This window comes from Helianthus annuus, chromosome 7 (genome assembly GCF_002127325.2).
Source record: "Helianthus annuus cultivar XRQ/B chromosome 7, HanXRQr2.0-SUNRISE, whole genome shotgun sequence".
In the NCBI taxonomy this organism is placed as follows: domain Eukaryota; kingdom Viridiplantae; phylum Streptophyta; class Magnoliopsida; order Asterales; family Asteraceae; genus Helianthus; species Helianthus annuus.
The window spans coordinates 126,117,517-126,189,605 of record NC_035439.2 but is presented as its reverse complement, the minus strand read 5'-3'; the positions used below and the strand labels follow the sequence as shown (position 1 = coordinate 126,189,605).

Below are 72,089 nucleotides of genomic sequence, written 5' to 3'. Positions count from 1 at the left end.
CACCTCCAAGACTCTCGGATCCACTCGGTTGACACAAGAAACTCTCGGATTTGGAACTTTGGATCGGCACACACACACACATCACCAACCGGTTAGTATTTTTATGGTTAATCTTGTTATGCTTTGTAATGTATGATAAAATGCATGAAATGATGTTTATTGTTAGTATTTCTTGATGATCATTGTTGAATGCTTAGTGATAGTATGTTCATGTTATGCTTGTGCTTAAATAGATGCATGAATGAGATGATGTCTTATGTGTGTTAAAAAGTTTAGTGTTGGAATGTGTTCATGGGTTAAATAGAGTTTAAACTACTAGATCTTGATGATACATGAAATCGGGTTGCACTTGGCATGAAATCGGACATATATGAAAACCGAGTTGTGTGTTATGTTTAGTGTTTTGATGCTTGTTCATAGTGTTGGTTGAATAAGTGATTAATATGTTATGAACTTGATGAACATGTGTTTGAATATGTGAAGAACACTTTGAATGATAGTTGAAGATTGAAAACCCTTGTGATTTTGATCCATCTTTGACTAATAACCTGATTAGGAAAACATGTTAGTGAAATTCTATTGGTAGTTTCCTGATTTGGGCCTGATTATATTGTACCATTAATCTGACTATCTGCATCAGCACCTGAACGTGAAAATGACAGCATACCGACTCGCAATCACCCGGTTGCGACTCGCAACCACAGCGTGATGACTCGAGACCACGCGGTTGCGACTCGCAACCATAACAGGACAAGCCGAGACCACAGGTTACGAGTCCCGTTGCGACTCGAGACCTCAGCATGATGAACCGAAACCATGGTTGCGACACCGGTTGCGACTCGAGGCCACACTATTGGGCCTAAGTTAGTGGGCCGGACTTATGAATTTCTGTGCTACTGTTAACGTATTATTTGGGCCTGTTATCACAAGCCCAACTGTTTGGGCCTCACACTTAGACTGTGGATTATGTCTGACTGTTAACTGAGAACTGTTACTGTTAAACAATGTTTGCCATACGTGTTGAACATTTGTGCACTACTTGGTTCGAATCTGATTATAAGCGATATCCGTGCTAGGACGTAACTGACTACTTGCGACTTGATTGACTTTCTGTGATTAACTGCCGAGCAAACCAAGGTGAGTTCACACCCTTTACAAAGCATGGGATTCCCTGGGTTGGGAACGGGGTTAAGGAACGTGGATTCCTCGTCTACCTTGGGTAGGACGTCAGTGGTTCAGGAATGTGATTCCTCGTCCGGATGGACGGATAAACGTACTAGACTAAAACTCTATCACGAAGTCCCTCCTTTTTGTATCGACTAATCGCCGGGCCAATGGCGAGCGGGTCATTAGTTAGATAGCGCTATTTAGGTCTGACAAGCCTCACACCGTGCCGCAGAGGACGGGCGTGAACTAATGGATCTGGGGCACGTCAATGATGATAGACATTGATGTTTTTCAGGGCACATAAACATGACTACAGTCAGCAGTCGATATGGTAACGAGTCTAGTGTACGCATGGGGTAGCCCCCACGGCCGAAATGCTTGATAACTACATGGGGTAGCCCCCACGGCCGGAGTGCCGGAGTAACTGGGAACGAACATGTCACGTTTTTAAACTATGGGGTAACCCCCACGGCAGGATGCCAGTTAAAGGAAACTGTTTTCGGAATAACTAAAACGAACGCCCACCCGTGAACTCACTCAACTAGTTGTTGACTCGTTACTACATGCTTTGCAGGACCATAGGTACTCAGCTGGAGCTTGCAAGGAGGAGGATCGTTGTGGGACAGGGATTGCTACAAGACTATGTTAAACGTGAAACTTTTGGAACTTATGTTATAACTTTAAACTTATGCTTCCGCTTGCAACTTAAACTTATTTGTTTTGGAACACCAATCGTGATGGTTAAACTTTTATAACTACTTATATGCTTGTTCAGTATGATTGGTGGCTGGATCCTGGTCAGTCACGCCTCCAAGCGGTAGTACTCCGCAGGTGGGATTTTGGGGGTGTGACAGATTGGTATCAGAGCCATTGGTTATAGTGAACTTGGTTTTAATAAAGGGGAAACGTTTTTGTTAAAACCAGACTATAACCGGTTTAGGGCTCAACGGTCCACAACGACACTTCGCTCCTCATGCAAGGCTCAACGTTCTAGGTAATATGATGTATGTGTATTGCCTACTTGTTAGTTACGTAGTACATTGCTCATGGTATGCTTGATTAGTATAACTACTGTTGTTTGAACACGTGCGTGCTTACTCTGTCCTACTATCGTGCTTTCGCGAACCTCTCTCACACGTATTGCTTTCTTTTATGAAGAAACATGTCTGGACGCGTTAACATGACACAAGCCCAGTTGACGGCTTTGATCAACGAGCGAGTTGCCGCAGCGCTCGCAGCTGCACACGCAGGAGGTATATCCTGCAGTCCGAAATTGTTCTAGGATCATTTGGATCCTACTCTCGTGAACCAACCTTTGTGTTAAACTCTGTCTTTTCTTTCACCTACCTTAGGTCAGTATGCTCAGGCACCGGTGTGCACTTTTAAGACCTTTATGGACTGTCGACCCACGACTTTTAGCGGCACTGAAGGAGCAGTAGGTCTCCTACACTGGTTCGAGAAACTGGAGTCTGTGTTCGAGATGTGCGAATGCCCTGAAGCGCGCAGGGTGAAGTATGCTACTGGTACTCTCGAGGGTTTGGCCCTCACGTGGTGGAATGCTCAAGTGCAGATGTTGGGGTTGGTTGCTGCCAACGCCACCCCATGGGAAAACTTTAAGGAAATGATCAGGGAGGAATACTGCAGTCGTGACGACATTCACAAACTGGAAGATGAGTTCTACAATCTTAAGATGTCGGGATCAGAAATTGAGGCATACACTAAGAGATCGCATGAGCTTGCCTTGTTGTGTCCTACTATGGTGGATCCTCCCTACAAGCGAATTGAACTCTATCTCAAGGGCTTGGTGCCAGAGATCCAAAGTCATGTGACTTCAGCGAGGTTGACTACCATCCAGCAGGTTGTACAGTTGGCTCACCGTCTCACTGACCAAGCGGTGGAGCAGAACAAGTTACCGAAGCGCATAGGCGCTGCAACTACTTCTGGTGCTTCTAGTGGGGATAAACGGAAATGGGATGGAACTTCAAGCAGGGGTTCAACTTCAGTGCAAACTCAGTCTCAGCAGAGAAAGACGGATGATCACAAGAGCCCCAGTCAGCAATCGTCTGGTGGTCAGAGTCATGGTGGATACAAGGGGAATCACCCCAAATGCAATCGTTGCAACCTACACCACAGTGGGCCATGCACCAGGGGCAACTGTCATCGGTGCAACAAGCCTGGTCATGTTGCAAAGGATTGCAGGAGCGCATATCCCGTCAACCAGAATCGTCAACAACCTCAGCAAAACCAGCGACAGCAGCAGGGTAACAACAAAGGGTGCTTTCAGTGTGGAGCTGAAGGTCATTTCAAGAAGGATTGTCCCCAACTGAACCAGAACAACAACAATCAGGGGAATGGTAACAATGGGAACAACAACAACAATGGTGCTAGGGGGCGTGTGTTCGTGATTGGTCAAGGTGAAGCAAGGAATGATCCCAACGTGGTGACGGGTAAGTTCCTTCTCGACGACTTTTATGTTACAGTCTTATTTGATTCGGGTGCCGATACTAGCTATGTGTCACTAGAAGTTAGTAAGATGCTTAAGCGTATTCCTACACCCCTGAACGACAAGCACACTGTAGAGCTAGCTAATGGTAAGAGTTTGGAAGCCTCACACGTAGTCAAGGGTTGCCAGCTTATTCTCGATAACCAGACTTTCTCTATCGATCTTATTCCTATTGCCTTGGGTAGTTTCGACGTTGTCATTGGGATGGATTGGTTATCCCAACACCGAGCAGAGATTCTTTGCAATGAGAAGATCGTTCGTATTCCTGGTTTAGGTAGTGAACCTCTCATGATTCGTGGCGACAAGAGAAGTGCTGTTGAGAACATCATCTCTCTTCTTAAGGCTCAGAAGTGCTTACGAAAGGGTCACACTGCGATTTTGGCTCTAGTTACTGACACCACAGAAAAAGAGAAGAAGTTAGAAGATTTTCCCGTTGTACGCGACTATCCTGAGGTATTCCCTGAGGAATTACCTGGTCTTCCGCCCCATCGCCAAGTCGAGTTTCAGATTGATCTAGCTCCTGGAGCCGCACCTGTAGCCCGTGCACCTTATCGTTTGGCGCCATCAGAGTTGGAAGAACTCTCCACGCAACTGCAAGAACTCTTGGATAAGGGTTTTATTCGTCCTAGCTCATCGCCTTGGGGAGCTCCAGTGTTATTTGTGAAGAAAAAGGACGGTACCTTCAGAATGTGTATCGACTATCGCGAACTCAACAAAGTGACTGTGAAGAATCGTTATCCTCTACCGCGTATTGACGACTTGTTCGACCAGTTGCAGGGGTCGAGCTACTATTCAAAGATCGATCTGAGATTGGGATATCACCAGTTGAGAGTTCGGGAAGAGGATGTCTCTAAGACGGCCTTTAGGACTCGATATGGGCACTATGAGTTTTTGGTCATGCCGTTTGGGCTGACGAACGCACCGGCAGTTTTTATGGATTTGATGAATCGAGTGTGCAAACCGTATCTGGACAAGTTTGTTATAGTCTTTATCGACGACATCCTGATCTATTCTAAGAGCAAAGAAGAGCACGAACAGCATCTACGACTTATTTTGGAACTCCTCCGGAAGGAACAGCTTTACGCGAAATTCTCGAAATGCGACTTCTGGCTTCGTGAAGTCCATTTCCTAGGGCATGTGGTGAACAAGGATGGGATTCACGTTGATCCATCCAAAGTGGAATCTATTAAGAACTGGCCTGCACCTCGTACACCAAAGGAGATTCGCCAATTCTTGGGATTAGCAGGTTACTACAGTAGATTCATTAAGGATTTTTCTAAGATCGCGCAGCCTCTCACCTTACTAACGCAGAAAGGCGTTGTTTATCATTGGGGAAATGCACAAGAGTTAGCTTTTCAGCATCTAAAGGATAGACTTTGTAGTGCACCTATCCTTTCACTGCCAGAGGGCGCAGAAGATTTTGTGGTTTACTGTGATGCATCAATTCAAGGTCTTGGTTGTGTATTGATGCAACGAGATAAAGTCATAGCCTACGCCTCACGACAACTTAAAGTTCACGAGAAGAACTACACGACGCATGATTTAGAGCTGGGAGCTGTTGTTTTCGCACTTAAACTATGGCGGCATTACCTGTACGGAACCAAGTGCGCCATCTACACCGACCACAGAAGTTTAGAACACATATTCAAGCAGAAGGAACTGAATATGCGGCAGCGACGATGGGTCGAACTGCTGAATGACTACGAGTGCTCTATCAGGTATCACCCGGGCAAGGCCAATGTGGTGGCGGACGCCCTCAGTCGAAAGGACACTACGCCTAAGCGCGTAAGAGCTCTACAACTCACGATCCATTCTAGTCTACCTTCGCAAATACGAGCTGCTCAGATAGAAGCACTGAAACCAGAAAATGTTAGAGCAGAAGCTCTACGCGGGTCAAGACAACGCTTAGAACAGAAGGAAGACGGCGCTTATTATGTAACAGGACGCATTTGGGTCCCGCACCATGGCGACTTACGAGAACTTGTGATGGATGAAGCGCACAAATCTCGCTACTCGGTACACCCTGGTTCGGACAAGATGTACCACGATATTAAAACCACATATTGGTGGCCTAGCATGAAGGCCCACATAGCAACTTACGTCAGCAAGTGTTTGACTTGTGCGCGAGTCAAGACGGAATATCAGAAACCTTCAGGCCTACTTCAGCAACCAGAGATACCACAATGGAAATGGGAGCAAATTTCCATGGATTTCGTTACTGGACTACCTAGATCACAGCGCGGAAACGATACTATCTGGGTGATCGTGGATCGACTCACAAAATCCGCACACTTTTTGGCAATCAAAGAAACAGATAAATTCTCCACTCTGGCAGAAATATACCTCAAGGAAGTCGTTTCGAGGCACGGGGTGCCCACTTCTATTATCTCTGATCGAGATGCACGTTTTACTTCGGAACTGTGGCAGGCAATGCACAAGTCTTTTGGCTCACGTTTAGATATGAGCACAGCATATCACCCACAGACGGACGGGCAGTCCGAGCGAACCATTCAGACCTTAGAAGACATGCTTCGCGCTTGTGTAATCGACTTTGGCAACAGCTGGGAAAGACATCTGCCACTCGTGGAATTCTCGTACAATAACAGCTACCACACCAGCATTAAAGCTGCTCCGTTTGAGGCATTGTACGGACGTAAATGCCGGTCACCCCTCTGTTGGGCAGAAGTGGGGGATAGTCAGATCACTGGTCCAGAACATGTGGTAGACACTACTGAGCGGATTGCTCAAATACGACAACGCATGGCGGCCGCTCGTGACCGTCAGAAGGCTTACGCCGATAAGGGCCGGAAACCACTTGAGCTCCAGGTTGGGGAGCGGGTATTACTCAAAGTTTCACCCTGGAAGGGTGTGGTTCGTTTTGGTAAACGCGGCAAACTCAACCCACGGTACGTTGGACCTTTTGAAATCATCGAGAAAATAGGCAAGGTGGCCTACAGACTGAAATTACCAGCAGAACTCGGTGCAGTTCACAACGTTTTCCATGTGTCAAATCTGAAGAAGTGTCTGTCGGATGAGACGCACGTAGTTCCTCTGAAGGAACTTACGATCGACGAACAGTTGAAATTCGTCGAAGAACCTGTCGAGATCACGGACCGGGATGTTAAGGTCCTCAAGAGCACTAGAATACCTCTTGTTCGAGTTCGTTGGAACTCACGTCGCGGCCCAGAGTTTACCTGGGAGCGCGAAGATCGGATAAAACAAAAGTATCCCCAACTGTTTGAGAACAGTACAAACGCTACTGAGGCTGAAGCTACGGAATTTCGGGACGAAATTCCAGATCAACGGGGGGTGGATGTGACACCCCAGGATAACCGGGAAAACCTTACAACTTGACTAGCTTCCTCAGTGAGTGCCATCAAATTTCGGGACGAAATTTCTTTCAACTTGGGGATGATGTGACAACTCGAAATTTAGAACCTTTCGTTGTAACTTGCTTGTACGTTATGTGACTAGTTAAAATGATAACGTGAACCTTTTTATGTGATAAGTGCTTTGTTATGTGTATTGTATATATTTGTGTACGTGTTATATGTGAACCGAGAACCCGACACGAAACAACAAGAACCCGACTCGAGACCATGAGGTCTCGAGTGGACTTGGGCCGAGAACCTTTGGCCGGTTGGGCCTTTGGGCCGTGAACCCCCACTCGAAACCCACTAAGGGTGCACACACTTGGAACTTGACTATATATATACCATACCTTAGTTAGTTCTTGCCATTTGTTGAACATTACACACACACACTCTCCTACTTTTCTCTCTAAGCCTTAAGAACACAAACACACCTCCAAGACTCTCGGATCCACTCGGTTGACACAAGAAACTCTCGGATTTGGAACTTTGGATCGGCACACACACACACATCACCAACCGGTTAGTATTTTTATGGTTAATCTTGTTATGCTTTGTAATGTATGATAAAATGCATGAAATGATGTTTATTGTTAGTATTTCTTGATGATCATTGTTGAATGCTTAGTGATAGTATGTTCATGTTATGCTTGTGCTTAAATAGATGCATGAATGAGATGATGTCTTATGTGTGTTAAAAAGTTTAGTGTTGGAATGTGTTCATGGGTTAAATAGAGTTTAAACTACTAGATCTTGATGATACATGAAATCGGGTTGCACTTGGCATGAAATCGGACATATATGAAAACCGAGTTGTGTGTTATGTTTAGTGTTTTGATGCTTGTTCATAGTGTTGGTTGAATAAGTGATTAATATGTTATGAACTTGATGAACATGTGTTTGAATATGTGAAGAACACTTTGAATGATAGTTGAAGATTGAAAACCCTTGTGATTTTGATCCATCTTTGACTAATAACCTGATTAGGAAAACATGTTAGTGAAATTCTATTGGTAGTTTCCTGATTTGGGCCTGATTATATTGTACCATTAATCTGACTATCTGCATCAGCACCTGAACGTGAAAATGACAGCATACCGACTCGCAATCACCCGGTTGCGACTCGCAACCACAGCGTGATGACTCGAGACCACGCGGTTGCGACTCGCAACCATAACAGGACAAGCCGAGACCACAGGTTACGAGTCCCGTTGCGACTCGAGACCTCAGCATGATGAACCGAAACCATGGTTGCGACACCGGTTGCGACTCGAGGCCACACTATTGGGCCTAAGTTAGTGGGCCGGACTTATGAATTTCTGTGCTACTGTTAACGTGTTATTTGGGCCTGTTATCACAAGCCCAACTGTTTGGGCCTCACACTTAGACTGTGGATTATGTCTGACTGTTAACTGAGAACTGTTACTGTTAAACAATGTTTGCCATACGTGTTGAACATTTGTGCACTACTTGGTTCGAATCTGATTATAAGCGATATCCGTGCTAGGACGTAACTGACTACTTGCGACTTGATTGACTTTCTGTGATTAACTGCCGAGCAAACCAAGGTGAGTTCACACCCTTTACAAAGCATGGGATTCCCTGGGTTGGGAACGGGGTTAAGGAACGTGGATTCCTCGTCTACCTTGGGTAGGACGTCAGTGGTTCAGGAATGTGATTCCTCGTCCGGATGGACGGATAAACGTACTAGACTAAAACTCTATCACGAAGTCCCTCCTTTTTGTATCGACTAATCGCCGGGCCAATGGCGAGCGGGTCATTAGTTAGATAGCGCTATTTAGGTCTGACAAGCCTCACACCGTGCCGCAGAGGACGGGCGTGAACTAATGGATCTGGGGCACGTCAATGATGATAGACATTGATGTTTTTCAGGGCACATAAACATGACTACAGTCAGCAGTCGATATGGTAACGAGTCTAGTGTACGCATGGGGTAGCCCCCACGGCCGAAATGCCTGATAACTACATGGGGTAGCCCCCACGGCCGGAGTGCCGGAGTAACTGGGAACGAACATGTCACGTTTTTAAACTATGGGGTAACCCCCACGGCAGGATGCCAGTTAAAGGAAACTGTTTTCGGAATAACTAAAACGAACGCCCACCCGTGAACTCACTCAACTAGTTGTTGACTCGTTACTACATGCTTTGCAGGACCATAGGTACTCAGCTGGAGCTTGCAAGGAGGAGGATCGTTGTGGGACAGGGATTGCTACAAGACTATGTTAAACGTGAAACTTTTGGAACTTATGTTATAACTTTAAACTTATGCTTCCGCTTGCAACTTAAACTTATTTGTTTTGGAACACCAATCGTGATGGTTAAACTTTTATAACTACTTATATGCTTGTTCAGTATGATTGGTGGCTGGATCCTGGTCAGTCACGCCTCCAAGCGGTAGTACTCCGCAGGTGGGATTTTGGGGGTGTGACACTTAATCCCTGTAATTATAACTTTGAAATAAATAGAGTTTTGGAAATAATTTGATAAAAAGAGAACGACTCACATTGTAGATTTATACGGGCAAGGCTTAGCCTATTGATTATCCTGATAACCTAATTTAAATAACAATGCACACGAACCAGGTAAGTAACTAATACAGCATTTACGACAACTCACGAGATCAAACCCTCACGATAAATGACAAAGTGCAATACTTAAACATCCATCGAATTAACGACGAATGACAAAGTATAAACCCTAATTTGAGCAGCACTTAAACATTCATAGGATAGTTTTAATCGATCGGACATTGAATCGTAACAGCGATTGAGTTAATACCCGGTATCGTAGCAGTACCTCACTATATGAATTTATGATTTTGAACAGCCTAACTTCGTTTTTGAATGTTTTCGTCGACACGGAATGAAAGCCCCTGAGCTAGGCTATTTATAGCCTGAAAATGGGTTTTACGCGGCCCGCGTAAACCCACACATACATCTTACGCGGCCCGCGAGGCCGCCTAGTCTAGGCGTAGGTTTGATTGGTCATGAGTAGGTCCCCATATGGTCAACACGTGGCCCCGGAATACTTATCCGGTCAAACTTAAGTTGACGCGGCCCGCGTAAACATACCTTATGGTTTACGCGGCCCGTCTGGAAACCTTAAAACTTATCCGGTTAGTTATCGAGTTGTAGCGGCCCGGGTAAGCCATAGGCTTAACCTTACGCGGCCCGCCTGAACCCAATTTTCTTGATTTTTCTTGATTTTTCATGAACAGTAGGGTTTCAACGTCTGATTTTGTATTTATGGGTTATTTAGGGACATTTTTGAAGATCCTTACATCTAATCATTCCATAATCTTGATGCAAGTTCCTAAACAACCCCTATGGGTCGTTTACTCAATATACCCTTCAAGGGTGTTTTGGTCCACTTTAGTCCTTCTCTTTACGACGAAGGACTTTCGTTAAATATTTGACCATAAATTATATGTTTAACTAAAAGCTTATTTATGCGTACCTGGCTCGGGTCAAGGTATTGACCCGTTTACATAACTTTTTGCTTTAAATCTTTCTAGTTAAAGCAACGCACGTTTATTGTTGTTTCCTGTGATTACAACACTCAAAAAGCAATTGTCAAATGAAGTTGTCAAATGGTGTTAACAACACCATTTGACCCATTTAGCCTAATTGACCATTTATCCGTATGAGATGGTATTTAGTTACCATTTCATCCCTTTAAACCTATCCCGGTTTTCCCTTAAACTCGTTTTACTCAAAACCATTTTTATTTGTTCGTCATTACATGACTAATTTACCTATTTACCCCCTTTTCCATAATTCATGATTTCCTACCTTTTTATTCATTCCGACTTGCATTGTATCATGCCGGATCATCGTATTTCAATTACTTAACATTATTCACGATCAATTTTCGCTAGTAAGTGTATAGTAATTAAAAACGGGGTGTAAGTTTAACTTACCTTGTATCCAAGTTACGCCTTTTCTTCTTTCTTGTTTCGTTTGACCCACTTCCTCCCAAGCCTCCATCTAGCTTGTCCTGAGTCAAACTATCATCATAATCCGTAAGACGGTTAGTTTAGTCATCATTAGCTACGACTATTCCGTCTTACAAATTTTATGTCGAATCTACCATTCGACTTCATCTTTGGTTAGTTTAACTTTCTAAAAGTTAACTACCGTTATCCATATAACAAATACCATTTGAACTAACTCAACCTCATGATTAGAATTCATATTACCCCATATCATACGGGATAAATCGAGTTTGGCAATCACGCATTTCATTTACAATTTCAGCACTTTAGTTTTCATTTAGGCATTTTAACAAACACCTAGTGTGCATGATTTCATATAATTCATAATCAAGTTATTGACTAACTATTTAGCCAAAATTTAAGCATCATGTCACATGTTCATGTCAAATTTTTATATCGAAAATTCTGGATTTTCTTCATGGAGCTCAAATACACTAGGTTAACAAAGATAATCCTAGTGTTTAGCATAATTCTACAAAACCCACTTGACACATGAATGTATGATCATGAATTCACAACCATGAACATCAATTCAACAAATAAATGGCTAGGGTTTACTCCTAGACATAGTTTCATCCCTAATTTCATCCAATCAACGAACATGCAAGCTCAGATTCGAATCTCACAAGTTCATCTAAAATTTAAGATGGAGCCACATAGTAAAATTTCGCATACCTCATGATCCCTTTAACGAGGTGATCACTAATCTATGCTTGGATTTCGATTCGGGCTTGATTTGCCCCTTCAATTTGATGAATTTCTTGAAGTTTAGGGTTGAGTTTTGAGAGCTCCTTGTGGCTCTGATGAAATCGCAGACATCAACACACGTATGTGTTGTTTTGTGTTTTACTTTTTTTGATTTAATTAAACTTCATTACATTTGCCCATGTTTAGTCCCTCAACTTTACACAAGTTATTTAAAGGGTATTTTAACCATATCGGTTCTATTATGTCAAGACACTAACTAACTAGGTTAATATTCCTAGTTACTTGGTGGGTCCCGGGAGTTATAACCCGTTTTATTTTAAGTCCCGTTAACTCGGGCTCTTATAAACTCAATTCCTTAAAACTTTGATTCGCTTGTATTTAATATTAGGATTTCTTATTTAAATCCAAATATTTACCGGGTTATTTTTACTACTAACGGTACTTTACCCGTCTTTTAGTATTAATGGAGTTTGATTACCAAACCCGTTTTCGGGATGTTACACACTGGTTGCAATTTTTGCACTCGGGTGGTCCTTATCACTAACCTTTGTTAAATTTTTCAGTTAAATGTGTGTGAAATGTCTGTTTTACCCCTAAGATTAAAAAACAAATAAAAATAAGTGGGCCCCACCCATCCCACCTTCATCTTCTTCCCCATTCTTAACACATCTCAACTTTCAGATTTATGAGGTCCACCCCTAATCTTCTTCCTCCTTTCACCAATCACCACCATCATCTCCACCTTCAACCCACCACCACCTCCATTATCACCTTCAACGCACCGCCTCCATTCTCCTACCCTCTCGCACCACCCACACCCCCTTCTAATCTCTCTCTTCTGTAAATACGGCCGACCACCACCGTGTACGGCGGCGGTGCTGGGTACCGGCGTTAACAGCATCAATAACACCATCACAGGAAGTTCGAGGGTTTGGGCTTGAAGCTCCAATGGCGGCAATGGCTCGAGGTGAAAGAGGCCCAATTTTTGGCATTCGTTGGATTGAGGCTAGTGGCCGACGGCGGTTGTAGCCACCGGAAACGATGGCAGCCGTGGCAGCAGGGCACTCCCTTTCCCCTTCTTTTTGTCTCAAAGTTTATAGGTCAGTGGTGTGTTCGTTGAGTTGAAATTTTGGATAATGTATGATTTTAGCTGAAGAGTGCAAGTATTTGTGTATTTCTTACATTTTATGTTTTGAGCATATGTAGGGTGAGACTGGGGGTGGGTTGGTGACGAACAGGGGCGTACCCACCATAAGCCAAGGGTGGGCGGGCGCACTCCATGAAAAAATAGCTTTTAGTGTTATTTTTCGCTGGAAATCCCGACCGCACCCCTTGGAATTTTTCACCCGCACCCCTTGAAAATTTTCAACCGCCCCACTTAGAAAAAAAATAATTATTAACCACTTATTCACTTAATTTTCAAATCCAATCAAAGCCCAATCTGCAATCAATTTTTATTAACACAAGCCCAAACCCAACATAAAGAAATTTGAACTAAATAAAATAACCCAAACCTATCCACCCATTCCATTTCCAAATCCCGCCCCCAAAAAAACTCCCAGCTCCTTGACGCCAAAGCTCACGACCTGGTGGCTTTTTTTACCGGAAAACCAAAATTCCGGTTGGACCGACCCATATTACGTCAGAATTCCAATATAGAACTAGTATGGTTTATTTATTTATTTATTTAGTTTTTGTGATGATTAGGAGAAAATATAGATGTGTAAGGGTTTAATCTTTTTATATATTTTTTTTATTTTTTTTTTGTTGTTGTTCTAGACTTGTAGTTAAATGATTTTGTTGTTTTATTTATAGCTTTGTTTGTTTAAATGATTAGTTACAAGTAATCAACATTTAATATTAGGGCTTGATTGTTTAAAAATATAATTGAAACTTATGGGCTATGGTTGAACATGATTGTTTATTTTGTTTAAGTGTTTAGTGTTGTTTTATAAACTTTTGGAGCAAATTATATGTGTTAGGAACAATGAGTAAGAATGTAATGAACTTATGGCGTGTTTAGTATCTTTAGATGATATTTCGGATATATTTAAAAAAAATGTAGGGCACAATTTTAAATATGTTTGTAATTTGTAATGACGTTTGACGTGTTTTTGATGATTTATAAATTTTATTTTGATGTTCTTTTGTCTTACATGATCTGACCCGACCCGCTATGATCCGATATTTTTATACAGCTAGGGGCCTAAAATCTTTGAAAATATTCCGCACCCCTAGGAAAAAATTTCTGGGTCCGCCACTGGTGATGAAGATGATGAGGGTGATGAAGATGCAGGTATTAGAATGTATATCTCTTATGTATTTAGTTGATGTATTTTAGGAGATAATTGTGTGGTTAATATTTTCCATTATAATATGTATATGCACTCCCTATTTAAAGGGATCTGATCAATGAGAAACTCACGTACAATATTCTAAGAACCATAACAATTGTTATGGTATCAGAGCCATAACCCTAGCCATTCATCATCTTTCTTTTTTTTTTCTTCCGTCTCGACAGAAACCATGACCGACAAATCGTCATCTTCTTCCGATCCCAAAACCCCATCCCTTCATCCTGCTTACACTGTCACCAATATCCAGAATAAAGTCCATACTCTCGACGGTACCAAAGTTACGTACTCATCCTGGGTTAAGCTCTTCAAATTGCATGCTAAAGCTTACAAGGTTTTGGATCACATAGACGGCACCGCTCCTCCAGAAGAAATCGATGATAACTACAGTTCTTGGTATGAAATTGATGCTCTTATTCTACAGTGGATATACGCCACTTTGTCTGATGAACTCATGGTGAGGGTTCTCGAAACCGATGCTACGGCACGCTCCACATGGATTCACTTGGAGAATATTTTTCTTAATAATAAAGGGTCTCGTGCAACGACTCTTGAGCATGACTTCACGACTCTCACACTTGGAGCATGCTCCTCGTTGGATGATTATTGCCAAAAGCTAAAAGAAATCGCCAATCAACTTGGTGATGTTGGGTTTCCGGTGAGCGAAGCAAGACTTGTCATGCGACTAGTTCGAGGTCTCCCAGCCGAGTATGAGGTTACTGCTGCAATTATTAATCAAAACGCACCTACATGGGATGAAGCAAGGACAAGTCTACAACGAGAGCAACAACGGCAGGCGGCTAAGCTACAACAAACTCAATCAGTTTTGGTTACGCCACAAAAACCCACTTCCTCGACCCAAGAATCTAACCAAAATCAGCCCACTCAGCAACCTGCACAACCCGATCAATACCAAAACCATAGCTACTCTCAAAACAATTATGCCCCCAGCCGTGGTAGAGGCCGTGGACGAGGATACCGGGGAGGACGTGGTCGCGGCAGAAATCGTCAACAAACAAACACATGGTGGCAAAATACTCAGCATGCTCCCTATAGTCAGCAAGCACCGCCATCCCAATATGGCACCTGGCATGTCCCACCAAGCCCTTATCCGTCCCAAGCATGGGCTCCCTCTCAGCCACCCAGCCCATATTCTCAACCACAATATAACCAAGCCTACATGGCTTATCAACAGGCCCAAATACCACAACCCACCCAACCTGTCTATAGCATGCCGAATATGCCGCCCCCTCCCACAGCCCAGTATACCGATCCAAATGGCTTCAATGCTCTCAGCCCAACCGACATTGGTACTGCACTTTCAATGATGCAAATAAGTCCACCAGACCCGACTTGGAATATGGATACAGGCGCTTCTTCGCACATTACGGCCAACCCCGGTAAACTAACTACTCCTTTGTCTATTTCCTCTAGTACTATTTTTGTTGGCAACGGCCAAAAAATTGCCAATTGCAGGATCTGGAAATAGCCTTCACACTGTTGCCAATCACACCTATCACCTAAACAATGTCATTCACTCTCCATCGGTCATCAAAGATTTAATTTCTGTTCGTAAATTTACTCGTGATAACCAAGTTAGTGTCGAATTTGATCCTTTTGGTTTTTCTTTGAAGGATCTCAAGACGGGCAACCATCTTTCGCGCCATAATAGCACGGGGGACCTTTATCCTTTCACGCCGCCTTCTTTTGCTTGTGCATCTATCTCTTCACCACCTCCTTGGCATAACCGTCTCGGTCATCCAGGAGCAACTATTTTAGATTATCTTTCGCGTCATAATTTTATCCAGTGTAATAAAAATGCTACTTCTTTGGTTTGTTCATCATGTCAACTTGCGAATAGTCATCGTTTACCTTTTAATGATTCAAATTCTATTACCTTTGCTCCATTTGATTTGATACACTGTGATTTATGGACCTCTCCTATTTTAAGTAAAACTGGATACCACTACTACATGGTCCTCATAGATAATTTCACCCAACATGTTTGGGTCTACCCATTAAAATTTAAATCTGACACCTTTACTACCTTTGTTAAATTTCATAAACTTGTCTACACTCAATTTAATTGCCTTATTAAAACGTTTCAATGTGACCTCGGTGGCGAGTTTGACAACCATAATTTTAAGAATTTTGCATCACAAAATGGCATGGTTGTTCGCTTTTCTTGCCCACAAACTTCACCCCAAAATGGCAAAGCCGAACGGATGATTCGTCGTCTTAATAATATCATTCGGGCTCTTCTCATCCATGCCCGTCTTCCTCCCACCTTTTGGGTAGAAGCCCTACATGCCTCCGCCTACTTACACAACATTCTACCCACCACTAAACTTAATCATCTCACACCCGCCTTTGCCCTTTACCAACGGCACCCTACGTATGATCATTTAAGAGTGTTCGATTGCGCATGTTATCCAAACTCCTCGGCCACCCAACCCAATAAACTTCTTCCTCGGTCTACCCGATGTATTTTCCTTGGCTACCCTTCAAACTTTCGGGGTTATCGGTGTCTTGATCCTAGTACCGGTCGGGTCCATATTTCTCGTCATGTCAGTTTTGATGAGAGTGATTTTCCATTTAATACTACTACCCATCGGGACGACTAGACAATTTTTGATGATGACACCTTACCCTTTCCACCCTCACATTATTCGGCTCCTCCACCGACCCCACATCCTATTCCAACCACTCCTACAGCCCAACCACACTCCTCACCCGGCCCAAACCATCCTACTACCTCCCCACTCGGCTCATACCATACCACAACCTCCCCAACAACCACTTCTCCTACGGCCCACCCATCTGTAACACCACCCCATTCGCCTATACCTACCCAACAACCCCATTCACCAATACCTGCTCCCAACCCACACCCCATGGTCACTCGTGCTAAAGATGGTATTTTCAAACCCAACCCTAAATTTAATCTTGCCACTACATCCGCTGCTTCCAATATCTCTCCACTTCCAACTTCATATCATAAGGCATTTTTAGATCCTAATTGGCAAAAGGCTATGGCTAGTGAATTTAGTGCTTTACAGGTAAATCAGACATGGGAGCTAGTTCCAAAACCGGCTAACTCACCTACTATACGGTGTATGTGGTTATTTCGTCATAAATTTAAAGCTGATGGAACTCTTGAGCGCTACAAGGCTCGACTTGTGGTGAATGGGAAATCACAAACAGTGGGTATTGATTGTCATGACACTTTTAGTCCAGTTGTCAAGCCAGCATCCATTCGCACTGTGTTAAGTCTGGCTATTTCTCGCAACTGGCCTATTCACCAATTGGATGTCAAAAATGCATTCCTTCACGGGCACTTAGAGGAAACTGTTTATATGCATCAACCCCCGGGTTTTGTTGATACGTCACGACCTGATTATGTTTGTCGTCTCAAGAAGTCCCTATATGGCCTCAAGCAGGCGCCTCGGGCATGGTACACCCGCTTCGCCAGCTTTCTTTTGTCACATGGTTTTCGCAGCAGTCTTTGTGATTCGTCACTTTTTATTTATCAGCGGGGCTCTCGATTGGCTTATTTATTATTGTATGTGGATGACATAATTTTAACCGCCTCGGACTCCTCTTTGTTGAGTTCCATTATTACCATGCTCTCCCGGGAATTTGCTATGACAGACTTGGGGCACCTACATCATTTTTTGGGCATTACAGTCACTCGTGACTCTAAAGGATTGTTCTTATCTCAATCCCAGTACACCCGAGACATCCTACATCGAGCTAATATGACAGGGTGTAAACCATGTGCCACCCCGTGTGATACCACGTCCAAACTTAGTGTGTCGGATGGTGAACTCATGACTGATAGCACCTTGTATCGTAGCCTGGCTGGGGCGCTCCAGTATCTTACCTTCACTAGACCCGATATCACCTATGCAGTTCAACAGGTATGTTTATTCATGCATGCTCCACGAGAACCACATTTTGCCTTCCTTAAGCGTATACTAAGGTATCTTCAAGGCACTATCAACTTTGGTCTCCATTTGTCGGCCTCCTCATCTAATACCCTCACGGCTTATTCCGACGCCGACTGGGGGGGATGCCCTGATTCTCGGCGTTCAACATCAGGTTATTGCGTCTTCTTGGGTAACAACCTGGTCTCTTGGTCATCTAAACGTCAGCCGACAATATCCCGTTCTAGTGCGGAAGCTGAGTATCGTGGGGTTGCAAATGCTGTTGCTGAAACAAGCTGGTTACGTAACTTACTCCTCGAACTCCACGTTCCTATCTTAAAAGCAACAATTGTTTACTGCGACAACGTGTCCGCTGTATATCTGTCCGAAAACCCGGTTCAACACCAGCGCACGAAACATGTGGAGTTAGACATTCATTTTGTTCGAGAAAAGGTTCACATTGGTCATGTCAAGGTTCTTCACGTTCCATCCTCCTCCCAATATGCAGATATCTTCACGAAAGGATTACCTCGCACGTTGTTTGAAGAATTTCGGTCCAGTTTGAGCATTCATTCTTCTCCAGCTCAAACTGCGGGGGACTATTAGAATGTATATCTCTTATGTATTTAGTTGATGTATTTTAGGAGATAATTGTGTGGTTAATATTTTCCATTATAATATGTATATGCACTCCCTATTTAAAGGGATCTGATCAATGAGAAACTCACGAACAATATTCTAAGAACCATAACAATTGTTAGCAGGTTGTGTTTAATTCTTAGTTTTAGGTTTTTAATTGTTCAAGGGTAATATAGTCATTTCACATATAGTTAACTGAGAAATTTAACAGAGGTTAGGTCAAGAGACCAACCGATTTCATTTTTGACAACTTTTGGGATTAGTAAACCACTAATACTAAGTATGAAATTTTTGCAAACTATAGGACCAACCAAACATTTAACTCAAAACAAAATAAAAAGTATTATCGAATACGATATATCATTATTTATGTGATCTGATCCAACAAAAGGTTTAGACGTGCATCAAGAAAAACCCGACACGTATTAAAATTCTAGATCCGTTATATTGATGCATCACATGATGTATGTAGTGTCTTTAGAGTTTACGTTGACCAAAAACAAATCTAGAAAAAGAAAGCATGTTCTTCATTCAATAACATATGGTTCTAGCGTTTACTAAGACTTTTCTTCCATCTTCTCCTCCTTCATATCCACACACTCACATTCAAAACCAACATCCTTCAACATTTCAAACCCAAAAACCAAACCAAACCCTCTTTAATGGCTAAACACAACATCATCATGTTCCCTTTCATGGCACAAGGCCATCTCATCCCATTCCTATCCTTATCCCTTCAACTCGAACAAAAGGGCTACCAAATCACCTTCATCAACACCCCTCTCAACGTCGCTAATCTCCGCCGCACCCTTCCCCCCTCCTCGACCATTCGCTTCGTTGAAATTCCATTCAACCCCACCGATCACAACCTCCCTCCAAACTGCGAAAACACGGACACCCTCCCTCCAAACCGAATATACGACCTCCTCGTCGCCTCCACCGCCCTCCAACCCGCCTTCCAAAACATCCTCAACGACCTCGTTGTGGCCGAAACGCCGCCGTTTTGTGTAGTGGCTGACTTTTTTTTCGGCTGGTCGGCGGCTGTGTCCCATAAGTTTGGAATTTGTCATGTTATATTTAGTGGGTCTAGTGGGTTTGGATTAGCGTGTTACTTTTCTTCTTGGATTAATTTGCCTCATAAAAATTGTGAAAATGGTGAGTTTATGTTACCGGATTTTAAAGAGGCTGGAAAGTTGCAGGTGACACAGTTGACTCCGAGTCTTGTAGCAGCCACCGGTGTTGACCCGTGGTCAAAGTTTCAAAAAAAGAATCTCCCGGAATGGGCCGAGGCTGATGGGTTTTTGTTTAATACTATTGAAAAGTTGGATGAAGTTGGTTTGTCCTACTTTAGAAGAAAATTCGGCCGGCCGGTTTGGGCCGTCGGACCGATTAACTTACCTGTGTCTGGTGGATCTCCTACACGAAAAAACGGTATGTTTTAAATAGGGGTGTCGAAAAGATCAGTTTGGGTTGGTTTTGGCTTAAACCCAAAAAAAAAAAAAAGAAAAAAGAAAAACGATGGGTTCTGTTCGGTTTTGGTTTTTTCTATTTAAACTTAGAATTTTTGGGAAATAAATAATTTAAAAATTGGGCCTAAAGTTTTTCAATTTTATTTATTACTTAATAATTAATTTACTATTAAATTTTTGGTCAAATTTTTTTGCTACACTGTTTTCTAGTTTCTTATAAATTATTAAATAACATTAAAAACTAAACACTATAATCCACAAATTCGACAACAAATATTAAATATTAACGGTCAACAACAAATATTTTTCCGGTTAAGTTTTCAGAAAAGAGTTAAATGTCAAAATCGTCCATGAGGTTTGAGGTTTGATCACTTTTGTGCCTTTAATACAAAATAAGATTTTTTTTTGTAATTGGCCCTCAATGTTTAATTTTTATTGCCATTTCCATCTAAATTACTAATTTAATTAAAATGTATCGTTAACTTTCATGGACGATTTTATTCTCAAACCTTAAGGACGATTTAAAAATTTACCCATTTTTCTTTTGTTGTTTTTAGTTTTATTTATTCGTAGTAAATACAAAACCAAACTCCGGTTAAGTTTTTAGAAAATACATAACCAAACCATAAAGTTTGGTTTTTAAAAAATACAAAACGCACCATCACTTTTTGATAGAGTTCACTCATTTACTTTAGGGATGACCGGTATCGTACTGGTCCTGTACGAGTACCGAATTTTTTGGTACCGGTATCAACTTTTTGGCATTTTCGATATCGGTACCGGTTCGGTACGGGACCGGTAAAATACCGAATTTTACCTTCCAATACCGCTACCGTACCGTACCGTACCGAACATTTCGGTATCGGTACCGGTACCCAGTTTTGGCGAATTTCGGTATCAGTATTTTCGGTAACGGTACGGTACCGGCACCACGCTCATCCCAAATTTGGTTCACTTATGTCGTTTAATATGATTGATGTTAGGTTATTTTTATCACCTCTACAGAAAAATGGCTTCAATTTTTGAACTCAAAACCAGCCTCTTCTGTTCTATACATCTCATTCGGATCACAAAACACCATCACCGCATCTCAAATGATGCAACTAGCAAAAGCATTAGACAAAAGCAACAAAAGCTTTATCTGGGTAGTCCGGCCACCCCTCGGGTTTGACATCAACGCTGAGTTCAAACCCGAGGACTGGCTACCAGAAAACTTCATGACGAAAATAGAAGACGAAAATCGCGGCCTCATTGTAGAAAAATGGGCACCACAAATAGATATATTGTCACACGAATCCGTGGGAGGGTTTATGACACATTGCGGGTGGAACTCGGTGTTGGAGTCGCTCAGTTGTGGCGTGCCAATGCTCGGGTGGCCGATGGCGGCCGAGCAGTTTTATAACGCGAAAATGATGGTCGAAATAGCCGAGGTGTGTGTGGAAGTGGCTAGAGGGACTAGTTTTGATGTGTGGAGTGAAGATTTGAGGGAGAAGATTGAGGAGGTGATGAGTGAAGATGGAAAAGGGAAGGAGATGAGGAAGAAAGCTTTTGAAATAAAGATGATGATTGAAGAAGCAATGAGAGATGAAGAAGGTTTTAAAGGCTCTTCTGTGGAAGCTATGGAAGAGTTTCTTCAAGCTCCATTGTTGATGAAGATGAAGCAGAATAATGTAACACGTACTTGAGTTTTGAGGTTGTTTTGTTTGGATTTTCACTAGTATTAAGCACCTGCGTTGCGACGGGGTGTAAAACCGTGCCAAAAAGCATCAATGTCACACTACTGCGGGCGACCACTACTGAAGCTGCGGCATGCTAATGTGAAATAATTAGACCTAAACGCAAAACGTAGTATGTCGTTGCGACGTGCATACTTGATATAAATTTTCCTTAAAATCGAGTTGCGAATAGTATTTTACAAGTGATGTGGTTCACTATTTTAATAATGTATAGTTATGGCATGGTTATTTTATCAAAGTTTCTTTAAAACTTTAAAAAAACAAGTCAAATATAATTGATTTTTTTAATTCTTTGTTGTGACGAACCGAATCTAAAACCGTACGAACCACATGATATTTGTATTCGTTTTATGCTTTTCTCGATGTTCCTACCAGTGTCGTGACGAACCAATCCGATTCCGACCGATGGTAATCGGTACTGATAAATCCATTGTCGGTCGCTACTATTCATAACTTATATAAATTTAGTCGAAAACAAAGTTGTATGTGCACATGTATTCATTTTTATCTCTTTCGAATGCTATATCGAGCGATGAACCAAATCAATACCCAACGGAAATCTACCACAAAGCGTGAGGAAACCCACTAGTTTATTTATATTAAAAAATAAAATAAAATATTTTTATTGGATATCACTATAATCTTTCTACGTTTTATAAATTATATGCGTATGCTTATGTTTCTTTGTTTATTTTGTAAACGACCACTGTCTTCTTGCAATGTAATTAATTCATTATTATACTTGATTTAAAAAAAGTGTTGCGTCACAAAATCTATATTGTACATAGGTTAATTCTTTTATACTTATATAAGAATTATAGAAAATATAATATCACGAAGGATTGGATGGCGGTCGGAGTTGACTTGGGCTGAGGACTGGATCAACAATCGGTAATAATTGGGTCAAACGAGTCGGCGATTTTGAGGACCCGTGTATCACCAAATATTAGACTTGGTGTCAAAATTTGAAAAGCGACATCATCGACTAAAGATGGGTGCTCCTCGGAAAAGCTAAAACTAAAAATACGCTAGCACCACATTAGCTTTTCACCCACTTTTTTCTAGATTTTTCCAGATTGTACGACAGAATTTCCTAAAACTAAACTATTTTAATTTAATTTAAACTTTAAAACATTTTAGATATTTAAATGTTTTATATATATATACTAACTTACAACCCCGTGTATTACACGGGTTGGATGACGAAAAATGTAAATTATAAACTTGTATATAATCCTTATTAATGAAATGACTTATTTAGATGAATTAGTAAAAATAAAGAACAGTTATATTTTCGTTACTTGTGTATGTGATTTGATACTTTATTAGTAATTATAGTTTATATCCGAATAATATATTTTATCTTAACAAATATATATGGTTAGATTAAAATGAAAACTTCTAAAAGTTGTGGGAACTTAGAGAACTCAACCTTACAAAAGGTTTTTTGAATTTTTTTTTTTCACAGAGGGTGTGAATGAGTGGTTAGAAACTCAAAGTGTTAAACTTTTTTATTTTAAATTCAAGTGGTTAAAACTACTAAAACATGTGGACTCAAAAAGTAATTTACTATTAATTAAATTTGAAATTATACGTTTGATCTCTAATTATATTAAATAACATTATACTTATTATATTATCTGATACATTTATATTTGTTATAGATAATTATTTTTCAAATTTGAATTTAGACGTTTATCTCTAACGATATTAACTAATATTATATTATATTTTGTGTATAAAATTAATATATAATGCTATTATTAAAAGGGAGGATGCACCAGAGAGTGACACGTGTACAAAAAGATTTTCGTTTATTAGTATAGGAAGATATATATATATATATATATATATATATAAAATAAAAATACATAATTAAAATAAAAAATAAATAAATAAGAAAGATTACAAAAGAAACCTACAAACTTTTAATAAAAAAAGTATAATAAACCTAGTCGTTGATTTGTAAACTTTGGAGGTAGAGTTGGTGCCGATGTTCCAAATGCTTGATAAGATCTGCTTTAAGGCTTCGGTGTATAGCTCGTGATTGTAACAATAAAAGAATATTGTCTTCAACTATTCCTTCCTTTAACGAATCCTCTATGTGTTCGGAAGATATCGCCACACCTATATGTTTCAAAATCATGTTATGTAAAATAATACATGCGTAGATGATTTTCTGATCTTCCGGGGATGCAATGGTCTTGCAGGTTGTGCGAGAATGTGCCACTTGCCTTTTAAGACCCTGAAGGTTGTTTCAACGTCCTTTCATGCCACTTTGTGTGCTTTCTTATACCGACAACGTTTTGCATTGTTTTCAGAAGGATGCGACAATGTCATCACTAAATTTTCTTAGGTAGGGTATATCCCGTCCACAAAATAATAACCCAATCTATATTGGACTCCATTTACTACGAATGGACAATGGGGGACCGATCCATCCAAATAATTAATGAACAAATGCAATCGGTCTAGGGCGTTGATGTCGTTGTTTGACCCAAGGGGTCAAAAAAAGGTATGCCAAACCCACAAATCTAGTGACGCCACCGCTTCAAGCATAATAATCAGACCGTTATGATCACCCCTTGTGAATTGACCTCGCCATTCTCATGAGCAATTCCCCGGAGGCCATGCATACAATATACGCTCCTTAACATTCCTAAAATGCCATGATGTCTCTCATTTGCCGCATACAAATGTTGAATGTCTTGGTAAGTTGGCCTACGAAGAAATTCTTTACCATACAAACTAATAACACCATCACAAAAATGTTGCAAGCTTTCACGTGATGTTCTCTCGGGTATATGAAAATAATCATCAAGCGAGTCAGGAGAATTACTGTAGGCTAGTTGTTGTATATCTAACGTGTACTTTTGTAACGACGTAAAAGTCTAATGACCTCTAGCATCATATGTGGTTATGTCGTTTGAATGTATGTAAAATTTCGCTCAAAATCACCTACGATTTGCGAAAATGATTCTTTATCCATTGGAAACTGCCTTTGAAACAACTCGGGTGTGTAGGTTGATCATTGTTGAAATGGTCATTAGTTAGTCATGCATGGGACGCTTCACTGCCGTCTCTATGAATATACGTAGTTGAATAAAACATTTAATTAATATTTCTACAAGTTAATATAAACATGTTATTAAAAATAATACGTGTAAAAAAGAACATAATGTTAATACCTTCTTGACGAAGACATGGTGTCTTGAATTTGGTTTATAAATGTGACTAAGGTACTCATAAATATAAAAGCTTGATTCTATAACTCTTCATCGTATTCGTTGGAGCTTGATGAATCATATAAATATGGTGAACATTTGGAATTTCGAATAGATCCATTCTAGTTGGGGGAAGAGTGTAAATTTTCATGTGTGAAGATTGTAGGATTTAAGAAGTGGGTGAAGAGTATAATTTTTTTTAAAGAAGTGGAGATTGTAGGATAAAGAGAAATTATTTTTGAAAGAAATGGAGTAAAAGTTTGAATTTTTAGGTTATTATTTTATTACGATCAGACCCATCCGCAACAACTCTCAGAAATCGGTGGGAGGTCCCCGGTTTTTGGGAAAAAAGCACCCTTTCCGGGGGTTGGTGTCCAGGTGTGTTCTACATTCCCCCCGACTCCCACTACGTCCAGCTTTAGAGTGACTATCTTGGTCAGTGTAGTATTAAATTTTGTTAACATCCCACCTCATCAGATGTTTAATTTTTTTATTTGACTAAACTGCTCTTCTAGGTTGTTGGACGAGGTGTAGTCGGGTATGTGAAATCGGGTAGCACTCACCAGCCGGGTACACACCGCTGGTGTTTCGGGTAGGGTGGGTGAGTAGGTAATCGGGGTATGAAAGGGGGGAGAGGGTTGTGTGTGGAGAGGAGGGAGACAATTGTGCGGGTAGGCAGGAACACCACCACCGATGTCTGCGGGTAACCACATATTGCAAATGTGGCACCTGGTTGTGGTGTTTCGGGGCGAACACCCTACCCTTAGTCTATGGGGTTTGATCAAATTTGTTGTTTTCTTCAATTTATTTATTTGAAAGTTTGTCTAAAAGATAGGTGGTTTAATAATCTTGCCATTTCACTCTAATTAGGGCTATAAACGAACCAAACGAACACGAAGATGGTCTTGTTCATATTCGTTCATTGAGAAATGGACATGTTCACGAACGCTTACCGCACATGATTTCTTCTTCGTGTTCGTTCATTAAGGAAATGAACATGTTCATGAAAGTAGTTCATGAACACTTACTGAATGTAAACAATTATGAGAAGGAGAGAGACAATTGTGCGAGTAGGCGGAAACACCGCTACCGATGCCTGCAGGTAACTACAAAATTGCAAATGTGGCACTGGGTTGTGGTGTTTCAACGGTGAACGCCACCACCCTTAGTCTATGGGGTTTGTCAAATTTGTGGTGTTCTTCAGTTTATTTGAAAGTTTCTAAAAAGACAGGTAGTTTAATAATCTTGCCATTTCACTCTAATTAGGGTGTAAATGAACCGAACAAACACGAACAAGACCTTGTTCGTGTTTCTTCATTTATAAATGAACATTTTCACGCATACTTACCGAACATGATTTCTTGTTCTTGTTCGTTCATTAAGGAAATGAACATGTTCATGAACATTTCCTGAACGTAAACAAGCGCAAATGACCACAAACAAATGTTAATGATGAACCTAAATGAACACAAACAAACATTATATATACAAGTTAAAATAAAATCTGCATGTTTCATAGTTGACATAATTATCATAAACCTAATTAACCCAAAAAGTAAGAAGATTTGTCAAGCTTTAACACAAAATGAAATTGAATGGTCAAACAAGAGATCTTGGCGGAGACGTATAGTGTAACTTTGGTTTCAAATTTTTAAAAACTAAAACCAACAATATAGAAATATAGCATAAAAAACCTTTAAATGAACGAATACAAATGAACATAAACAAGCAAACTTAAATGAACACATTATCGAACGGTCACGAACATAAACAAACGAACACAACCTCTGTTCATGTTCGTTTGTTTAACTTAGCAAACTAAATTTCTTGTTCGTGTTTGTTCATTTATTAAAAGAACGGACATAAATGGTTCACGAACTGTTCGGTGAACGTTCGATTCCCCTAACTCTAATTACTTAACTCCACATATTTATGTTGTTAGAATTCGATCATGTGCCACCAACGTGATAGTTAATTAAGTAAATTACCCGTACCCTTTTATTTGAAAAAAAATACTATCTCCGTCCCACTAAAAGTGTCCTATTTTGAATTTTCAAAGTCTTTATTTATAAACTTTGACCTTAAATAATTTTGTTTGTGTTAGATAATACTTGATGAAAGTTATATGATTTGAGTGTGTTTTACAAGTGTTTTTATCGGGTTAATTTTCATCAAGTTTTACATAACACAAAAAATATATAATTAAAGTCAAAGTTTATAAAAAAAGACTTTGAAAATTCAAAATAAGACACTTTTAATGGGACGGATGGAGTAGTAATTAAAAATTTTACACACATACACTAGAGAAGTGTCTGTACAGTACGACGAAAAACACATCACAAATAACATTTCACAAAAATGAATCATTTAATAAATATATTTTCTAAAATGAAGAAGTATTTTTTATATACCCATAAGTTAGTAATCTAGTGATATGGTGTTTGTTTAAATAGTGTGGTAGATGCAAGTGTCAAGTTAGATTATATTTTGGTGTAAATAAATTCCTGTTAAACTTATTTATTTGTCATAGTTTTTGTATAAATGTCAAAGACTAAAATAGTTAAATGAGAGCATGTTAGTATTTTTTTCTAAAGTGAATTTTGCTTGGATTTACTACAAAGAGTAAAGACATGATCAAATTTAGTAAGTAGATAAAATGAGATTGACCAATTATTTGCTTACTTGGATTTACTTATTTGCATTATCTTTAATAATATTCAATCAAATAATCTGTGTAGGTGGTCACTTAATGCATTGTCTCCAATAGTATATGTGTAGGTGAAGGTGGTAAAGGAACGTGGATGGCTTCAATATCTATAAATCGTCACGATAACATCCGAAAACTAGTGATAAAAGGCTAAAGATTATCCCTGTGATCTTAAGTTTTATCATTTCCAAAGATGAATTCAAAACAACCAGTTCTTTGCTTACCATCTTCCTCTCATTTTCATTTCCTCTTTTATGGCCTTGTTATATTTCTTGCTTTCAATACCATCTCAGCTTCCTATAGCGGTGGAAACGAGACCGATTATCACGCTTTGTTGAAGATAAAGTCGCTGATCACCAAAGATCCATATGGAGCTCTAACCTCATGGAACAATTCTCTTGACTTCTGCAACTGGGCTGGTATTACATGTGGGAAGCGACATCGAAGAGTGACTTCTTTACGATTGTTGTCACAAGGTTTGGAAGGCTTTTTGTCTCCTCATGTAGGGAACCTCAGCTTCTTGCGAGTTCTTGTTCTCTATAACAATAGCTTTCAAGGAGCCATCCCTCACGAGGTTGGACGTCTTTCCAGGCTAGGTTTACTTTCTCTTTACAATAATAAATTCAACGCGGTCATTCCAGTTAACATATCTGGTTGTTCTAACCTTGAAAAGCTTGATCTATCAAATAATGAGTTAGTTGGAAGCATACCCAAGGAGATCAGTTTCCTCTCCAAACTTACTTTTCTCTCACTTGGTAGTAATAAGTTAACAAGTGGGATCCCACCTTTCTTGGGGAATCTTACATTAATGGAAAAGTTCGGTGTAGTCAATAATCCACTAGGTGGGAGCATTCCAGACACTTTAGGCTATTGGAAAAATTTAAAGTTATTTGATGCTGGTATTTGTAATTTAAATGGAATCATCCCTCATTCAATTTTTAACCTTTCACTCCTAACTACTATCAGTTTGCCTTATAATCAACTGATTGGTAGTCTTCCTCGCACCATAGGCGCAAAGTTGCGTCATTTGGATTTCTTTGACATACATGGTAACCAACTAACTGGACCTCTTCCACCATCCATTTCGAATTGTTCGAGATTAGGATTTCTTGACGTGGGCGAAAACAAGTTTAGTGGGAAGGTGGCAGTCGACTTTTCAAAACTAAGAGATATCTATTCTATACGCTTAGCCAAGAACCTCTTTGGAAGCACCGGAGATGATGACATGAAGTTTATTGATTCTTTGAAGAACTGCACAAGATTAGAAAAATTAGGTTTGGATAGTTGCAAATTTCAAGGGCTGCTCCCAAGATCAATAGGTAATCTTTCTAAGCAGCTTAGTTCTTTACATTTATCTGCAAATCAACTTCATGGAAACATCCCTAGATCAATTGGTAATCTAGTTGGCTTGCAAGTTTTAAATTTAGGAGGTAACCAGTTCACTGGAAACATCCCCTCAACCATAGGTAACCTTCATAAGCTACAAGTCTTTTATTTATATGAAAACCAACTCTTAGGGAAAATTCCTGATGCAATAGGGAACTTATCATTGTTGATCAAACTTTATTTATCTTCAAACATGTTGGAAGGGGTTATTCCATCAAGTCTGAAAAATTGTCACAGTCTATTAGAATTGGGGCTCAGTAACAACAAGCTTAGTGGAGAAATACCTACACAACTTCTTCAACTTTCATCTCTATCCATAATATTGGACTTTTCTCATAACAACCTATGTGGTTCACTTCCAATAGAGGTTGGAGACCTCAACACTCTGAGTCTACTAGACTTATCGTATAATAATTTATCAGGTAACATTCCTAGTAGTCTTGGTGGATGTGCAAGCCTTTTAGGGTTGTCCCTAAGAGGCAATTCGTTTCAAGGTATGATACCCCAATCACTAAGTTCCTTGAAAGGATTGATGGTACTTGATATTTCTCATAATAATTTATCGGGCCAGATTCCTCGATTCTTTGAACGTTTTTCGCTAGAAAACTTGGACATATCTTTCAATGATTTTGAGGGCGAAGTACCAATTCTAGGAGTATTCGTCAATGCAAGTGCATTCTCGTTTTCAGGGAATAGTAAGCTTTGTGGTGGCATTGTTGAACTTGGGTTACCTAAATGCAAAAAGCTAAGAAACGTAAAAAGAAAATTTCAAGTGTTTATGATAGTCATTTCGACTGCATCCACACTTTTCACCATAATATGTTTAGTATATGTTTGGTGTAAGAGGAAAAGAAAGAGCCAACTGGCTCAATCATTAGCAAGCAAACAATGCAGAAAAGTTTCTTACAATCAACTTCTCAAGGCTACCGATGGGTTCTCCGAAGCCAATTTAATTGGAAATGGCGGATCCGGTTCAGTTTATAAAGGAATCCTTGATGAAGATAATGATAAATTTGTTGCAGTAAAAGTTCTACATCTTCAAAATCAAGGAGCTCAAAGAAGCTTTATGAGGGAGTGTGAAGTATGGCGGAACATTCGACACCGAAATTTGTTGAAGATAATAACTTCATGTTCGAGTGTCGACTTTCAAGGGAATGATTTTAAAGCGTTGGTTTACGAGTTCATGCCCAACGGGAGTTTACATAATTGGTTGCATTCAGGTGAACGTACATCAAGACTAAACCTTCTTCAGATAATAAATATTCTTATGGATGTAGCTTTTGCACTTGATTATATTCACAATCAGTGTGTACCACTTATTGTTCATGGTGACTTGAAGCCTAGCAATATTCTACTAGATGATGATATGGTGGCTCATGTTGGAGATTTCGGTTTAGCTAGATTTTTTGGAATTTCATACCCACACAGCTCAACCGGGAGTAGAGGAACAATTGGTTATGCCGCTCCAGGTAAAACAAAGTTCAATATTTACTTGCTTATAAAATTACTATTTTTAAAGTAATTGCTTATGAATTACAGAGTATGGTCTTGGAAATGAGATGACAAGTAGTGGGGATGTATATAGTTTTGGAATATTATTACTCGAGGTGATGACCGGGAAAAGGCCGACTGACAACATCTTTAACGAGGATCTTAGCCTTCACAAATTTGCTTCCGCAGCCTTGCAAGACCATGTAACCGATGTTATTGATGTTAACATTCTAAATGTTCATCAAGAGGATGAAACTTTTAAGCAAAACAATGAAGCAAATGCAAACAAAATAGAGGAATGTCTAGCTTTAACAGTCAGGATTGGAGTATCATGTTCTCTTGATTCTCCACAACAACGGATGGATATGAAGGAAGTTGTGTATGAACTACAGCATGTTTTGCATATGCTTCAAAATATTTGAAGTACTATGTTTATTATTCGCAACACTAGTTTAATTAAAAACTGCATCTAGGAGGCATGTTTCATGATATCACTTGCAGGACATGTTTTGTATTGATAGTTTAATAAATGTGAAATGTTTTATTTTGTTACATCAGTTATATGATGTAAATGTTATTAAACCACATATAACATAACAAAAACTATTTTGACTTGATGATTTCTCCCTTGAATGCAAGTGAGAGTGCACTAAGACTGCCCCCATTCTCCACATTCACTCCTGGCATAACAACACTTCTACTCCCTACAAATCCATCTTCCCCAATTCTAATCTTCCCAAACTTCACCTTTCCACCATCACCTTCATATATATGACCAAACAGCAGTGCCTCCCGCCCCACACATCCACCGCCCTCTATCTCCACCATCTCCGGGTTCAACACCGCCCCCATGCTGTCCACATAAACCCCTTGGTTCAAATCAATCTCCGATCCCATCATCTTCATCCACACTGTAAACAAAAACGAACCACTCACCATTTCCATAAAATACTCCCCTACTAATGTCCTGAACGCCTGCCATATCGTGTCCATGAAAACTTCTTTTCCCCATATCAGCACGCTCCCACCATCTTTCTTCTTTCCGACGACGACCCATTTGGCGATAACACATGCTAACCCTGCCCACATACCAGACCACACCCAAAATACTGGCAGCAGCCACTGAACTGGGTACCCGTTCTTTTCTTTTACATAAAACATTAAGTTTAGAGGACCCGCGATTAGTAATCCCATAAGGTAGTAAGGCAAGAATGTCTGCAACAAAGGTTGACCGAATAGCGTCCATGAAGTTTGATACCAAGTTCTTGTGAGAGTCACTTCGGTTGACTTGTTTTCCGTCGCTAATGTGGCTGCCATTGGACATCCCGACAGGTCAACTTTGACGTCTGACTGCTCTATGAAATTCCTCCAGGACTCAGGAAGCGGTTGACCATTTCTCAAATGCTGACATATTTCATATATCAATGAACGGCCGTGATCGATTGAAGCACTTTGCGAAGCTGACGTGGCGCGAATAACATCCACCTCATTGCATCTGAGAAAAGGATTAAACTCCAGTTCCTCAGATTGTTGTTGAGTGTTGTTCTGGTCGATCGTTATCTCTCCCACATCGACGTATGGGAATTCTGTCGCGTCCCATGGTTTTGTGCAATCAAGGGCGACATCTTTGGTGACATCATCATTGGGCACGGGTCGGAACTGTAACTGGAAAATATACCGGACACCACCCGGCTGACTCACACGGGTTTTAAAATCATCAGCAAGGAAAAGCGGTGGCCGTTTGTCATTAACATCTCTTGGAATTGCACCAGTTTCTGGAGGAAGAATTCCAATCGGTTCAACCTTACCCGAATCTTCAGTGATCTTATCATCAAAAGGTCTTAGTTTAAACTTCACATACATTTCACTTCCATCTTCAAACCGAAAAAGCCTGCATATGTTTGAGAAGTAATGCAGGTTAGTGAATGAATCCGTGTTTCGAAGAGATGTCCATACAGCATCACGCACATGCGGGACCCGCTTCACGTGCTGCTCTCTAGCTGGCAACCCACAAACAAGCCATGTGGCAAAATCAGAGATCGTTCTCGCGTAGAATGCATTGCCACTTTTCAAAGTCAGGTCAAGAAGCGGAGTTTCAGGTCCGGTTTCAGTTAGTATTCTCACAGCTGCACCGCGTGCATCGATTCTTGCATCATCATCTGCACTTAAGCTGTTACTGTGTCTGATAATCACAGGGTAATTCTTCCCGGGGTAAAAGATTTTGTGATTCGGGAACCCGGTTATGTTGTCGTAAATCTTGAGAACACCCTTTCCACTAACTCCGATCCGATGAAAGTATCTTGACTTGACTTTAAGAGTAGTGGCAGCAAGATTAGCAGCTAGATTACCGACAATCTTCTTGTATTTCATGTCCATTTCTTCAATGCGGTCGTCTAAATCATGCATGGTGTTCTTTATCATAACAGGAGTTTCAGACCCGATGTAAACACCGCCCCGTTTGAGAACCGAATCAACTGGAGCGACCGAAAGAGCTCCAAGAATCACGCTGTTTTCAACAACTGAACCCGGAAGCAAAATGCTTTGACTCCCAACCACTGCGTTATCATCGACTTTGATATTCCCACTTTTGAACCCGTTTCTCGCATAAAACCCAGCGACTATCCTGCTAAAGTCACCCAAATGAACACCAGCACCAAGTGAAATCAACCTCGGGTCTGAAACCGGATTAATGGCGCGAATCGAACAATGGTTTCCGATTTTAGCACCCAACAGTCGCAAGTACACGCAGAAGGCTTCGGTTCCAGAAAGAAGCTTAGCGAATCTGAGATGGCAAGCAATGTTTATTCTGTGGCGAAGCCACTGTTCAAACGGGCTTTCGTCTTCTTTGTCAAGAAACCGTGTGACGGTGCAGGTTAAAAGGCTGAGGATCAAGCCATGAGCGAGGTAACCGGCGGATAGTGTTGTGGCAAAGGTCAGTGGGTGCACCGAGGTAGTGAAGATCATGGCTGCATACGCAATGATGGTGAAAGGAAGCCAGTGAAAAGCCCCGGCAACACAGAGAAATGAGAAGTGTTTAAGAGATGGTGATTCTTGATATATAGAGACATAAAGGAAGTATGCAATTGCGGCTGAAAGAGAACTAAGAAACCCGACCACATAAATACCCATCAGGTGATAGATCGCTTCGGTTTGAGTATCGTTCGCCACATCCTGTGACGAAACAAAACATGAAACATCAACATCTACATTTTTATTTGACTCGTTAAGAAGTATATAAGTTGCAAATTACCTTTTGAACGTTTTTGCGCCTGCCTGATCTAGAAACAGGCTTTCCGGTTTCCGTTTTCTGTAAAGTTCCAACTTTAGCCTCTTCACCTAAAATGCTTCCTCTTTGGATCACAGCGTAAGGACCGATTTCAGAGCGTTGACCGATCCTAATTGGCATAAAACTCAAAACTCCATTTCTCACTTCATGTCCTTGAATCAATGCTCCTTCGGCAACCACAGCTTGATCTCCTATAGAAACGAGAGCCGGATCCGTAATATTGACTGTATCTAATAGAACTGATGAACCGATTCTTGCACCAAACAACTCAAACCAGTATTTCAAAAAAACCGTCCCCCTCAAATGAACCGCCATGACATTAGAAGCAATATCTTGGGCCTTGTAAAGAGTCCACCACTTCACAAAATCCATTGACCATATGGAGACCTCAGGGGTCAAAGCGTAATTTGGCTGGAGAAACGATGTACCAAAGAACGCCACTGAGATGCAAGTCGCGAATATGCAGAAGATCCAAACAATGGGAGCGATAAGTAAAGAAGTTATATACCCCGTCCATGAATGTCCAGAAGGAATAAACTTCATGAACATGGAAATCGATTGATAAGCCGGAAGAACAAGCATCATGCACATATACACAAGTGCCAATATTTGTAATGTCCAGATACCAAACTGGTGTAGCGTTGAGACCTCGGTCAACAAGTCAACGTTACCTTCGTCTCCGTGGTCTGTAACAACAGAAAACGGTTGAGTTGTTTGGTTCGGTTGAGACTTCATCACAAGATTTTCCGAGAAGCTTGCTAAATCTGAAATGCAAGTGGCTGTAAATACATCAACTGCACCAACAGGAACTCCAAGAAAATCCGAAAGCTTCTGTGCAGCTCTAACGACGCCAATCGAGTCAATCCCGTAAGACGTCAAACCTTCCGTTGTTGAGATCTTGTTGACCGAAATCCCGGTTTGCTCAGAAACTAAACCTTTCAAAAACTCTTCAATCTCTTTGTGACTCGGCCCAGCATCCGGCAACGGGCGATTCGCCACGAAATCAGGCCTGGGTGTATTCCCTTCTCGACATGTTCCGGTTGTGTACGACCTCATCAACCTTTTCTTGGTCACTATCGGTTCCGGGACAAGATTCAAAGTTCCATCAGTAAACTGTTTAAGACATTCAAATCGTTTTAGCTTTCCAGAAGTCGTTTTACTGATGGTTCGCGGCTTGATCAGTTTAACAGAAGCGATAGAGACACCATGTTCTTCTGCAACCCGGGCCTGAATTTGTTGAACCACTTCTTTGTTAACGGGTTTACCGTCTCTAACCTCGGCAATCACAACCAAACCAACTTGATCGGAACCATCCGGAACCGATATCCCCTTCGTTGATAACGTTTCCTCCGGGACACCAATCACAGCGCAGCAACCGGGGCGTAAAAACTCCGAAGCACTTTCAACCGTCTTTTCGATATCAGCTGAGTATATATTTCTTCCACCAACAATAATAAGATCTTTTATTCTTCCAGTGATGAACAAGTTTCCATCTATTATCCTTCCCAAATCACCAGTTCTTGTATATATTTTACCCGAACAGTTTTCGAGTGAATTCTTGAAAGTACTTTGACTCAATTCTTCTTTCTCCCAGTACCCGATCCCCGCACTCGGGCTGCTAATCCATATCTCTCCTTCCTTCCCGGGCTCGTCATGTTCTAAACAAGTTTCTGGATCAACTATCTTAATGTCAACATCTTCGTCACTCGGATGAACATAACCGCAGCATACCCTTCCTTGCCAATCTATCAAAATGGGCTTCTTCTCTCCATATGCACAACAAACATAAACACAATTTTCGGCCAATCCGTAACCAGGAGCCATTACATGTTGAGAAAGGCCGAACGGTGCGGTGAGCTGAATAAACTTCATGAGAGTTTTTTGCCTAACGGGTTCGGCAGCAATCATGAGAAACTTCATAGAAGAAAGATCATAATCCAGCACTTTATCTTTGGCACCCTCTAATCTTCTGACCACAAGTTCGAATGCGAAGTTTGGGCCAGCACTGTGAGTGGCGCGATACTTGCTCATCGTTTGAAGCCATAATAACGGATGCACAATGAATGTCATTGGCGAGAGAAGAATTGCAGAACCGCCGCTCACAAGAGACGTAAAAAGCCCACCGATCAGGCCCATGTCGTGGTACTGAGGAAGCCAACTTACTAAAACCGTTCTCGACGTGCTTTGATATCTCTTTCTCATCAACTTAACATTATGGATTAACCCACCATGTGTTATCATAACCCCTTTAGCATCACCAGTTGATCCAGAAGTAAACTGAAGAAAACAAAGATCGTCCCTCATCGGTTCAGAATCGTCTTTAATGTCGAAGTTAGCGCCTTTAGCATTCTTCACAAGTGAATCGGTATGTATCCATGGAAGGTTAGGCCACTTTGCGGAGCTTTTTCCGCCTTTACTAGACAACGAGATCAAGTTCTTTACGTTCCCCGCCCTTACAGCGCCATGGTAAAGCACAGTCGATAATATCGCCTTTGCATTGCTCGACTTAGCGATATTTTCTAACTTCAAAAGTGCCTGGCCACCTCTTTGAAGGGGGTCAGGAGGAAGAACAGGAACGGGGAGTACTCGGGCTCGTAAACAACCGAAAAAAGCGTCTACAAAATCGAGCCCGGGAACATGGAGCAACAAGACCCGGTCACCAGGTCTGATAACGGGCTTTGAGCCCGTTAACAGCTTATGAGCAATGCAAGAAGCATTGGCATTAAGTTCGGCATATGTCCTCTTGTATGCTTCCTCGCCATCATCATTGATCCAAGTGTAGAGCGTTTTTTCTCGAGTTAGTTCATGAGTTCCCCAGTGCTTTAAATAGCCATCAAGGCTATTTAAGTCGGGGAATGTTACCCCCGGATATTCATCCAACGGTTCTGGGTTCCTGTCCCAACTATCCGATAAAAGCGGAAACAATCTCTGCAAAAGAGAGGATATATATTACCCTGTGAGTTCAACAAAAAATATAAAACTATCCAGATTCTAGACTAAATCACATAGTTTTGTAATACTTAGAGGTGGCAAAATAGGCGGGACAAAAACTTTGAATATAATGTGTCGAATATGATAATATTATGTTATTTCATCAATAAGTTAACTCTTTAAATATAGTGATTTAGGAAGTTGTATGCATTTAAAAAACAATCGATACTACTTTCAACCCATTTGCCCGGTTCCCTTTCAAACTTTTTTTTCTAGAAATTTACATGTTTGACTCACAAGAGATAAAACACATAACCCAGATCAATCCATTCATAAGTAAATGTCGTAAAGGGTCAATACTGAGTACTGACACCTCTACACCTCTAGTAATAGTATTCCGATTAATGATTATATTAATTTACCTTCACGTATGGAAATTTCGGCAAAGGATCATCATTCGCAAAGTGTTTGCGAATTAGATTCATAGAATACGATGAATTTCGCTCTGTAAGCTCAAATGCAACAAGTCCACCTACATAGTAAGTGTTCTGTTGACCTTGAAGTTCATTCTCCATTCTATTATAAAATCCATCCTTCATATCTGCATTTGTATATATATAAACACGCGTTAACTGTTAGTAAAATTTAATGGAGTCCACAAATGAGCATATTAACTTTTTCTTTACCATACCTTGGCTACTAACATGAGGAAAATATTTAAATCGTCGCTGCAATATAACACTCTCAACTTGACCCCCCATGCTGTTAACCACTTCAGTTGCAAGTTCAGTGACCCGTGGTCCCGTAACATCAACAGCGTTACCATAAGACCAAAAAAGATATATATCTGTATCAGCATAAAATTTCTGAACCGCCACCGGATTTCCTATAGTTGAAGGATTCATGAACTCAGCAAAGTAATAAAACCCTATCGGCAAATGATCTAGCCCTTTTATTTTCATGACGGTCGTATAGTAATCTATCGTCTCCACTTTACTAAACAACTCCTTCTCAAGATCACTCAAATCCATCAACCCCTTATTAGTTTCTGTAGTTGCAAGAGAAAATAACATCAATTTAATTAACATGTGACACAAATAATAATTTCAATATAAAAAAATAAATACATCCGTTAAAATTTATATATGTTACCTGGTGAAACATAGGTTGGTGATCTGTACATTTTCCCATTTGTGAAAGGAAAAGCGCCGGAAATGATGACTTTATCAAACTCGACAGTTTCAACTTCCCCGATACTATTCTTGATGTTGACCGACACACTTGAGGAGTTGCGTTTAATGGCTAAAACTTCAGTGTTGCATTGAATATTAACGGGAAGAGATTTACTCAATTTCTGCCAGAATCCCATGTAGCCACCCTTAAAACGTCGTATTTTACCAGCCATCGAAGTTCGTGTGAACTCGTGAATGTAAGCATACGGCATATCTTCAACAAATCCGTAACCAGAAGCAGTGTATCCGTAAACAACTGAATTTGGAACAGATTTTAGTCCTTTAGTTTCCAGGAATTCAGGAACTTGTTCTGAAGCAAACTCGCTAATCGCATGAACTCCATTTCGACCTGAATTCTTTGCCTTATCCTACAACATTATACATCAAGATAGTATTATTTTTAATCTTTAAATTCCAAATGAAATTAAATAACCAAATGTGTTGGAACATAGAAATAGGTGAAGTTATAAACCTGGAGTTCTAAGGTCAATGAAACGACAGCGAGATAATCATCAGCAACTTTTATGTCTTCATATTTCCCGGTTGAACTGTCGATTAGGGCCAGTTTATGAGAGTCCATTTCTTCCAGTTCAGACCCGAGTTCTTTCGCTAAGTGAAAAATAGTGGGAGCACTATTTGCTGCGAGAACTTGACCTCCGAGGTCATAAACTTTCCCTGTAATTATAAAGTTACGTTAACATCACAAAATTACCGCGATATTTAATCACCGAACTTGCAAATGTAAAAGAGGTGCATCTTGCCTTCGATCTCAGCTGATTCACACATGCCGCTGACTGTGTGGTATTTCTCTACAAGGGTCACATTATTATACCCAAGCTTAGCAAGTGCATAAGCGGCTGATAAACCACTAGGCCCACCTCCTAATATGGCGATCCGTGTGTTCACAGGCATACATGGATGCAAATTTGTAAATTGGTCTGCTACTGATTGCTTTAAGTCCATTTTTTCAGAATATTTTAGATCTTATTTTTTTACGCCAGTGCCTGTTAAGGTCAAATGAATAAGTGAGACATAATTTTCATTGTGGTTGAGAAATTTACTCGATAAAATTACACGGTATCCAGTAACTAATACCAGGAGTTACAACTAGAATGATATAAACATCAACTAATATGGAAAGAAGTCAAACCTTTATTATCTTATACACACAGCCTACCAGAAAAAAAGTCCACTTAACTAAAACAAATAACTACATTTTTTTTTTTGCAGAATTAATACATGATAAAATGCAAATTAACACAAGATTCTTTGTCCAATTCTTACAAGAGAGAGTGCTTGCATGCATTCTATTCTTTTGTCTTATGCACAATATCAAAGCTAAAAGAATACAATGACAAAGATACTAAAACTGGAATATATTAAGTATTTTCCTGGCCACCTCACCACCCAAGACAAAGACAAAGACCAAGTTCTTGTTGATGTTTACAATGAAATGCAGTTCGGAATCGTCCGAAAGATAAAAATTTTGTAATAATAATTAACTTTTCAGGTTCATCAACACGACAACACACATGCGTAAATATGAAGGAAAATCATTTTGGTTATAATTTTGCCGAAAAGGAAATAGTTTGTAAATGGAATTATATAAAGATGAGAAGAATGTGGACTAACAAGTTTTCTCAATCAAACTCAAGCCAGTGTAAGTAGATGTTCTTGTAATGCATGAACAACGGCATTTGGTACTTGGAACATTAGAAGAATCTTAAACATGATGGCGTATACTTTATCTCCAAGATTTCCTAGTTAATACAATGAGTTAACTCCTGCAAACTGCAATAGATCTTATGTGAGCATTCTGTTCTACAAACAGGAATTCCATAGTCTGCAAAACCGCTCCCTCATATCGCGCCTTCCTTTCCTCCAACATATTCTAACATTACAAAGTCTGAAGTAGGATCTCCTCATTGAAATGAGTATTTAAAGAGAATTTAAATTCTAAGTACTTATTCATAGGATCAGTCTCTATCTCTCTCTTTCTCTCTGACTACCCTATATGGTTTGAGAAAGTTTATGACAACCCTCTGAGTTTAGAAATGCATACTTTACACCCCTCTAGTTCCAACTAAACTATAACAATTAACAAGGGTAAAGCTTTTTATCAAAATTTACATCAACAATTTACAAGTAAAACCTGTACAGAAGTGAACTTTTAGTTTTATAATTTTCTTGATTATATAAAAAGCTCTAGTTATAACTAGCTCAACCTACTGAATGCATAAAATCCATTACCAACCACTAACTTATATCAAAACCTCTAGTTAGCATGTTATTCATCACTCCTCCATATAACAATCGTTAAATGTTTAAATATCCTTTGTCATCGAACTTCATGGATCCTAACACTGTGATCGACATCGTGCAAACGATAAAACTAGCAAACACATGACTTTAAAGAGTACACAATGTTATAGTTAACTAGTTATAAAACTATCAAGGTACTTAGTTGCAAGTTCTCAAAGCACAAGGACTACACTAGCACATATACAATGAATCCAAATATATGCCATAACTATAGAAATAACTAAATAAACTGCCGCCAAATCACTCACCCTAAAAAATACACTTCTTTTACCAATTCCAATACACAATGCACAAATCATCATCAATACGGCTTGTAAAAAACACGAACCGGCGCATGTTCATGTTCGTTCATTAAGAAAATTAACATTAACATGTTTGTGTTCATTCGTTAACATTCCAAACGAAAAATTCATGAACTTATATGAACACCTATGAACAAACACAAACGAAGATAAATGAAGCAATATAAACTTTTGTATTAAAAAATATAAAACAAACAAATATATATAAATAAATGTGTGTTGAACGCATTAATATTTAAACGAATGGACATAAATAAACTAACATAATATAATAAATTAATAATTTCATTCTTTAATTAAAAGAACAAAAACCGAGATTCATAAACGTAAATGAACAAACAAAACATGTGTTCGTATTCATTCTTTTTATGGCGAGCAGTACACAAACAGTTAAGTAAACATTTAGTTCATTTACATGCCCTGTATCAATACATTTGGTCAAGAAAACAGAATTTACTAACAAAATATAATATAAACAATAGAATATTGCAACTAACTGCATTCATTTAAAGTATTTAACAAACCTTGAAGTTTGAAATCGTAATCCGAAAATGATCGCCGTAACAGCAATAACAAAAATCTAAGACAACTGCCAAATGTCACAACGAGTAGTGAGAGAATCCACCAACCACCACAACATGTAACAACTGACGAAATCATGCTGAAATTTAAATAGCAACGTTGATGCATAAAATTCCAAATATTTAACGACAAATGATCGGTAAATTCTAAACCGCGGTTAGTCCAACAAGAGCAGGTAACACGGTTAATGGTGTTAGAATAACAAGATATTCCACAATTGTGCTGAGGTGCCATTTGTGATCTCCGTCGAAGATGTAATATTCAATTATGGTTTGAAAGAGAAAGTAAGAGATGACTTTTTCTGAAGTTGTGAAATGGACCGTTTTGGGATCTTTAGTTTGTATGGAGTTGGGAAAACCGCCATTGCACCGCCCTAATGCCACCAAGGTCTGACACGCTTTCTTTTTTACTTTTAGTTATCAATGGTGTCACTTTAATGGGTTGACGGGTTGAGGGGTTGTAGTGTTAAACCCGAACTTCACTCATATTATTATTTGGATCAAATATTTCAACCCTAACTCGCACACATACAAATGCGGGTCAACCCGACCCGTTTAACCCGTATTTTAAAATGAGTCATACAAGTTGACGATTATAAGCGAATTGTTGAGTTTTAAGCGGTTTCTCGATAACATGTTTAACGTTGAGTATGAGTGTGACAAATAAAAAATATAATGTGTTAAAACTAATATTATTATGACTAACCATGTAAAATAGAAACGGAAAAAATAAAAACAAAAGTATAAAAGTTTTTTTTAATAGTTAAATGGGTTAGCGGGTCAACCCGTTTTTATATGGGTCAACCAAACCCGACCTGTTTTTAATACGACTCAACCTGAACCCAACCTGTTTTTTAAACGGGTCGTGTTAGTCGACACAAAGCTGTTTTTTTTCGTGTCGGGTTGGAGTCGTGTTAAGAATTGTCGACCTTAGCCTTACAACCCATGTGCGTAGAGGACCATACCCAAACTTAATCAACACAACACTCAGCTGCTCCCAGAGCTCCTGCGCGGACCTTATTCGGCACACACGGTAATGGCAGCCAGTGCAAGTACAGATAGTACAAATGACAAAAGCCTTCAACCAATCAGCGTGCTCCAGGCTCTGCCCGAACAAGTCCCACGATGATCAATCGTGTCAGAGAAAATAGTACAAAAGGACAATGATGTGTAGCCAATCAGGGTGCGTCATTTACTGCTCCACTATCTCCATCTACAACTGATGACACACTCAACAACAAGTACACTCGGCAGGCCACGTGGTACCAATCACCGTACGCCAACGTCCCTTTATCTCTGCAATCACTATTTGTCGTGTCAAAAGAGACCAACTGAATATTCCACTGATCAAGGAGGGATCGAAGATTAACTATCTTGTCGAGACCATACTCTATCCATAAGCCTAAACCCTATGGTTTAGACTTAGTGTTTCTTCATCAACGCTATCCGCTTTTTACTATTACTTGTCATTTATTTTCTTTTTCGTTCTAATCAAATAGTTGATCCGAACGAACTACTTCCACCTTACGATTCGGTAACCAAATATGCGGTTATAGGGGCCACCTTGCACGGTCCCGAAGCCCATGATAGCAGTTACAAACGAGTGGAACACAACACTAGCACTCTCCACCACCTCAACAACACTGCACCCGCGAATCCAGACCCATCCATCCAATACGCAGACCCAATTGCGCAGCTCTTTTCATTGTTAACAGAAGGTGAAACACCTGCCTCTTGACTCATGAAACAGCAAGCAGCGATAACCGCTCTGTATGCGCAGATGGTCGCTCAAACTCCACAAGGACCAACCGCGCACGCCTTAAGTTCCAGCTTTCCACCTCCTTACAGCACACCATCACATGTGTCGGTCGGACACAGGAGTGGGGGTCGACTTCATCTCGGTGATAGGGATACTTGTCATACCATCAATGCTTCATGCAATGCACGTGCAAGGACACCAGTCCACATGCTCCTGCAACCGCGAACTATTCTCGATGAACAATGGGACACGTGCACAAAAGAGGTCGATGATTCGTACTACCCTATGTATGATCAAACTTACGATACCACTGACAACACGAGCGTGTACCCCACCACCAAAGTTCATGGTAACCATGCCACCCACAAACCACGTCCCACGCAGTTTATAACCCATACGTTGAACACAATTACAGCTTAGTGTATAGGCCGACAGCAGCTGTAGAACAATCAAAATTTATAGCAGACATCGCGCTAGCACCATTAGCGAAGGCAAAACTCCCACCAAACGTTGGAAATTTCACAGGCTTGTCAGACCTAGATGACCATATTTGACTATTCACCGGCGCAGGAGTGGTCAGCTGCTGGACATACCCCATGTGGTGTGATCTCTTCGTTCAAATCCTCACTGGCGCGACCTGCGCATGGTTTGAAAGTCTACCTGTTGGCAAGATAGAATCCTTCACAAACTTAAAGGCAAAATTTCTACAACATTTCAGCCAACAACGACACCACGCCAAAGACACCATTAACGTCATGAACATATCATATGGCGTATAGATAATGAAGATATTGAAGACTTTATCACATGCTTCAACAAAGAATGCCTTGAGATAGGCGGCGTTAACGAGAATTTAATGTGCGCGCATTTCACGAAGGTTGTGCGCTGTGACGACCTCATCAGAACCATATCTGTCAGGGAAGGCATGCCCAAAGATTGGGACAAAATTATGTCTACTGCAAAGGTATTCACACAGATTGAACGGAACCTCACTATAGGAAGAAGTCATCAGTATAACAACAATCATCAAGAGCAAGGTCAGTGGGGCAAGAAAGGCAGGAACTCCGTCTGGAAGCGTATTCAATCCATAAACCATGATGAAGAAAGGCCTAGCTCAACAGATGATGTCTGTGAAAGTATCAACCGCATCAGTTACAAAAACACTGTCAAACAAGATAACAGAGAAAAGAACTAGACTTCTTTCATGAAAACCCCAATGGAGATTCTGAGCACGGAGAATCACCGGTTTAAGCATGCACAACCCATGCGCAACAAAAAAGGCCAAGACCCTAACTGTACAACGAATATCACTAGGATACGGGTTACATCAACTGTATCCGTTTGCGAGCGGATATCGGGAAAGCTTTTGAAGAGCATGAATTTAACACATTTGCTGCAAAATGTTTGAAAAGAAACACGATAGATAGAGCACAAGGACGAAGGTCCAAGCAACAAGAAAATCGGCCAGTTAGACATGCACATGGTTCAAGGCGGACTGAGGAAAAACATGAAAAATAGAAACAAACAGCAACACCAGCAAAGTGAAAGCCCCAGTGGTGCATGGTGGACCACGTGATAAACTACCTGTCGTCATCACCGGCGTAATAGGCCACTACTGAACCGACTACGTCTTCGTCGATGGTGGAAGCGCAACTGAAATGATATACGAACTGTGTTTCAATCAGTTCGACCTTGAGGACAAGGCGTGCCTCGAGCCAATGGACTACCCGCTCACAGGCTTCTGCAACGAACCAGTCCTGCCCTTGGGCCAGATTTCCTTTCCCATTATGCTCACTGACGGGAAGCAATCGAGAACAGAAGACGTTAATTTCATGGTCTTACCCGTGAATTCCCGTCACGACAATTCTGTTATGAAGGGAATCTTAGGGAGACTTCAACATGGTGACGTCCACACCCCATTCTACAATCGGTATCCCAACCGAAGTTGGGGTGGCGATCATTTACGCCAAAAAGGAGGTCATGGTCGCGGAAGAATCACGTCTAGCAAAGGTGACAAAGTCTGCGCCTCAAACAAATCCGGGAGTGTGGATCCTTAACCACAAGTGCCCGAAGTAAACAACCACTCTTGGTTACGCCATATCTGAAAATATTCGCGCACACCTAAAGCAACTATTGTTCAGGAATATGGACATTTTCGCATGGACACATGAAGATATGGTGGGTGTCCTGCGTGACATTACAAAGCACCCTTTGAAAAATTTCCTTTCGATTAAACTAGTGGTGCAAGCCAAAAGAAGTCTCAGCGCAGAAAAACAATGAATGAGCAAATCAACGTTCTCCTCAAAGCAGCTATAATCCGAGAAGTTAGATACCACACATGGGTCGCCAACCCAGTTATGGTACCTAAATCAAACAGCAGTTAGCGCTTGTGCATCGACTATAAGGTTCTGAATAAAGCGTGCCATGGAGATTGCTATTCTTTCCCCGAGATTGACATGAAGGTACATTCTCTTGCGCCTTTCAGATAGGCACATACAAACTACGAAAACTAGACGGCACAATCATTCGCACACGTGGAATGCTTAGCAGTTACGAAAATGTTACATGTAAGACACAAGCTATGGTAATCAAGGCCTCGTCCCAAACTTATTTCATTAATACAAGAAGTGTCTTTTACATATTTTGTCACACCCGCAAAATCCACCATGCGGAGTATCACCGCTTGGAGGCGTGACACGACCAGGATCGAGCCACCAATCATTTTGAACAACGAAATTAAGTAAATAAAACCAACCACAATACAATTGGTGACCAAAAGCTAGTTAACCAAGTTCAAATTAAACAGCGGAAGCATTAAAGGTACAACCCAAAACATCAGTTCAAAGTTCATAAGTTTAAAGTCCAAGACGTAGGTTTAATAAGTTCATAAGGATTAAATGTTTAACACGGAACATAACAATCCATATTCCACAACAACCGCCTCCTCGTGCAAGCTCCATAAGCATTTAACGACCTGTAAGGCATGTAACAATGAGTCAACAACAAAGTTGAGTGAGTTCACGTTTGGTTGTTTAGTTTTAAGTTGTTTTCGAAAACATGGTTTGTCTTTCGTTGGCTTATTGTTACCAAGTTCATGCTTAAACATGGAGGTGATTCTTTTATGGAAATCACTAATCACCTCCTAACTTGTTAACTTAAGCTTTTAATCTTACTTTAACAAGTTTTAACCATGATGTTTAACATCATATCTCTAGTAATCATCAAACAAGCAACAAGAAATCATCAATAATACAAGACAACATCATTCATATCATCACTTCTTCATTTTAACAATATTTCATCATTAAGTTAGCTTTTAGTTCAAGACTTTTGCATATGATCTTCTAGTGTTCTTAAGTTTTCATCATAACCTAACTATTAACCATCAAAAATATGAAGCAAATGAAGATCAAAGGAGCTTACCACTAGCTTTTAAGCTAGGGAAGAAACACTAGAGAAAACGGGTGGATAAAAGAAATCTAGAGAGGTCCTTGAACTTCCGAACACATCGAGCTTCGTTGTATGCACTTTAACACCTATGTATGTTTGTGGAATGAATGGAAAATGAGTTGAAGGTAGTGGTATGGTGATGGTGGTTGGCGGCCGAAACAAAGGAAGAGAGGAGGAGAGTGTTTGAGTGAAATGGGTGTTGAGAAGTGAGAGGATGATGAACCTAAGGTTACTACTTATAACTCCTCAACATGTTAATACCTTATGTGTAATATGTTCCCATGCTAGCAACAAGATCACAATTTAATATTGAAACAAATCCATGGGTGGGCCACCCATGGTGACCGTCGCCAGGGGGGGTATAGGGTTGGGTTTCAACTATTAGTTAGTGATTTGGTTGGAATTCAAAAGTTTAGTTAGTGTCTTATGGTGTGTTGTGTAGTATATAGTGTGTTAGGGTGTTCGGGGGCCCTAACTAGCTTAGAAAAATAGAAACAATGCTTCTAGCATTATTTTGGTATTCTGGGTAATGTTCGGTTGTTCGGTTGGGTATCGTTCCGTTAAAGTGCTTAATTATTCCGTAAAGTGTCTTTTATATAACTTTTTGTGTCACAATTAATTCCCGGCACCTAGGAAAGCATACAGGACTATTTAGTAACTTCTTTGCACAAGACTAGTATGTTAACAAGCACATGCAGGTATGACGCAGTAACCAGAAAGCAGTTAAGTAATTCCACACAGTCATCAAGCACTTTAATTAACATAAATAAATTGTACGGTTACATGAAATTTTTGAGGGTTGTCACATTCTCCCTCTGTTAAGAGAATTTCGTCCCGAAATTTAGCACGTGGTTACTGAGGAAGCTAGTTAAGTTGCGTGGTTTTCCTGATTTTCCTTGGGTGTCCCATCATCCCCCCGTTGGTTTGGAATTTCGTCCTGAAATTCTGCAGTAGCTTCAGTCTCAGTAGTGGTTGCACTTTTCTTAAACAGCTGGGGGTACTTGAGTTTCATTTGGTCTTCTCGTTCCCAGGTATACTCTGGGCCACGACGGAAATCCCAACGAACTCGGACGAGAGGTATTCTGGTACGCTTGAGAATCTTAACATCTCGATCCGTAATCTCTACTGGTTCTTCGAAGAATCGCAGCTGGTCGTCGATAGTGAGCTCCTTTAAGGGAACTATGAGGGTCTCATCTGACAGACACTTCTTCATATTCGACACATGGAAAACATTGTGAACTCCGCTGAGTTCGGCTGGTAGATTCAGCTTGTAAGCGACTTTGCCAATTTTCTCAATGATTTCAAAGGGCCCAACATATCGCGGGTTGAGTTTGCCTCACTTGCCAAAACGAACTACACCTTTCCAAGGTGAGACTTTGAGTAGCACCCGGTCCCCAACCTGGAACTCGAGTAGCTTTCTTCGCTTATCAGCATAGCTTTTCTGACGGTCACGAGCTGCCGCCATTCGTTGTCGTATCTGAGCAATCTTCTCGGTTGTATCTACTACAAGTTCTGGGCCAGTGATTTGACTGTCGCCAACCTCTGCCCAACAAAGAGGTGATCGGCACTTCCGTCCGTACAATGCCTCGAACGGAGCGGCCTGGATGCTGGTGTGGTAACTGTTGTTATACGAAAACTCCACTAACGGGAGGTGTTTTTCCCAGCCGTTACCAAAATCGATTACACATGCCCTAAGCATGTCTTCAAGGGTTTGGATGGTGCGTTCAGATTGCCCATTCGTCTGTGGATGATATGCCGTGCTCATGTCTAATCGAGAGCCAAAGGATTTGTGCATGGCTTGCCACAATTCAGATGTAAAACGTGGGTCTCGATCAGAGATGATGGAGGTTGGCACTCCATGCCTTGATACTACTTCCTTTAGGTAAATGTCTGCTAGAGTAGAAAACTTATCCGTTTCCTTGATAGCCAGGAAATGTGCAGACTTTGTCAGTCGATCCACGATCACCCAAATGGTATCATTTCCGCGTTGAGATCTAGGCAGGCCAGTAACGAAATTGTAACACCTCGAAAAATTTCGTCCAATAATGTCTTGACACGTGTCATAAGGTTCCGGTATGTGAAAGTATACTTTAGAGGGACTAAAAGTGACAAACTGTGAAAACTATGGAACGTAAGGGTCCAAAGTGTCAACAATGGATAAATAGACTCTATGATAACCCAACATAATGTTTATAACCTTAAACGGATGGTTCATGGATCATACGAAGCGGAAAATGCCTAAAAGTGAGGAATTACAAACTATAGGGGCCAAAAGTGTCAACATGTTGAATTTATACCTCTGAGTGAACTTTTGGCAGACTCGAAGCTTTGAGATCCGAAAATATACTCACTAGAATATGTGGTTAAAATTTCGTGAAGTTTCGTCAACGTATGAGAAAGTTATGGCCAAAACCGTACTTGAGGGGTTAAAAGCGTCAACGTCGAATTTCATGGCTTTTCGGTTGAGCGCAAAGTTATCCGAGGACATTACCATGTTGGTAAATGTCCTAAGGTTCTTAGAAACCAAGTTTGGGGGTTTACGAGTCAAAATAAGTAGCCGAAACATCGCGTGCAAGTTCAGGGACCAAATCTGCCATGTTTGAAACTTGTTTGGCTGATCAGAGGGTCAGGCGACCCGCCTGGACATGCCCAGGTGGGCCGCGTGGGGCTACCAGTAACAGATTTCGCGAAATTGGGTTATTTGGGTCCGAATTTGAGTGCTAACCAGCTGTTTTTCACCTCCAATTGCTCCAATAAAATTGCTTGCATGGCTAGGACAACAGTAACCTCTGAATCCAGCTTTAAATCAGATCAAAAGACCAATTCTTGAGCATTTTCATAGTAACCAAGAAGCTCTCAACTTTCAAGAACTTCACAAGCAACTTCTGGAGCAAATCTGAACATCAAGGCCGAATCCTAGAGTTAGCTAAGCATCAATAGGACCTTTGTAAGCTTCTAATTCAGTCCTTAATTCGTTCTTGCATCGATTATTTGTAAAAGTCAAACTGATTGTTCTTATACTTTGACTTTCTGATTAAACGAGTTTCACTCAGTCATTTCTCAAATTGAAACCAGATATATGTTGGTAATTATGTGGGAAACAAACCCTCAAAAGGGTATTCTCTGATTCCACTTTATGCATGTTAATTGTCGAGTCAAACTTGTTTCTAAAAAGTCAACAGAAATGGTTTTTGTGAAAAATAGCTTAAATGGTAATGTAGATGACATGCAATCTGTTTGATCATCATAGATAGCTTTATAATGAATATAAGAATGTGTTTTACCATGATCAACTCGACAATCTTTAGTATAGATACGAATCGGAACCGAAAGTCTTGTAAAACGACTAATTCGTAGACTATCGATTCGGATTCGTACATGCATGTTTGAGATCTGTATTGGAGAGTATTTTTGACCATTTTTATTTTGGTAAAACTCTCTGGAATTTTTGTTGTTTGAGTCTATACTTAGCCGATTCATTTGCATGTTTCCGATTATGCTTAAAAGTTGACTATTTTGCCCTTTTTGATATAAAACGTGATTTTTGGAAAAGTGAAAGAGTAGAAATCTTTATTTCTAATATATAAACTTGCACCGAAAATTTCGGATCAGTTGGTGGTCCAGATTTTGAGTGATGGCCATTAGCGTAAAACTATATTCTTAAGTTACATAAACGGCCCTTTTCGCGTATAACCCATTTCTGGCCACGTTTTGATACAAAACTTTTTACCCACTGATGTTATATAATATTTTGGGATTTTTGATGATTTTTAATTTATTTTTGGCTGAACGGATCTTAGATCGCTTAGTTATTTCGGTTTATGTCGGTTTTGACCGTTTAAGCCATAAAATGAGTTTTATGCATTCTTTTGACCCGAAACCTTTTCCTACTGATTTTATATGTTAAATAAATTATTTTAAGTATTCTGGAAATATAAAAATCCCAGATTTATTTTGAAAACCCGGAAACGGCGTTAAATCGCATTTTAAGCATTTTTAGCGCATAGTAAGCGTTATACTCATTTTAAACATATAAGACTTATACCTACTGATGTAATTAGCATATTTTCATATAATAACAGTAAGTATAAGTATATGAACTCAGATTTCCAGTTTTGACATTTTTAGCCCTTGTGAATTTACTAAAATACCCCTACGGTGCATAGTTTAATTTTAAATGTTAAGTTTGGTGTATGGGTCATACCCTACTGTTATAACATGTTAAATGAAGTGTATTTACTGTATAAACCAGACCCGAAACTCAGATTTCTAATATGACTCTTTTATAATCTTTTAAATGACCAAAATGCCCTTCTAAGGCATAAATTGAGTTTAAAATTATTCCGGGCAATATAGAACATAACTTACTGATATTATATCATATTTAAAGCATATTATCTCAGGGAACTTGCATTTGATACTTTTGGCTACCCGTAACGCCCTTTTTGCGTTCGGTTCGATTTACGTAACTAGTTTGCGTAAATTGACCGAAACGGGTCAAACGTTATCATTTTTATCTCAAAATCCAGAATGTATTTAGTATACCCATATTATACAAGTATTCAAACTTGTCGGGTCTAAATCACATTCTATCCGGTCTTTCGCTTAATCGTGCGCTTGTACCGTATCGTCCTTAAAACTAACCGGTCAAAGCTAAGGCTTAAATAAAAGACCCGTTAGAAATCTAATAGGTTAATTATAAACCTTTGTTCCAGATTAGGAGGCCCAGTAAAAGCTACCAACACTTATCATTTGTGACTTGTACTTGCTCAGGTAAATACATTTTGACTTATTTTCCCTATACGGGCTTGGGGTACGGTATTTAAAATACCGCTTGATCGGGCGCACAAGTCCTGCACCTTATGGGTGTACAGTCTTGAATAGCTTGTGCGACTCGTTTAAACAGTCTTGTCTTACTTTAGGCTTTGGGGGGTTATTGACCGTGTCCCGGATATCCTTGGCATTATCTTACGAGATGGCCACGACCAGAGCACGGGGTGTAGGCGTACACTCGGCGTGTATAACTCTTTAATGTGGTGTGTCATTTAATCTTTAGCCCGGACAGTAGATCCCGGGCCACCAAAGATACGAGTGCATGTAATTCGTTCACAAGTTTATATTGCATAAATATCCCAAGTTAATAAAAATATTTATGCCTTGTGCATTTAAATCAATTTTCAATCATTTTCAAAATGAGTCAGTCGATTTGTATTTACCAGTGTAAACTGACGTATTTTTCCCAAAAGGTTAAGTGCAGGTACTATACGAAATAGGCTGGCTGTTTCCTAAGAGCGTCCACTATAGTCTCGCAAGCTCGGACGACAAATAACTGTTGAACAATTTTATCTTATTTTTATTTGATCCGCCTGTGGATCCGTTTCAACTACTGTGATAGTTATTATTGCAATTTATTTAAAAGTTGAAATGTATCTATTCTGCTTCCGCTGTGCATTATTATATTGTGTTGATTGTCTATGACGATGCCAACTACGTCACTGTACCCCACACCGGGCCCACCGGTGACACGTGGAAATCTGGGTGTGACAGAAATCCATGGAAATTTGCTCCCATTTCCATTTCGGGATCTCTGGTTGTTGGAGTGGGCCTGATGGTTTCTAGTATTCGACCTTGACCCTAGCACAAGTCAAACATTTACTAACGTAGGTTGCTATGCTGGCTTTCATACCAGGCCACCAGTATGTAGTCTTTAGATCGTGGTACATCTTATCCTAACCAGGATGTACTGAAGAACGAGACTTATGTGCCTCATCCATCACAAGCTCGCGTAAGTCTCCATACAGTGGAACCCAGATGCACCCGTTAACATAGTAGGCGCTGTTTTCCTTTTGTTCTAGCCGTTGCCTCGATCCTCGTAGGGACTCAGCCCTAATGTTTTCTGCTTTCAATGCTTCAACCTGAGCATCGCGAATCTGAGCGGGAAGGTTAGATTGGATGGTAAGCTGTAACGCACGTACACGCTTAGGTATAGTATCCTTTCGACTAAGGGCGTCGTCCACAACATTGGCCTTGCCCGGATGGTATTTGATAGCGCATTCATAATCATTCAAGAGCTCGACCCACCGGCGTTGTCGCGTGTTTAACTCCTTTTGCTTGAAGATATGCTCGAGTCTCCTGTGATCGGTGTATATGGTGCACTTGGTACCGTACAGGTAATGTCTCTATATCTTAAGTGCGAAGACAACTGCTCCCAATTCTAAGTCGTGCATAGTGTAGTTTCTTTCGTGAACTTTAAGTTGGCGCGATGCGTAGGCAATGACCTTGTCACGTTGCATTAACACGCAACCAAGTCCTTGGATGGAAGCGTCGCAATAAACAATAAAATCATATGTGCCTTCAGGCAATGAGAAGATAGGCGCACTACAAAGTCTATCCTTTAAGTGCTGAAATGCGGACTCCTGTGCATCACCCCAACGATAGATGACACCCTTCTGAGTTAGTGAAGTGAGAGGTTGCGCAATCTTAGAGAAATCCTTGATGAATCTTCTGTAGTAGCCTGCCAAACCCAAGAATTGGCGAATTTCTGTTGGTGTACAGGGTGCAGGCCAGTTCTTGATCGATTCAACCTTAGATGGATCCACATGAATTCCATCCTTGTTTACCACATGGCCTAGGAAGTGGACTTCGCGAAGCCAAAATTCACATTTCGAAAACTTGGCATACGACTGCTCTTTTCGAAGAAGTTCCAGAATAAGCCTCAGATGTTGCTCGTGTTCCTCCTGATTCTTAAAATAGATCAGGATGTCGTCGATGAAGACTATGACAAATTTCTCCAGGTAAGGTTTGCACACTCGGTTCATGAGGTCCATGAAGACCGCAGGTGCATTCGTCAATCCGAAGGGTATAACCAGAAACTCGTAATGCCCATACCGAGTCCCGAATGCTGTTTTAGGGGCATCCTCTTCTCAGACTCTCAGTTGATGGTAGCCTGACCTTAGGTTAATCTTGGAATAGAAGCTCGACCCTTGCAACTGGTCGAATAAGTCATCAATGTGTGGGAGAGGATAACGATTCTTCACGATCACCTTGTTGAGTTCGCGGTAATCAATACACATTCTAAAGGTACCGTCTTTCTTTTTCACGAATAACACTGGAGCTCCCCAAGACGAAGAGCTAGGACGTATGAAACCCTTTTCCAAGAGTTCTTGTAGTTGCGTGGACAGTTCTTCAAGTTCTGATGGGGCTAGACGATAAGGTGCTCGAGCTATAGGCGCTGCTCCAGGGGCTAGCTCGATTTGGAATTCAACTTGACGATGAGGCGGAAGACCAGGTAATTCCTCAGGAAATACCTCAAGAATATCACGTACAACAGGTATGTCTTCTATCTTCCTTTCTTCCGAGGAGGCATCAGAAACGAGGGCTAGAATAGTGATGTGGCCCTTTTGCAAACACTTCTGGGCCTTAAGGAAAGAGATGATTCCCACAACAGCACCACTCTTGTCGCCACGAATTTCTAGGGTTTTTTTTACCAGAACGAGGGATACGGACGATTTTCTCCTTGAAATTAATCTCCTCTTGGTGTTGAGATAGCCAATCGATTCCAAGAACGACGTCGAAACTACCCAGAACGATAGGGATGAGGTCGATAGAAAAGGTCTGACCAGCTAAGACGAGGTTACAGCCCTTAACTATGTGTGTGGCTTCAAGACTTTTACCGTTTGCTAGTTCTACCGTGTGTTTGGTGTTCAGAGGTGTTGGAGTGCGCTTAAGCATTTGGCTAACTTTTAAGGACACATAACTAGTATCGGCACCCGAAACAAATAAAACAGTAACAACGAAGTCGTCCAGAAGAAACTTACCCATCATAACATTGGGGTCGTTCCTTGCATCACCCTGACCAATCACGAAGGCACGACCTCAGGCGCCATTGCCATTATTGATACCCCTGTTGTTGCCTCCATTGTTGCCTCCATTGTTATTCCCGTTTCCTTAGTTGTTGTTGTTCTGATTCTGGTTCAGTTGGGGGCAGTTCCTCTTAAAGTGGCCTTCAGCGCCACACTGAAAGCATCCTTTGTTTCCCTGCTGTTGCTGCTACTAGTGGTTCTGTGGAGTTGGTTGTTGTTGTTGGCGATTCTGATTCGCAGGACGTGGGCTCCTGCAATCCTTGGCTTCATGACCCAGCTTGTTACACCTCAGACAACGACCTTTGTTGCACGGCCCACTGTGGTGCAAATTACATCGATTTCATTTAGGGTGATTTCCCTTGTATCCACCCTGACCTTGATTCCCAGAAGACTGCTGACTGGGGCTCCTGTACTCATCTGTCTTTCGCTGCTGGGACTGAGTCTGAACTGATGTAGAACCCTTGCCCGAATTTCCATCCCACTTTCGCTTGTTATCATTGGGGGCATTAGTAGTAGTAGCACTAATACGCTTGGGCAACCTGTTCTGCTCAACTGCCTGATCAGTGAGACGATGAGCCAACCGGATGATTTGCTGAATGTTACCCAGGTTAGCTGAAGTCACGTGACTCTGAATATCTGGTACAAGACCCTTGAGGTAAAGCTCAATATGTTTGATGGGAGGGTCCACCATAGTGGGACACAAGATGGCTAATTCATTTGATCTCTTTGAGTACGCCTCAATTTCCGACCCCGTCATTTTCAGATTGAAAAAATCCACCTCTAGCTTGTGGATGTCGTCATGACTACAGTACTCTTCTTTGATCAGTTCTTTGAAGTCATTCCATGGGGTGGCATTAGCAACCGCCAGCCCAAGCAGTTGAACCTGTGCTTTCCACCAGGTTAACGCAGCACCTTCAAGCGTTCCAGTAGCAAATTTCACCCTACGATCTTCAGGGCATTAACACATCTCAAAACAGACTCAAGCTTCTCGAACCAGTGGAGAAGACCTACAGCTCCTTCTGTGCCGCTGAAAGTACTAGGTCGACAATCCATGAATGTTTTGAACGTGCACACAGGAGGCTGTGCAGGTTGACCTGTCGCGCGAGAACGAAAAGACAAGATTAAACACAAGAGTTGGTCCGCGAGGGTAGGACCTAAACATCCTAAGATGGGTTGATATGGCAGGTTATACCTCCTGCAGGGACAGCTGCGAGTGCCTCAGCAACTCGTTCATTGATCAAAGCCGTCAACTGGGCTTGAGTTAGGTTGATACGTCCTCCGCGTCCGTTCATGATCTTCACAACGAAGCAACGTAAGTGAGGAAAAGTGCCGCGAAAGTGCGTAAGTGTGGGACGACAGTAGAAAGTAAGCACACAAGGTTCAAATAGCAATTATCACGTTAATTAATGCACAGTGTGAACTATCTAACCGACAATATAATATAAATCATACCACCTATTGTGTCGAGTCTTGCACGTGGAGCGAAGCGTCGTTGCGGATCGTTGAGCACTGTACAGGTTATAGTCTGGTTTTGTCAAAAAGTTTTTCCCCTTTTAAAACCAAGTTCACTATAACCAATGGCTCTGATACCAATCTGTCACACCCCCAAAATCCACCATGCGGAGTATCACCGCTTGGAGGCGTGACACGACCAGGATCGAGCCACCAATCATTTTGAACAATGAAATTAAGTAAATAAAACTAACCACAATACAATTGGTGACCAAAAGCTAATTAACCAAGTTCAAATTAAACAGCGGAAGCATTAAAGGTACAACCCAAAACATAAGTTCAAAGTTCATAAGTTTAAAGTCCAAGACGTAGGTTTAATAAGTTCATAAGGATTAAATGTGTAACACGGAACATAACAATCCATATTCCACAACAACCGCCTCCTCGTGCAAGCTCCATAAGCATTTAACGACCTGTAACGCATGTAACAACGAGTCAACAACAAAGTTGAGTGAGTTCACGTTTGGTTGTTTAGTTTTAAGTTGTTTTCGAAAACATGGTTTGTCTTTCGTTGGCTTAATTGTCATGGGGGTTACCCCATAGTTGAAAGTATGATTAACCAGTTCCTTCTATATTACCCAAACCATATCCATGATCTGTGGGGGCTTCCCCGTGTGAACTACTAGACCGTACCATATCGACTACTAAAGAAAATAAGTTGTGCCCTACATCAGTGTCTATCATCACTGACAGTTTGCCATAGTCCATTAGTACACGCCCGCCCGACTGGCACGGTGTGAGGTTTGTTAAACCTAATAGCGCTATTAACTAATGACCCGCTCGCCATTGGCCTCGGCGATTAAGTCGATATAAAATGTGGGACTTCATGATAGAGTTTTGTCTAGTAAGTTTTAAGGTTGTTGTCCTACCCACGGAGGACGAACGTACGTATTCTACCCAAGGAGAATACGCAGGATTAATATTGGCATCCTACCTATGGAGGATGGTCGTACATATCCTAACCAAGGAGGATATGTAGGGTTCGTTTTAATTCTTTAACCCATTCCCAAACCACCGGGAATCCCATGCCTTAGAAAGTGTGTGAACTCACCTTGGTTTGCTCGGTTAGATTAATTACTCTATTAATCAGGAAATCAAGCACGTCCTAATAAGGTACAGATAACAATCAGTTTCTCATGCACAACACGTATCCTACGTACGGTTTATTTACTCATTACTTCTACCACATACCACACAATTCAAATGTCAAGTTATATTGCTAAGTTACATTATTTTACCCTAAAATAATATAACTATCTCACAAAATAAACAAGTATCCACACAAGTGTTCTAATATAAGGTATATATTCTAAATATATATTTACCCATTTTTATTTACAAAAACCAACCTCCGACACTTTGTATTTTGTTACCAAAAATTATGGCGAAGTTTATATTCGAAACACTAGTTTTAAAATATACTTGTAACGCTTGTTTAGAAAAATATTTTCTAAGTGTTGGAATTTTTAGAAAATTTCGCCAGAGTTTCCTTTGTAAATGGAGGTGTCCATGCTCATAAGCATATCATTTTCTTTTCCAAAAATCATTCAACAATCAATAACAAGTTACTAAACAATATTACACTAGTCAAGTGCAAAACAATGCACTTTACATAATAACATGAACTTGGTTTTTAGTAAAAACGCGTAGTAACTTAGTGGGGTGTTTAGTGGGTTTAGTTACCCTCCAAAGTGTGTTTACTTTTGTTAAAATCTCATCCTCGGGATTTTTAGATGTTTACAACTTGTAAACTCATTTTGCAAAAATGTGTATTTATTGGATCTTCTTGTTCTAACAATATTTCTACGCTTATTTTGTTACTAAAATAGTGTAGGTTTTACAAAAGTCATAATCTTTCAAAAATTATCTTCTACTCTTGGTTTATTTAGGAAAAACCATTCGTAAGCCTCGGATCCATATGATCACCAACTTAATTTGTTTACTAATTTTTCAAGAAAACATATTGTTACCAAGTTCATGCTTAAACATGGAGGTGATTCTTTTATGGAAATCACTAATCACCTCCTAACTTGTTAACTTAAGCTTTTAATATTACTTTAACAAGTTTTAACCATGATGTTTAACATCATATCTCTAGTAATCATCAAACAAGCAACAAGCAACAAGAAATCATCAATAATACAAGACAACATCATTCATATCATCACTTCTTCATTTTAACAATATTTCATCATTAAGTTAGCTTTTAGTTCAATACTTTTGCATATGATCTTCTAGTGTTCTTAAGTTTTCATCATAACCTAACTATTAACCATCAAAAATATGAAGCAAATGAAGATCAAAGGAGCTTACCACTAGCTTTTAAGCTAGGGAAGACACACTAGAGAAAACGGGTAGATAAAAGAAATCCAGAGAGGTCCTTGAACTTCCGAACACACCGAGCTTCGTTGTATGCACTTTAACACCTATGTATGCTTGTGGAATGAATGGAAAATGAGTTGAAGGTAGTGGTATGGTGATGGTGGTTGGTGGCCGAAACAAAGGAAGAGAGTGATCGGAGTGTCACGCTCCGGTCAAAGATAATATTTATAAGCCCAAATTACCCTTAACAAATAGTCAGTGGTAGCAAGGGGTCGAACCACGAAGAGTATGTGGTTTGTGAATGGATTCGATTGAATTATCAAGAGTGTCACAACTTATGAAGCTTACTAGAATGTTTTTGTATTTTTGTTTAATTGAGAAATGTGAATTTAATCTAAAGAAATTGGTGTAATTGATTAACAACTAAAAATTAACGATTGCACAAAAATTTGATTAATAAACGTTAATGAGAAAAAGGGTTCACACCCGGTTTCAGTAATTGTCAACCTAGGGTTTCTACAAGTTTTTAGATCCAACTCAATTGTGTATGATTAGCGGATTTAGTATACCGTGACTTAGGTGCTAATAACTATCAACGTTTTGAGAAACGGATAAGAATACACTTTATGATCAACACAACTAAAACCTAACCAAGACATTGCATTCTACACATAACCATTTCGTAAAGTCATAACTTTTAACATCGTTCGACAATTTACGAATACGAAACAAATGCAAACTATTGTCAAAGGTTTCAAAAATCAAACACAAATTGTCACTAAGTTGAAACAAGAACAATTCGAAACCCTAAAGTTAACAACTACCTACACCGAGGTGAAACCGAGATGATTAGCCGCTCATGATTGAAGAAGCTTGATCATCGGATGTTGAGAACTCGAAATTGAACATCTTGAAGCCTTGAGAATGGTGAATGATGATGTTTGGTGAAAGATGATGATGGTAGAAGGATTAGGGTTTGTGGATGATGGATTGATTGTGAAGATGGTGATGGTAGGTGATTCTTGATTCGGGTTCTATCTTGATGATGATGGAATTGGTGGGTGAATAATGATGAATTGTGGCTCCAAGATGATGTTCAAAATTGAAAAACAAGTGTAACTCCCCGAATTGATGACCAACATTGCCTATTTGATTGTTTATTTAACCCAAAACAAGAAACAATCGCGCAGCAGAATTGGAGGGCCGTCGCCCACGACCTGATGCCCTGTCGGTGACGGTCCATGTATTGTGACTTGTTGCCGACTGCTTAACTTGCTGCTTACGGAGGGTTCTGGCGACGCACACATACAACGACCGTCGGCGACGGCCCATATGGGCGTCGGCGACGGTGCCCAAAAACTGTATTTTCTGTTTTTCGCGTTCCTTGTCCCCGGTTGACCCATTTCGCTTCCCGGTGGTTTGTTTTTCATCCCGGTGACCCGTAAAGTTCCCGAAAAGCTCCTTTAACTCCGCTAGACCTGCAAAATACATATCTAATCAAAGTAGGCCATTCGAAACTAAAACTTGTGTAGTAACATCAAATTAAGCAATTACAAGCACCGGTTTTCGACCACGTATCACATCCCCACACTTGTCTTTTGATTGCCCTCAAGCAAATCTGTTTTTCACTTTCATGTGTGTCGAACAACGAATACACTCCCCATTCCCGATATGAAGGTTAAGGTCCAATGTCATACTAAAGTTCAAACTCTTTACAGTTTTCAATATATTTAACGATAATGTGATTTCACATACACCAATGGTTATCCAAGATTAACCCGCCCGTGAAACCAACAATTCATGCACATCCCTCACAATGTTCTCTCCACTCGGCTTGTAAATTGGCTAATATTTATAATGTATTAGCACTTCAAAGACTATTCACTTAAAACCGATAAGAACACATACCCGCATAAGCTTGCAACTCAATCATTCTCCACCATTGATCACGAACACTAAGCACAAGTCATAAGGTCTTGTAAGGGTTGTAACGGGGCTAGGCTAAGGGTAGGAATTAGAATATTTTTAAAGTGGCTAAGGCGATGAAAATTCGATTTTTATTACAAACCACTAACTTAAACAAAACTAAATATAAACATCAACTATGGGCAATAATCTTTCACCCTTTTATTCAACAACTACTAAAACTTCTTTTTGTGTTTTTCTCAATGCTTTTTCAACTCTTTTTCATAACATTTTCTAATTTTTTTTATGTAAACAATCAAAAGAAACAATACAAATACGATTCCTATAATCGAATTTTCATCACACGGGTTTAGGAGAAAAGGTTTAACGGTTATGGGGTATAAGGTAGTCAAACGAAAGGTTTAGGCTCAAAATGGGCGACTAGGGGATTTATTTGGGTAAGGATAGATAAATGGTTTTAAGAGAAAAGGTTTACCTAATACCTTAATCATTCTCGTGCTTGTATTCGGTCTATAGTCTCAAACGTATCAAAAGTTGCAAGTTCTACAATATATGACTAATGGTCCACTCAAACAAAGAAATATAGGTATGTAATCTATGATATAAAAGTGGCTCAAAACCTCACATATCTAAAAGAAAAGGTATAGTATGTGACATGCATAAAATACTAGTTTCTTAGGCGGATTATTCCCAAGTAACCACCCGCTAAATACTCGTTATGCTATTAACTTGAACTTGACCATGACAAAAGACCAAATGGGTTGTGACATCCCTCGTTGACTTAGTTACTTGTGCTTTTAAGATCGCTTTTGAAACAAGATATTTTGAAAAATTTTTGAAATTTTCCCCCATCCCCACACTTGAGGTAAACATTGTCCTCAATGTGTAGTGTTTAAATGAACGGGTCAAAAACGAAAATTTTTTTCTACTCCCCCATCCCCACACTTGAAGTACATATTGTCCTCAATGTGTAAGAACTAGAGTATTCAACGCACAAGGGATGTGACACGGCTAATTCCCTCAAAATTTCACCCCGGACAAATAATATACAATTTACATTCCACTTATTTGCTAACTAAAAATCAGAAGTAAAAAGAAACGTATGCACCTGATTTCTGAGCTCATTCCTCGTGTGCTCCTCTTCTCTTCATGAAAGTGGTTGTCCCACGAACCCAATGTACATACAAATATTAACCCTTGTGTAGAAGCATGCTTCTCACAACCATCAAAATTTGTTAATTACCTAGTTCTACCACTTTTATGAAATTATTACCAAGTCATACCTTATTTTACTTTGATTTATGTGGAAAAATAATTTACAACAACAAACCTAACTCACTTTCGTAGGAATCACGGTTGCATTTAGCTTATGCAACAAGCCCTTTTAAACCTCCCAATAGCTTGGGAGGACGAGAGGTCTCGTGAGGGATATATAGGGAACACACCCACAACGTTCATTTAACTAGGCAAAAATTTAAATTAAACGAAACAAAAAAAAACGAAAACAAAATAATATACAACAACAACAACAACAACAAGAAAAACATACCTTGCCTCTACCGCTGATATCTCTCATTAGGGTTCACTGGCGGGTTCGGCTGGTATGGATAACCAGTGAGGGCCTCAAACATATCCCTGTAGTTATCTAGTGGGCTCGACTCTCCCTGAGGTGGCGGTTGGTAAGGAATCGGAATGAAACTAGAGCCGACTGCCTCAGGCCAATGAGGGGTTGGATCGGATGGGCCTTGCGGATGAGGAAGGTTGGGGTAATCGGTCCACCCCGAATGTTCGGCAAAAGGGAGACCGGCTTGATAATCTCTTTGATGGCGCTCTTGATCGTGGAGCACCTTGGCGTTATTAATCGCCATTTGGTTAGAGAAAGCCAACGCTCCCCATCGGCGTTGCTCCAATTCCCTTTGTGCATTTTGACGCCTAGCCTCCTCTTCTTCCCATGCCCGTCTGTGGGCCTTTTCTTCCTCTTGCAACTGTAACAAGCATTCCATTTGTGACTGTTGTAACGCTTGTTGCAGTTGTTGCTCCTCCATCTGTTTCTCCACCCTCTCACGGAAGGATGTTTGGAAACCCCATTGCTCTTGCGAGTACGCCCCTTGCGCCTCTTCCCATTCTCTCCTGCTCGCATGGTATTCTCTCGCTTCACCAATGCCTGCCGATACATTATCGTAAACCGCTTGTTGCCCACGAGTCCACAACCGGTATGACGGTATCTGCCTTTGGTTCACAAAATCTGCCACATTGGCAGAGATTTCCCTATGCTGCTTCCTATACCTCCGCCTCGGTCCCCACGGACCGGAAGGATCCGTCTCCTCCTCAACATCAGGCATCTCCTCATCGCCTTCTTCTTCATCACCCTCTCTCTGTTCATTGAATCGGTAACTATCTCCTTGTTCATCTTCAACTGTGTGAAGATGACCAAAAGTCTTCACCGTTATCCTCCAATGTCGCCTCATGGAGGCGAAGTTGAACTGATCGATGGGTTTGGATACCCAAAGTGACTCCTGGGGCAATGCATTTTGTTGCAAAATCATTACGCTAATCAACCTCACATAAGGAATGATCTTCCACTTGAATGATTCCCTTGTGTCCCATGTATTGATCATCACAATTTGACGCCATGGTAGCTTGGGCGTCCCATATAACAACGCATGCAAAACCCGACAGCCGGGTGCCTTCACCGTTCCACGGTCCCCAAACCGCACCATAACATTCTCTAATGAAATACCCTGTAGTATCTTGCCCATCAAAGACAAATCATTTCTCGAATCCCCTGCTCCCCCAGAACCTGGCAATACGGATGCTAGCATTTGCATTCCGTCAGCGCCGTTTCTTTTATTATCCAAGAACTAATCATACCCATAGTAATCATACGCTTTAATCCCAAGCGAAGCAAACCTTGCAATAGCATTCATATGCTCGAATGACATGATCATTTGATTTTTTTCCAATATTGCCGATTAACTGCCACGTGGGAGCCGACCCGTCAGAATTCTCAAAACGGAGAGTAGACAACCATTCACAAACTTCCCCCAAATACACCCGGGTGGTGATATCATCGCACCAGTCAAGCACTCGTTCCCACCCAATCTTCGCAAACCTTTGGACTATGCCAATTTTTCGGAACTCATCGACATTCACCGTACGTTCACATACTGCCCTCTCGGGTACGGGCTTCGAAACCCCCGTAACCATCTTCATTTTCCACATCTTCGCCTCTAGTCTCTTGTTTCGGTATTTGGAAAGAGGTTTCAGTTTTTCATCTTTCCATACCGAAGCCGGCCTACTATTCTTGGCCTCCTCCCAATCCCAATCTTGTCTGTAAAGTTGCCCATCATCTTCTTCTACGTTGCTTAATTGTTCCCAACGCCTTTGATATATCCCTTAGCCTGAACCGGCTCCCGAAGATGAACCTTGCCCGGAGGTTTTTGCTTTCTTGCTTCCTCAAAACATGGCTACAATCAAAAGACAAAGAAAACAACAATTAGTATACCCCAAACCTTCAAACAATCTCAAACTTTGAACATACGCAATGTAGAATTTCAATCAATAATTAGATGTAAAATCGCCTTTTTAAGCTTCCAAAGCCGCACATTTTAACATCTACATATCAATTTAACATGTTTATTCATAAGATTTCTCAAAATTTCATGGTTTCAACAATATTCAACATCATTACTATGTTCAATCATGCAAAAATCTAGTGTAATCACATCACCAAGACTAGAGCATGCTCAAATCCCACCCAAATCAAGCAAACACTCTTAAATTTATGCTAAAACATCATACATTATGATAAACAACCTACTCTTAAACAATATGCTTAAAATTTCGGAAGAAATCAACAATACATATGATAATCATGCAAAAATTTACTGAAAATTCATACCTTTGATGTTAGATAACGAGAAGAACTAAGAAAAAGTGCAAAGCAAATGACTTGGATGAACACTCTTCAAAACCCTAAAAACTCACGCCCAGAAATCTTGCAAATGAGCAAGATTAATGGAAACCATTATGTGGGTTTTGTTCCTCTCAGAAAATCACTCAAGATAGGCTCAAGAAGCAAGTGATTTGGTTAAGAATAGAAGAAGGTTAGGGTTCTAGAGGAAGCTTTGGAGAAGAAGATGGAGTGAAAAGTTTTGGTGGTGATGAATGCAGAAGATTTGTGGTATTAGGGTATGGATGGATCAGATTGTGGACCCCTGGTTCGGATTTGTAGTCTAAGCATGTTCGGTTTGTATTTGAAGGTGTATCAAAGACTTTGGGTTCGAATCTATGCTTGAAACATAAATCAGCGTCGGACAGTATTTGAGGGACCGTCGGCGACGGTCAGAAGGTCCGTCAGCGATGGCTACGGGAAACCAACATTTTGGGTGACGCCCTAACTCGCTGCCTACAGTGAAAAATGGGCGACGGACACATTGTAGGGGCCGTAGACGACGAGCAAACACACCGTCGGCGACGGCTCTTATAAAACCATTTTTTTATGAAAAATATGAGGAATTTTATGAACTTTTTCCAAAGGGACTATGTACATTAAAATTTCCTAAAAAATATTAAAAATCTTTTTGTGATTTTTTTATAAGTTAAAATTTAGAAAACGCAAAAACCTTTAACGGCCCTATCACCCCCCCCCCCCCCGAAAAGTCGTGTATTGTCCCTAATACACACAAATAGGTCTAAAAACATACCTTTTGTCTTCAAGACCTGTTCGTGATATCCGAACTTCACACAATCAAGAGGATTAGTACGAAACGAAGACGATTAACACAAAAAACACACAAACAATTAAATAATTGTACATAACTTTACAAAATTCATTACCGGTCCTTTTCATTCGACCTCATAAACCGGGATGCTTACCACGAAGCTCACTGATTCCTTATTTTCATCCACCTTTTCATTACCATCGAGAAACGGTTTTAGCCGATAACCACTTACCGATTGTCGTATCCCATCCTTCGGGTCCTCGATGGTAACATCACCCAATTGTCCGACCCGGGTGATAACATAAGGTCCCATCCATTTGCTCCGGAGCTTCCCGGGAAAGAACTTGAGCTTCGAATTGTAAACCCACACTTTTTGGCCCACCTCGAACTCTTTCTTTCTCAACTTGGTATCATGCGCCTTCTTCATCCCATCTTTGTACTTGGATGCGCATTCATATGCCATTTCCCGTAACTCCTCCAACTCGCATAGCTTGAGTTTCCTTTCCTTACCTGCATCATCATATTGAATATTAACCTCTTTAATAGCCTATAATGATTTGTGCACAAGTTCAACCGGTAAATGACAATTCTTACCGTAAACCAACCGGTAAGGTGTGGTGCCAATGGGTGTCTTATGTGTCGTACGGTAGGCCCATAAAGCATCGTTCAACTTAATTGACCAATCCTTACGGTCCGCCCGCACGATCTTTTGCAAAATCTCTTTGATTTGCGTATTTGACACCTCAACTTGCCCGCTTGTTTGCGGGTGATAGGGGGTAGCAATTCTATGGTCAACACCAAACCTTTTTAGAAGTTTCCCAAACCGAAAATTTTTAAAATGAGATCCTCCATCACTTATGATGACATGATGAATCCCAGACCTTGAGAAAATATTGGTTTGAACAAAATTACACACTACGGAATGGTCGTTTGTCTTGGTGGCTATTGCTTCGACCCACTTTGACACGTAGTCAACGGCCACCAAGATGTACAAGTTGCCATAAGAATTGGGGAATGGGCACATGAAATCAATACCCCACACATCGAAAACATCGACTACGAGGATTGGTTGCATGGGCATCTCATCCCTTTTTGAAATACCCCCTAGTTTTTGGCACTCTATGCAATTCTTTGAAAACTCATTTGCATCTTTAAAAATAGTAGGCCAATAAAGACCACTATTCAACACTTTATGACCCGTTTTGTGACCACTAAAATGGCCACCACATGCGAACGAGTGTAGATGCTGCAACACGCTTGGAATTTCCTCATCATCTATGCATCTTCTTATCACTTGATCCGCACACTCCTTCCACAAGTGCGGTTCTTCCAACCGGTAATACTTGATTTGAGACATGAAGTGTTGCCTCTTCCGTCTATCCCAATGTCCCAGCATGTCACCTGTAACAAGATAATTCACAATGTTAGCATACAACGGTAACTTATCTAATTTCATAATATGCTCATCGGGAAAAGACTCGTTGATCTCTAATGACTTAGGATCCTCTTCGACCATCAATCGGGACAAGTGGTCAGCTACCACATTCTCAATACCCTTTTTATCCCGTATCTCCAAATCAAATTCTTGGAGCAACAACACCCATCGGATTAACCTCGGTTTTGCATCCTTCTTCTCCATTAGGTACCTAACTGCAGTGTGATCAGAATAAATAATCACTTTACTACCCCATATATATATAACCGAAATTTATCCAATGCATATACCACCGCGAGTAGCTCTTTTTCGGTAGTGGTGTAATTCAATTGTGCATCTGAAAGAGTCTTACTCGTGTAGTATATGGCAACGGGTTTCTTATCAACCTGTTGTCCCAACACGGCCCCCACCGCATAATCACTTGCATTGCACATAATTTCAAAAGGTAAAGACCAATTAGGTGATTGCAAGATTGGGGCTTCAACTAACTTTTCTTTCAATTTGTTAAAAACGTTTTGACAATTTTGTTAAAATCAAACGGTTGAACTTTTAACAACAAGTTACATAGGGGTTTGGTTATGTCACTAAAACCCTTAATAAACCGCCGATAAAAACCCGCATGACCTAGAAATGTCCTAACACCTTTAACAGTCGTGGGATACGCTAAAGTAGATATAACTTGTACCTTTGCACGATCGACCTCTATCCCACGACTTGACACCACATGTCCCAACACGATTCCCTCTTGAACCATAAAATGGCTCTTTTCCCAACTTAGGACCAAACTAGTTTCGACACACCTTTTTAATACTTTATCTAGTTGGTCCAAACAAGCCTCAAATGATGACCCAAAAATTGAGAAATCATCCATGCAAATTTTCAAAGACTTCCCCACCATATCTGAAAAGATACCCGTCATGCACCTTTGGAAGGTGGCGGGGGCGTTACATAATCCAAACCGCATTCGCCTAAATGCGAAGGTACCGAAAGGACAAGTAAAGGTGGTCTTTGATTGATCTTCCGGATGGATAGCAATTTGGTTATAACCAGAATAGCCATCTAAGAAGCAATAAAATTTTTGCCCCGACAATTTCTCAACTATTTGATCAATGAACGGTAAAGGAAAATGATCTTTGGAAGTTGCGGTATTCAACTTCCTATAATCAATACAAATTCGCCACCCGGTTACTGGCCGAGTGGCTACCTCTTCACCTACGTCATTTTTGACGACTTGTATACCCGCTTTCTTGGGAACCGTCTGTGTTGGGCTCACCCATTGGCTATCCGAGATCGGGTAAATGATACCCGCATCGAGCCATTTCAGCACTTCCTTCTTCACTACCTCCCGCATATTCGGATTCAATCATCGCTGTGCATCTCGAACGGGAGTCACACTCTCTTCCGTGATGATTTTGTGCATCACCACCGAGGGACTAATACCCTTCAAATCAGCAATGGTCCATCCAATCGCCGCCCGATTGGTGACCAAAACATCCATCAATTTCTCCTCTTGCTCCACGGTTAAATTTGATGCAATGATAACCGGGAGTGTATTTCCTTCACCAACATAAGCATACTTGAGATGCTTCGGCAATGCCTTCAACTCGACCTCCGGAGGCTTTACTAATGACGGCTTCAATTTAGTATCAATGCTTTCCAGTAAACTCTCAATTTGGTGCGTCCATGTCGGTTTTCCCTCTCTAACCGCAAGCACCTCCTATTAGCACCATATCTTATTTAGATACTTTGTATTTTTGTAATAGATAACCATTGTAAATTAGGAATCTTTATCTTTTCCTAATTAGGTGCTAGGTTAGGGTTATGTTTCTTCCCTATATAAAGGGCCCTCATTTATTGTTTCTGATCATCAATAATACGAAACCATAAACACTTTTATGGTATCAGAACCTCGGTTCTGAAACCCTAAATTTTGTTCTTTTTTTTCCAGCCGACAGCTACATCAGAGCCTCGGTTCTGAACCCTCATTCTTTTTCCAACCGTCTTCGGTCTCTTCCCCAGTCGCTATGCCTAAATCAGATACCCCTGAATCCTCTGATTCATCACCGAAACAAACCCCACTACATCCAGCCTATTCTGTCACGAATATACAAACCAAAATTCGTACTTTAGATGGTGTGAAGGTTACTTATTCCTCATGGATTAAGTTATTCAAACTGCACGTTGTTGCATACAAGGTATCGAACCACATTGATGGAATTAAAGCCCCGGAGAAAACTGATCCCACCTTCGACGCATGGAAAGAACTCGACGCATTGGTGCTCCAATGGATATATAGCACCATATCTGACGACTTGTTAGTTCGGGTTCTCGAAACCGACTCCACTGCTCGGGACGCATGGATTAAGCTGGAAAAGATCTTCCTCAGCAACAAGAAAGCACGGGCCGCTGCTTTAGAAACCAAATTTGTCAACTTGACTCTTGCCGCGTGTTCTTCCATCGATGATTATTGTCAAAAATTGAAGGAGCTGGCTAATCAACTTGAAGATGTTGATCAGCCAATCACAGAGTCTCGACTCGTCCTTCAGTTAGTTCGCGGCCTGCCTCAAGAATTCGACACTACAGCCTCGCTTATCAACTCCAATAATGCCGATTGGGATCTCGCAAGATCTATGCTCGCTGATGAAGTGTCACACCCCGATTTCCACGTGTCTCACCGGTGGGCCCGGTGGGGGATTACCGTGACGATGTTGGCAACAATATAGTCAAACCACACAATTATATAATGCACAGCGGAAGCATAAGATAAATATATAAATTTCAACCTCTGATTTGTAATATCAAAATGTATTACAGGGTTGAATATATCCACAGTGGATCGTAAATAACCATAAAGTATTGTTCCATCAGATACTGCAATCAAGCTTGCGAGACTTATCCCGACGCTAGGGAGCTAATACCAGCCAATTACGTTTAGGTACCTGCACTTAATCTTTTTGGGGAAAATACGTCAGTTTACACTGGTAAATACACTCAACTGACACATTTGAAAATGTTTATTAAAATTGATTTGAATGCACAAGGCACAAACTCTTTTATAACTTGGGAAAATTCATAATGATCTTGTGAACGTTTTACATGTTCTTTTATGCGTTCAGTAGCCCGGGTCGTGCCGGGTTAAAGATTTATAGACACACCACGTTTGCGTAAAACCGTAGTATAAAAACCAACAGCTACGTCTTTTAGTTTTAATGTCGACACTTTATACCGGGTGTACGCCTACACCGGGATGTCGATGGTCGTGGCCATTTCGTAAAATGATGCCGAGGATATCCGGGACAACGGTCATTAAACCCCCCAAAGGCTTATAAGCAACAAAACTGTTTAAATGAGCCGATCATATTTAATCAATTAACCACCTAAGCGATGGAATTATATAATGCTCAATCAAGCGGTATTAATATACCGTAACCCAAGCCCATATAGGGGAAATAAGTTAAAGTATTTACCTTTGCAAGTATTAATCCTTAATTTAGATCAAGTCACCGATAGCTTTTACTGGGGCTCCTAATCTGGAACGAAGGTTTTAATTAACCTCTTAGAATCCTAACGGTCCTTATATTAGCCGTAGCTTAAACCGGTTGATTCCGATATATAGATATGGTTAATTCGCACGAAAAGGAGAAAACCGAGAATGGAGTATGATTTGGACCCAACAAGTTCAGAGACTTGTTTTATATGGGTTTATAGTTCATACTCTGGATTTTGGGGTTCAAATAATATATTTTGACCCGTATCGGCTAATGTATGAAAACTAGTTTCATAGGCCGAACCGTGCGCGCAATAGGCGAAACGGTTAACCATGAGAGTCGTACGCTTATTTCCTAAGTCAATATGCCTTAAATGGGTTGTGGTATCAGTAGGATACCTTCCGTAATGCCCGTAACGAGTTTAAGTTAATATTATGCCCCGTAGGGGCTTTTCGGTCATTTTAAAGACTTTAAAAGGGCTTTTCGAGTTCTACAGGAAATCTGAGTTTCCCGAACAGCTTATAAAGCTTAAAATACTTTATTTATTATTTAAAATCAGTAGCAACTGGAATCGGGTCAAAAGACCTTGTAGAACTCCCGTTTTGGTCAAAAAGGGCATATTCGGTATTAACCGAACCGTAGCCATAACCGCAGGTTATGAGCAAGGTAAAAATTATTAAAAATCTTTAAAATTCCCAAAATATTATTTTACCACAGTGGGTAAAAGTTTTGGTGACGAAAACTTGGGTTAGATGGGTGTTATGCTAATTGCGCCGTTAATTACAAAACTTTCTTAAAAGTGCGCCTTTTAACATAACTCTCATTCTAGGCCTCGGATTGACGTGAAACTTTAAGGACATGCTTATAATTTAACAAGCAAGGTTTTGGTCCGTTCACGTGTCCGAAATACTCGTTTTAATTTTAAAAAGGCCGTTACGGTCAACTTTTAGGCGAATGACGGAAATACGTAAAAGACTCGGATAACTCATGAACCGACCACAGAGGCGTATACCAACATGTGACCTGGTCCTAAGAGAGTCCTAAGGTATATTTATACCTCACTAAAACGGGTCAGAACTGAAGTCAAAGCAAAAGTCAAACTTTTGCGACATTCGGCTCCGAACCGGTTCTATATAGTAAATGATCGATTCAAACGAGCGCAAACATGTTTATATACTTATTATCATGTTTTATGATTATCAAAACAGGTTCCATAACATATATATTACAGATTATGCATAAATCGCTAAAATAGCTTTCTGTTGACTTTTTAACCGCACATTTGACTCGACATTTGACATAGTTAGAGTGGTGATCAGGGGGAACCATTTTAGAGGTTTATTACCCACGTAAATACCAACTCATAACCACTTTTGATTCGTCATAAGACTGAACCATTACTGATTTATTGTAAAGTCAAACCGTAGTTACGACGGTTTGGTTCTTAGCCATTTACTAAGGAAATGTGACACCACAAAGGGTTAGATCACTTACAGAAGTTGTGTTCTTGCTTATGGACAGAGAAAGATGCTAGAGAGCTCCTTAGAATGATCAGAGATGTATTTTTGAGTTGTGTGAATGTTATGAGCCAATGTAGCTTATTTATAGTGCTCAAGAGCCTTCAAGATCATTACACAACAGTCTACAATTGATTATGGATCACGGGCAGGTGTCCCTAAGTGGTATGGGTCGTGTAGGGGGCACCCATGCTCCATTAATTGGTTGTTTGATCGTTCAAAAGCTCCAAAAGGCAAGAAACTACAACTTTCTGCATCTGGGCACTTCACGCGGCCCGCATGGGAGTTCCCATGCACTTTAACGCGGGTCGCTTGAGTTTAAGAAATCAGGCGCATATTTGAGGTGGCTCGCGGCCCGCCTCAACTTACCCATAACCTTCACGCGGGTCGCGAGAGGTTAAGATTTCAGAATTTTAAAATCTTTTGTTATGATTACAGAATCTGGCCATTAATAACGAAATCTTTCGTAATGATTTACCTGACCTTTCGGTTTTGAAGGGGTAACTTTGCGGTTTGGCCCTCGGTTATTTACCGATAGGGGCCTCGTGTTATTTACCCGCATTATTAAGTCCCCGGTTTATTTATTAATTATATTGGAAAGCCTTAACTTTCACTGTTGGCGCTTTTAACCCTTCTTCTACGAATTCGATCGTAACTTTCTCGTTTCATATCAAAACTTCGCGAAATTCATATATATTATTTTTGTGAGGGTATAATACCGTTACAAAGTCTTTGGAACGTTAA

At 40.5% G+C, this 72,089-nt stretch overlaps 4 protein-coding genes across 5 annotated transcripts; 3 read left to right on the top strand and 1 right to left on the bottom strand.

Moving 5' to 3' along the window:
• The first annotated feature begins 19,110 nt into the window (after positions 1–19,110).
• On the top strand, positions 19,111–22,122 carry LOC110868480 (UDP-glycosyltransferase 92A1). The gene is made up of 2 exons (XM_022117642.2): positions 19,111–20,114; positions 21,158–22,122. The coding sequence occupies exons 1-2, from the start codon at positions 19,346–19,348 to the stop codon at positions 21,835–21,837; spliced, it is 1,449 nt and encodes a 482-aa protein (XP_021973334.1). The 5' UTR covers positions 19,111–19,345; the 3' UTR covers positions 21,838–22,122.
• Positions 22,123–28,012: 5,890 nt separating this feature from the next.
• On the top strand, positions 28,013–29,357 carry LOC118480264 (putative receptor-like protein kinase At3g47110). The gene is made up of 2 exons (XM_035975017.1): positions 28,013–29,233; positions 29,337–29,357. Exons 1-2 carry the CDS (start codon positions 28,013–28,015, stop codon positions 29,355–29,357), a joined length of 1,242 nt encoding a protein of 413 aa, XP_035830910.1.
• A 41-nt stretch (positions 29,358–29,398) lies between these two features.
• LOC110866876 (receptor kinase-like protein Xa21) lies at positions 29,399–31,118 on the top strand. The gene is made up of 2 exons (XM_022116022.2): positions 29,399–30,674; positions 30,745–31,118. The coding sequence occupies exons 1-2, from the start codon at positions 29,399–29,401 to the stop codon at positions 31,116–31,118; spliced, it is 1,650 nt and encodes a 549-aa protein (XP_021971714.2).
• A 29-nt stretch (positions 31,119–31,147) lies between these two features.
• LOC110866875 lies at positions 31,148–41,395 on the bottom strand. Of its 2 annotated transcripts, XM_035975241.1 has the most exons (9): positions 41,294–41,363; positions 39,778–39,936; positions 38,907–39,149; positions 38,618–38,820; positions 38,066–38,513; positions 37,605–37,961; positions 37,336–37,514; positions 33,947–36,910; positions 31,148–33,867 (listed from the first exon to the last, which is right to left on the bottom strand). In XM_035975241.1, the coding sequence occupies exons 3-9, from the start codon at positions 39,106–39,108 to the stop codon at positions 31,300–31,302; spliced, it is 6,921 nt and encodes a 2,306-aa protein (XP_035831134.1). In that variant the 5' UTR covers positions 39,109–39,149; positions 39,778–39,936; positions 41,294–41,363; the 3' UTR covers positions 31,148–31,299. The 2 variants fall into 2 exon arrangements, with proteins under 2 accessions (XP_035831134.1, XP_021971713.2); XM_022116021.2 differs by lacking the exon at positions 39,778–39,936 and having other exon boundaries at positions 41,294–41,395.
• Between the last annotated feature and the right edge of the window lie 30,694 nt (positions 41,396–72,089).

Coding starts and splice junctions, on each gene's coding strand:
- LOC110868480 (XM_022117642.2), top strand. CDS start 19,346: ATGGCTAAACACAACATCATCATGTTCCCTTTCATGGCACAAGGCCAT. Junction 20,115..21,157: donor ATCTCCTACACGAAAAAACG/GTATGTTTTAAA, acceptor TCACCTCTACAG/AAAAATGGCTTCAATTTTTG.
- LOC118480264 (XM_035975017.1), top strand. CDS start 28,013: ATGAATTCAAAACAACCAGTTCTTTGCTTACCATCTTCCTCTCATTTT. Junction 29,234..29,336: donor GTAATCTAGTTGGCTTGCAA/GTTTTAAATTTA, acceptor ACCAACTCTTAG/GGAAAATTCCTGATGCAATA.
- LOC110866876 (XM_022116022.2), top strand. CDS start 29,399: ATGTTGGAAGGGGTTATTCCATCAAGTCTGAAAAATTGTCACAGTCTA. Junction 30,675..30,744: donor AATTGGTTATGCCGCTCCAG/GTAAAACAAAGT, acceptor TATGAATTACAG/AGTATGGTCTTGGAAATGAG.
- LOC110866875 (XM_022116021.2), bottom strand. CDS start 39,108: ATGGACTTAAAGCAATCAGTAGCAGACCAATTTACAAATTTGCATCCA. Junction 37,515..37,604: donor TCCTCATGTTAGTAGCCAAG/GTATGGTAAAGA, acceptor ATACAAATGCAG/ATATGAAGGATGGATTTTAT. Junction 33,868..33,946: donor GGCGCAAAAACGTTCAAAAG/GTAATTTGCAAC, acceptor GTTTCGTCACAG/GATGTGGCGAACGATACTCA.